This window comes from Lithobates pipiens, unplaced genomic scaffold (assembly GCF_037356315.1).
Source record: "Lithobates pipiens isolate NorthernLeopardFrog02 unplaced genomic scaffold, aLitPip1_a1.2 Scaffold_27, whole genome shotgun sequence".
Taxonomy (NCBI): Eukaryota; Metazoa; Chordata; class Amphibia; order Anura; family Ranidae; genus Lithobates; species Lithobates pipiens.
Window position 1 is genome coordinate 67,022,687 of NW_027507788.1, and position 72,089 is coordinate 67,094,775.

A 72,089-nucleotide genomic window follows, 5' to 3' on the forward strand; every position below is an offset into this window, starting at 1 on the left:
ACCTGCCACAAGCTGTGGATTGTCCACTTGCCACGTCACCAGCCACATCACCTGCCACAAGTAGTGGATTGTCCACTTGCCACGTCACTTGCCACATCACCTGCCACGTCACTTGCCACAAGTTGTGGATTGTCCACTTGCCACATCACTTGCCACCTGCCATGTCACTTGCCACAAGCTGTGGATTGTCCACCTGCCACGTCACCTGCCACATCACTTGCCACGTCACCTGCCACAAGTTTTGGATTGTCCACTTGCCACGTCACTTTCCACGTCAGCTGCCACGTCACTTGCCACAAGATGTGGATTGTCCACTTGTCACATCACCTGCCACATCACTTGCCACATCACCTGCCACGTCACCTGCCACAAGTTGTGGATTGTCCACTTGCCACGTCACTTGCCACATCACCTGCCATGTCACTTGCCACGAGATGTGGATTGTCCACTTTCCACATCATCTGCCATGCCACCTGCCACAAGCTGTGGATTGTCCACTTGCCACGTCACCAGCCACATCACCTGCCACAAGTTGTGGATTGTCCACTTGCCACATCACCTGCCACGTCACTTGCCACATCACCTGCCACAAGTTGTGGATTGTCTACTTGCCACGTCACTTGCCACATCACCTGCCACATCACTTGCCACAAGATGTGGATTGTCCACTTTCCACATCACCTGCCATGCCACCTGCAACAAGTTGTGGATTGTCCACTTGCCACGTCACCAGCCACATCACCTGCCACAAGTTGTGGATTGTCCACTTGCCACGTGACTTGCCACATCACCTGCCACGTCACTTGCCACATCACCTGCCACAAGTTGTGGATTGTCTACTTGCCACGTCACTTGCCACATCACCTGCCACGTCACTTGCCACAAGATGTGGAATGTCCACTTTCCACGTCACCTGCCATGCCACCTGCCACAAGTTGTGGATTGTCCACTTGCCACGTCACCAGCCACATCACCTGCCACAAGTTGTGGATTGTCCACTTGCCACACCACTTTCCACGTCACCTGCCACGTCACCTGCCACAAGATGTGGATTGTCCACTTGCCACGTCACCAGCCACATCACCTGCCACAAGTTGTGGATTGTCCACTTGCCACATCACTTTCCACGTCACCTGCCATGTCACCTGCCACAAGTTGTGGATTTTCCACTTGCCACGTCCCTTGCCATGTCCCCTGCCACGTCACCTGCCACAAGTTGTGGATTGTCCACTTGCCACGTCACCTGACACAAGTTGTGGATTGTCCACTCGCCACGTCACTTGCCACATCCCCTGCCACAAGTGGATTGTCCACTTGCCACGTCCCCTGCCACAAGTGGATTGTCCACTTGCCACGTCACTTGCCACGTCACCTGCCACAAGTTATGGATTGTCCACTTGCCACGTCACATGCCAGTCACCTGCCACAAGTTGTTGATTTTCCACTTGCCACGTCACCTGCCAGGTCACTTGCCGCGTCACCTGCCAGGTCACTTGCCACGTCACCTGCCACAAGTTGTGGATTGTCCACTTTCCACGTCACTTGCCACTTCACCTGCCACGTCACTTGCCACAAGTTGTGGATTGTTCACTTGCCACGTCACTTGCCACCTGCCATGTCACTTGCCACAAGTTGTGGATTGTCCACTTGCAATTGCAATTGTTTAAAATATTTTTCTAATGGTTTTTCATCATTTGCAATCATTTTTGAGATTTTTAATGTAAAAAAAAAGGTCACCTTTAAAAACGCATATAAACGCAAACGCGGCGTTTTGCGTCTGAAACGTGGACATTTTTGCTTCTGAACGCATTTTTTTGCTTCTGGAAAAACGAGATTAAACGCAACTGCATAAAAACAGGAAAAACGAGACTGTGTGCATGGACACATAGGATAACATTGAATGAGTTCAGGGGCAGTTGAAAAAACTGTCCAACTGCATCTGAACGCGCGTTTAACTGCGTCTCGTGTGCATGAGGCCTTAGTGCTCATGCACACGGACGTTTTAAAAAACTGGCTGCAAAGCTAGCTCCGATGCCTGGAAAAATCGTTGTTAAAAACATGATTTTTACCACGTTTTGCATTGGCGTTTTTGCGCGTTTTTTAGCGTTAGTGTTAAGTAGCGTTTTTTAAGAAACACATCTCTTGGCTATAGCACTCAGAAAACAAAGAAAATATGTTGCGCGTTTATGCGCGTTTTTGCGCGTTTTCCCGCGATTCGCGTTTTTACAGCTCTAGCTCCACGCCACGGAACGCACTGGTCCTGGGTTTTTTTTACAACTTAAAAACGCCTATGCCATTTGCAGCTCAAAAACGCCTAGGTGGGCATGAAGCCATAGACTAACATGGACAGCCGTTTTTAAGCTGCAAAAAAAGCTCAAAAAAGTGGCTGTAAAAACGTCCGTGTGCATGAGGCCTTAGAGATAGGGCTCTTTGTTTGTTTTGTATTTCTTTTGGAACACCATGATTTTTGTTTTGCTTGATTTGATTGGTAGTGCCCATGTGGCACTGTATTTCTCTAGCACTCCCAGGCTGTCTTGTAGGCCTTTCTCTGCTGGTGACAGAAGTAGGAGGTCATCCGCATACAGCAGGATCTTCACCTCAGTGTCATGTAGACTCAGTCCTGGTGCTGGGGAGGACTCTAGAGCTGCAGCCAGTTCATTGATGTAGATGTTGAAGAGGGTTGGACTTAGGCTGCAGCCCTGTCTGACTCCTCGGGCTTGCCGGAAATGTTCGGTTCTTTTCCCATTCACCTTTAGGCTGGGTTCACACTGCTGCGGGGGGAGATCCGGATGTGATTCGCACCGCAAATCACATCCGATCTCCGTAGCGATGCGAGTTCAGCCATACATATAGTATGGCTGAATTCGCATCGCTCCCGCAGCAAACTCGCACGGGACCCTTTTTTTGGTCCGCAACAGAATCGGATCGCATGGGGGTTCACACCATGCGATCCGATTCCTGTGCGAGTCAGCAGATCGCACTGCGATATGCGGACGGATCTGGGGGTGTCATTAACATATCATTGACACTCCCAGCCGTCCGCATAGGGCAGTGTGAACTGCCGGCGGGAGTAATGCGATGCGGGAAAACGCCGCAGATTCGCGGCGTTCCCGCATCGCAGCTGTGTGAACCCGGCCTTACGGTGCAGCTGTTCTCAGTGTATGAACTCCTAATAACATCATATGTTTTCCCTCCTATTCTACTCTCCAATAGTTTGAGGAACAGGCCTGGGTGCCACACTGAGTCAAATGCCTTCTTAAAGAGGAGCTGCACCTAAAAAAAAAATATTAAAAGCCAGCAGCTACTAATATTGCAGCTGCTGACTTTTAATAAAATCACACTTACCTGTCCCAGGTTCCAGCGATGTCGGCGGCAGATGACGAGCGAACGCTCGTCTCGCTGCTGCCACCGCCGCCATCCTCTGTCAGGGAATCGGGAAGTGAAGCATGACGGCATCACTGCCCGGTTCCCTACTGCGCATGCGTGAGTCGCGTTGCGCGTCTCTTATGGTCCCCCGCTGTGTCTCTGGGAACTGTGTGTTTCCCAGAACACAACGGGGGGGGGGGGGGGCGGGGCGTCTGCGGGGGTTCTGCGGCAGTCTGGCCGGAAGTGTGTGCAGTTACCTGGATTATCCAGGTAACTGCACCCCCCTCCCCCCTAAAAGGTGCCGATTGTGGCACCGGAGGGGGGGAGGGATCAGAATAGCGGAACTTCCCCTTTAGGGTGAAGAACCGCTTTAAAATCCACAAAGCAGGCAAATATCTTTCCCTGTTTTGTATTGTGGACATGGTTCTTGATGAGGCTGTGCAGGGTGTAGATGTGGACTGTAGTGCGATGGTTTGGCATGAACCCTGCCTGACTTCTTCTGAGGACATTGTGTTGTGTGAGGAAGTTGAGGATCCGTTTGCTGAGGATACTGTTGAATAGTTTTCCTAGTGTGCTGCTGACACATATCCCTCTGTAGTTGGCTGGATCATACTGGTCTCCACTCTTATGGATGGGAGTTATGAGGTCTTGGTTCCACACTTTAGGGTAGTAACCAGCACTCAGGACCAGATTGAACACTTTGCATATTACAGCCTGTACATCTGAGGAGCCGTGTTTAATCATCTCTGGCAGGATTCCATCCATCCCACTGGATTCCATTCTCTCAATGTGTCTCTCTCTGTGTCTCTCTCATATCCCTCCACACCCCTCTCTCATTCCCTTTCACTGTCTCTCATTCTCCCTCACTCTATTTAGTTTAATTTGCTATAATATAAAATTGTTTGCATTTTTATTTTATTTGTATATAAAAAGCCACACCAAAATCATCAGCACCAGGCCCATTGTGTTATTAATCTGACGCTGCTACATGCAAAACTCTAAACTCCTCTAGGAGCAGAATTTTTCTTAGCCAGTGTGCATGGACCCAAATGTTGAATTTATAACTTTTGTTGTGAATTTTAAATATTAAACACTACAAATGCATATAGCCACTGTTTTGCCTCCAGCAGGATAATCATTAAAGCGGGAGTCCACCGGGACTCCGCGTTTTTTTTTTTTTAAAGCCAGCAGCTACAAATACTGCAGCTGCTGACTTTTAAAATAGTGACACTTACCTGTCCAGCGCGCCCGCGATGTCGGCACCCGAAGCCGATCTCTAGGTCGCCTGTCGGGTCCTGCCGCCGCCATCTTGGGTATGGGAATCAGGAAATGGAGCCTTTCGGCTTCATTTCCCAGTTCCCTACTGCGCATGCGCGAATCGCGCTGCGCAATAAGGACGCTCCCCACTGCCTCTGGGATCTGTGTGTTTCCCAGCAGGCAGCGGGGCACTTGCGGGAAGGGGCGGGCCCTTGCGGAAAGGGGCGTAAGTTACGCCCCTTTCCGCAGAGAGCTATCCTGGAAGTGGGTGCAGTTACCTGGATTATCCAGGTAACTGCACCCCCCTCCCCCCTAAAAGGTGCCGATTGTGGCACCGGAGGGGGGGAGGGTTCCGTTGAGCGGAAGGTCCACTTTAGGGTGGACCTCCGCTTTAAGTTGTTTGGATACAGTATCAGATTTGACCACAGGATGGAGCTGAGGGTAAATTTTACTGTTTTTGCAGAAACTAGAAACTATTCATCTCTAACAAAAGTTCCCATCATTCTTAAGTATAAGGAAGAGAAACAGGTGCATATGGGAACTCAGACTCCATTGTAGAGACTGAAAGAAGCAAGCAGCTATCAGAGCACATGTTGGATTAAAACTTGCATCTCCTAAATGCAGCATCACTAGTGAGAATTACTTATGTCTAATGCCTAGCTTATTAATTGTATTTCTGTATATTTCATATATTGATTATATGTATCTGTATTTGTTTTTTTTTCTCAGTAGTTTTACCCACCCTGTTTTTTGTTAATAAAGCTTCAAGATAACAGTTAGTCTGGTTTATTGCAGAATAGGAGGGTTTGGCTGCATTCATTTAGCGCACGCACACACACGCACGCGCACGCACACACACACACAGAAATGGGTAGTGAGGACAGCACAGCTACAGCTCTTTTAAAGTGATTGTAAAGGCATTCTATGCATTAAGATAAAAAGCCTTCTGTGTGCAGCAGCGCCCCTCAGCCACACTAATACTTACCTATGGTCCCTCTACACCTAGCAATGTTTCAGGGTAGTCTCAGCGGTCCAGGACTCCCCTCTTCATTGGCTGAGAGAGCTCGGCACAATTGGCTCCTGCTGCTGTCAATCAAAGTCAGTCAGCCAATGAGGAGAGAAAGGGGGTGGGGCCAGGTCACGGTTCTGTGTCTAAATGAACACAGGGGCTTGTCTTGGGTGCCACCATGGCAGGCTGCTTGCTGTGGGGGCATGCAACAGGAAGGGCCAGGAGGGCCAAAGAGGGACCCAAGAAGAGGAGGATCTGGGCTGCTCTGTGAATAACCACTACACAGAGCAGGTAAGTATAAAATGTTTGTTATTTTTAACAAAAAAAGGACACTTTACAATCACTTTGAAAGGCTTTTTACTGCTTGCATAGTTAGGCACAAGTGCACTTCACTTCAGCCCCGGAAGGATTTGCCCCCTTAATGACCAGGCCATTTTTTGCAGTATGTCACTGCGTTGTTGTTTTTTTTTTTTTTTTTTTAAATCAAAACGTTTTCATTGAATATTTCACAGAACATAAGTGAAAAAACATGTAGAAAAATATTCGCTCAGACATGCATTTCCTCAGTTTATGACAGTCTTGAGGATTATTCCATAATAAAGTCTGTATACATTAGACATGTTAACCAAGATAAAAAGTGTGATATATAATATATAACTTGCTGGATCAAGAGCGAGGAACCCCTGCCCAGGCACCCCAACTGGGAACACACCGCGCTCAGGAGGTAAGCAGCGTCCCCCATCCCTCTTTCAGGCACTGCATCGTTTTAACTGACAATTAGACGGCCATGTGACATTGTATGCAAACAAGATTTACGTCCTTTTTTTTTCCACACAAATAGAGCTTTCTTTTGGTGGTATTTGATCACCTCTGCGGTTATTTTTGCGCTATAAACAAAAAGCTCTCTGTGTGTATTGTGAGTTCACAAGTATAGAGGGGTAAAGTGTATTTGTTGTGCAAATTAAAAACTATTATATTAATTTCACATCAAAATTCAATTATGCCTACTTTTATTATAGTGATTCAAAAGGTTTGTTATTTGTTTATTTTTAAATAATAAACATGTCATACTTAACTGCTCTGTTCAATGGTTTTGCACAGAGCGGCTTTGAACCTTCTCTTTCACGTTACCCTGCTGGTGCTTCTGGATCCTCCTCCCTTCTGAGTGTTCCCATAGCATGCTATGGTGCAGTGGTGGCCCGTCCATAGAGGGCACATGGGCGCCGCCTCCCCCGTCCAAGCGTCTGCCCCCTGATCTACATACCAGTGGTGCCAGACCATGGATTACAATGTAGGGTGGGTGTTTTTATAAAGCACTCGATTAGAGCCAGGGCCAGATTAATAACATCATGGGCCTGGTGCTGATGATTTTGGTGGGGCTTTTTACAATATAAATGTAGCGGCCATAACCCTTGGCAGGGCGGCCTTAACTTTTGGGCTTACCGGTTTTCTCCGCTTGGCTTGTTCTTCCATGTCTAGGGGTTCCCAGAGTTAGTACCCAATACACCAATAATGTCCTTTTCAAAGGTTTTTATTTGCAGGGGTAACATCCAACAAACAGTCTCGTATGGGAACAGAGGACAGGGGTGAAAGAACTCAGGCACCTTGAACTGCAAATATCACAAAGTCTCTAGTACCACCCAGACAGTAGCCACTCGCAGCTGGGCACTTCAAGGCTGAACAAATCTCTAGCCAGAGATTATGGAAATCAGCGTTTTGACTCAGAACTTGGGAAATCTCTGACCTTGAATAAGTTGTAACAGAAAGTGAACAGGAACCTTTTTCCTCAGTACCTGGAACATTCTCTGTCTCCTTGACAGTACTGGAAAAAGCATGAATTCATCAGTGTGCTTCACAACTCAGCAACCAGGAATTTCTCAGGATGCCAGCTTGTTGGCCCTCCTTCGAAGAGTCCTCCCCCGGTCACTTACACGAGCTGCTGTGCCCCTCCAAGCTGAGAGCACACCTGGATGCCTTGAATCCTCCCTCAGTTACTGCGCCTCGGACCGGCCAGTTCCAGAGACTCGGGAACAGACGGATCCCTACCCCAGACCAGTCGGGTCTATTGGGGTTAACCAACTGAAGCATTTTGCGGAGTGACAGACGCTCCCATGACCGGGACTCCTCGTGGGGCTACCCCTGTCCAGAATCAGGAACAGACCGATAGGGCCTCACGAATGAACCCGGAACACGTGACTTCAACATCTTAAGTACCCTTCTCCAGACTCCTCAGCGGGGCCCGGCGCACCCACTGATTGGCTCCGGGGAAGCTGATACCCAAAACGTACAACTAAGCCTGGTTCTGAACCTGTCATGTGCACCTCACTTTACACACGACCAGGCAGAACTCTAACACAGCCCAGCCAAACTGATGTCAAAGTTAAACCTACACAATTAACCCTCATAACCCCTTTACTGTTCTGAGGCAAAAACTAAATTTGTACATTGACACTTTGTCCAAAGTGTCACCGCTACACATCCCCCACAGTTTAGACGATTTCCTCATCATCTAGGCAACAACCAGGGCAAGAATCCTATCCTATTTAAAAAAAAAAAAAACTATACAGTGCCTGAGTTTTTTTTTTCATGGGTGTTGGGGAAGGAAAACATATTCAAACATTAACGTTTTCACAATAACACATTCAATGCTGTACATATACCACCAAGCTAACTGACTAAACCCACCCAATCTCCGATGAGCTTGACAGTTGATCTCGGTGCATCCTGAAAGAGAAACACAATACAAGAGACAACACTGTACACTATACATTTTGTCTACATTTCGAAGAGCGAAATTCCACCGTTAATTCAATGGCACTTCCTTCTTCAAAGACACATGTAATTTCTCTCTAACCTTTTCTAACGGCCGTGAAAAGGAAGTTCTTGCCTATTACTGCTCCCTTTTTTTTTTCTGCCGACTCACACCACCTAGTGATCAGAGCTGCTGTAACTACAAGTCTCTCAATAACCAGAGCGTTGTAGGCTAAGAGCTTGTAAAACTTGACGTGCATCTTCCTGTAGTAACCACCTACCTAACTACCCCAGAGTCCTTGTAACTTGCAGAAAACACTGGAAAAGCTGAAGACACAGAGAAGTTCTTCTTCTCTTATGCAAAATTTTTCAAAGACTTGACTCCAGGAACAGTTCACCAATAAAACCTTCGGATCTGGCAACGCTAGGTCTTTTCCTTGTGCATCAATGGTAGTGATGAGGTATATGGCACTTTCTTTGTCTGGTCTGCATATCACAACCTTGTCACAATAGATAAGCCGACCATAGCTCCAATGCAACAAACAGCCCTGAAATCGGTCATAGAGCTCCGGGGGAAAAGGCCTTTTTTTCCGGAGCTGCTTTGGTACTTTCAGGTAGCTCCAAACATCATCCTCCTACCAGGCCTTGCGATTTTCCTCGATAACAGTCATAATGCTCGGAATTCTCGTCGGAATAAGCTCTGATGGTTTTCCCGATGGAATTCCACACAAGCTGTCTTGCCTACACACGGTCACACCAAATTTCAACCGCCAAGAATGCGGTGATGTCCACCACATACTACGGGACTAGAAAAGGGAAGTTCAGCACCACGTACGGCACCCTTTGGGCTCCTGCTGATCTCGTGTTTATCGCATGTTAGTAGAAGTTTGGTTAGAGACGATTCGCGCTTTTCAGACTTGTGCTTCAGATCTTTCCTGCTCTACAGTTTGTGCTTGTCCGTGCATATCTGCCTATCAGTGCGTGTAGTCATTTTGCATTTGTTTGTCATTGCAGCCTATATCTTGGTATAGTATGCTTTGATTTTCAGTGCTTATTGTCTGCTCGTTGCTGATTTGCATTTCGTTCTTTTAGGCCTCGCTGTTTATTAGTGCTTTCTGTTGTCCGTTCTGACCAGGCGACCGATTTGAAGTCATGTTGCGTGTACATACTCATCGTAGAGTTCGTGCTGTGTGGGGCCTTCGTGTTGGGGTTCTTACTTTGACACAAGCCCGGTCCATGAACAGGGTGGGAAGGAGTTCATGGACCAAGAATTGGTTGCTCCAGCGTGACCAGTTCTCTCACATGCCTTTGCTGCGTGACATCCGTGAGACTAATCCTGATGATTTCAGGAATTATCTCAGGATGACGGACCCCGTTTTTCACTGTCTGCTGGCTTTGCTGCCCCCTTATATCAGTAGGCAGAATACCTGCATGCGGCAAGCCATCTCTCCGGAGCAGAGGCTAGTTGCCACGTTGTGGTACTTGGCGACAGAGAGAAGCCTTCAGGACCTTGAGTTCTCGACAGGCATCTCCCCCCAGGCTCTGGGAATCATTATTCCAGAGACCTGTTCTGCCATCATCCAGGTCCTGCAGAAGGAATATATGAGGGTAAGTTTTCTCCTTTAACATCACATTCTATGTATTTAATGTTTGCTAATATATTGTATTTCTTTCATCATTCTATAATTAACATTATTGTAATAATCTGGAAATTTCCTCTTTGTCCTCATGCATGTTGGATTTTTGTATGCTCCTTTTTTGACCTTCATGCATATTTGCCTTCACTAACCCCCCCCCCCCCCCCAGCATGCTATCCGAGGCCCATACACTCCTAGTCTAATCAATTAACAATTCATTTTGTCAGCTCCATTGTAATGCTTTACCCTAAAGACCCCCTAAAATGTTTACAAATGTTATTGTTGTCCCTAAATTCATGCAGAGTGCCAGAAGTTTTTTGGTGGGCCCAAAATCATTTGGAACCCCCCTCCCCCCAACCGCTAAGTCAGCTGATAGCAATCCTCTATCTGCCGACTTTGCCAAATCAATACACACTATATTTACCTATTTTGTGGTCAGATTTATGGATGAATTTCTCAAAGCATGTAGTGCAAGGGCCTGCCTGAATACTTTCAAATGCTACTGTTTAAAATTTTCTTCTCACATTATTATCTTGATAGGTAATTTCAGAATCTACAAATGTGCTTCCATTTATTAATTTGTTTTGATGCCACTTCTTATTACCTGTCCAGTGGGATGCCAATAGTGTAATTAAGGAGGGGCTGGCCAAAGTAACACACATTACTTTGTTATTACTCCATTACATAGCGGAGAGGGTGGTTACCTGTCCAAAACATACCTCCCCCCCAAAATATTTTCAAGGGACCATCAGAGGTGGTGATGAATCTGATAAGTGGACCTTATATTTTAGCCTTTAAATACTCTTTACAAGAAATGTTATACTGATGTTGGCCAACAATGTTTGTGTATAATCTGCTTGTAATGTTTCTGTGCAAAATTACTAATTCGATTTTTTTGTTTGACTCCACAGTTTCCTTCAACGCCACAGGAATGGCAGACTGTGGCTTCCCAGTTTGCCCAGCGGTGGGATTTTCCTAACTGCGGAGGGGAAATCTTAGGAAGCACGTCCACATTATCCCACCACCCCATTTGGGGGTCATACTATTTTAACTATAAGGGGGTTTCATAGTATTGCGTTGATGGCGGTGGTGTCAGCGACATATGAGTTTCTATATGTGGACGTGGGGAGGAATGGCCAGATGGAGGAGTATTTACCCAGACCGTGTTTTACCGACGTCTCGAGAGTGGTGGCTTGGGATTGCCACCCCCGGAGGAAAATGTCGAAGGACTGCCATTTGTCTTCGTAGCAGATGAGGCTTTCGGTCTGGGAAACCAGAAGAGTTGTTTAGCACGCGTTTGGGATTCTGGCCAGCCGGTTCCGCCTGTTTCAAACTTAATACCACTTATCTTGTTGCATCCTACATAACTTTTTGAAAAGATACAACCCAAATTATGTGGTCACAGTTGGGCCTGACGCTGGACTTCAACAAACAATGACGTCTCTGGAAGCGGCCCACCCTGGCTTTCCCCCCCAAAGCGCCTGTGAAGTACGACAAAATTATGTGCAATATTTTTCGGGGAGGGGGCCATTGCTTTGCTAGCACATGTTGAATACATTTTACATTTAATCTGCAAAAATCTGGATTTTGAATTCCTGCTTGTGTTTTTTTTTTCTGTCTCCTAGTGCACTTGTAGTGCCAAGTGGTTTGTACATTATTATCTAAACCCATTGACACTGTAAACACCAATTTAAACACAAAAAATGGTATTGATCATTGAAAGAAACCGTACACATTCACATGTGCGTTATAAAACATTTTTTTGTAAAAAAGTATAACATTTTGAGTTATCTACATATTTATTTGTTTTAAGGTTACATAAACAGCCATGTTTCAAAACAGAACATACACAACTCTGGAACTTACAAAGTTTAACATTGAAAAACTTAAAAGGCATGATCACACATTATATTGTCCAAAATGTGTGGATCTTGCCTTCAACAGATGGGGTGATGTTACCCCTGTAAAAGTCTAATTTTGAAGATGCACACAAACTGGGGATTTACATTCTGATCCCATGCCTAATGTCAACATGTGCTATCTCCCATCATGGGGGACAAATGGACGTGTTTTGGGGGTGCAACCCCTTCCTCTCACCTACTTGAGTTTTAAGGAATGGGTTGCAGGCACAAAACGCGTACATTGATATCCCCTGACAGCAGATAGCACATGTTGACATACCGTGTGTATCTTCAAAATTAGGCTTTTTTTAAATGTCAACATTTTTGCAAAAAACACAAAATAGTGCCAATTTTTTTGAAAATGTAATTATTTCAAGGACATCAATCATGTTCTTAAGTTTTTACTTTAATATCCATAGTTTTTTGTTTGACAATGTGTAAATCCTGACTATACCACATGATGTCCTGGATTAGCCTTTGGGTACTGTCACTGGTGAAATGATCTGATTGTTCTTCCACAACCTGTACATCACCTAAAAATGAAAAAAAAACACACCATGCAGTAGAAATATGCAAGCATACACCTCTTATTACCTGAAGCTGGGGTGTCAGACACTCACCTGTTGTGGTCTCAATCTCGACCGCCTCTCCTTCCTCTACATCCTCTGGTTGTGACCTCTGTTCCCCTTGTTTAGGAGGTGAGGGGTCCCTGGTGACCTCATATTTCCAGATTCTTTGCTCCCCTATGAGAATAAAACAAAAGGTATACTTAGCACACAGATATTTGAGGCAACAAATATGAATGATAAACATTGCTTGGAAGTGGGGTACAATTGTCTGGGCAGAATTACAAGCTGAAGACATGATTTATGCCCTTACTAAAGCTGGAATACTTACCTTTTTTGGGCCCCCAATTATCCAATGGAGTACCTGTGTTTGACACCCTAAAAAGTTTGTTCTTGTGTCCCACACTAGTGCACCTAGTCCAGATGTGTAAACAGCTGCTAGTTTGTTATTCCTTCTAGGTTCAAACACATCTAAACAATGTCCTAAATCTCTTTTATTAAATTCAAAAATAACATGAACAAATGTATTTAATCAGGTATCTGGGAAAACATTGTATTTATTTATTAAAACGAACGATGTTTACTACGACCGATTACTGTGCGTATGAACATGAAAGTAGCCATTTTAAAATGTAGAACACTATAAAGAAAAACACATGGCGCAGCATGCAATATTAATAATAGGAACACATGACAAATACTTACAGTGGTGTGAAAAAGTGTTTGCCCCCTTCCTCATTTCCTGTTCCTTTGCATGTTTGTCACACTTAAGTGTTTCGGAACATCAAACCAATTTAAACAATAGTCAAGGACAACACAAGTAAACACAAAATGCAATTTGTAAATGAAGGTGTTTATTATTAAAGGTGAAAAAAAATCCAAACCATCATGGCCCTGTGTGAAAAAGTGATTGCCCCCCTTGTTAAAACATACTATAACTGTGGTTGTCCACACCTGAGTTCAATTTCTCTAGCCACACCCAGGCCTGATTATTGCCACACCTGTTCACAATCAAGGCATCACTTAAATAGGAGCTGCTTGACACAGTAAGGTCCACCAGAAGATCCTTAAAAGCTACACATCATGCCGAGACCCAAAGAAATTCAGGAACAATTGAGAAAGAAAGTAATTGAGATCTATCAGTCTGGAAAGGGTTATAAAGCCATTTCCAAAGCTTTGGGAATCCAGCGAACCACAGTGAGAGCCATTATCCACAAATGGCGAAGACATGGAACAGTGGTGAACCTTCCCAGGAGTGGCCGGCCGCCCAAAATTACCCCAAGAGCGCAGCGCCGACTCATCCAAGAGGTCACAAAAGACCCCACAACAACGTCCAAGGAACTGCAGGCCTCACTTGTCTCAGTTAAGGTCAGCGTTCATGCCTCCACCATCAGGAAAAGACTGGGCAAAAATGGCCTGCATGGCAGAGTTCCAAGGAGAAAACCACTGCTGAGCAAAAAGAACATCAAAGCTCGTCTCAATTTCTCCACAACACATCTTGATGATCCCCAAGACTTTTGGGACAGCATTCTGTGGACCGATGAGACAAAAGTGGAACTCGTTGGAAGGTGTGTGTCCAAGTATATCTGGCGTAGAAGGAACACTGCATTTCATAAAAAGAACATTATACCAACAGTAAAATATGGTGGTGGTAGTGTGATGGTCTGGGGCTGTTTTGCTGCTTCAGGACCTGGAAGACTTGCCGTGATAAAAGGAACTATGAATTCTGCTGTCTACCAAGAGATCCTGAAGGAGAATGTCCGACCATCTGTTCGTGTACTCAAGCTGAAACGAACTTGGGTTCTGCAGCAGGACAATGATCCTAAACACACCAGCAAGTCCACCACCGAATGGCTGAAGAAAAACAAAATGAAGACTTTGGAGTGGCCTAGCCAAAGTCCTGACCTGAATCCTATTGAGATGTTGTGGTATGACCTTAAAAAGGCCGTTCATGCTCGAAAACCCTCTAATGTAACTGAATTAGGACAATTCTGCAAAGATGAGTGGGCCAAAATTCCTCCAGGACGCTGTAAAAGCCTCATTGCACATTATCGCAAACGCTTGGTTGCAGTTGTTGCTGCTAAGGGTGGCCCAACCAGTTATTAGGTTTAGGGGGCAATCACTTTTTCACACAGGGCCATGATGGTTTGGATTTTTTTTCACCTTTAATAATAAACACCTTCATTTACAAATTGCATTTTGTGTTTACTTGTGTTGTCCTTGACTATTGTTTAAATTGGTTTGATGTTCCGAAACACTTAAGTGTGACAAACATGCAAAGGAACAGAAAATGAGGAAGGGGGCAAACACTTTTTCACACCACTGTACTTTTTCAAAGAACTTTCTTGATCTTTGTATACTGATCCTGCACCGTTAATTTGAGGTTTGACCAGCGTTTTCCTCAATTGATCCTTGGATCATCGTACCCCAAAATTCCTGTACAGATTCTTCACAACTTTAGTCATGATCTTGGCCTTTCTCAGATTTGGGTTTGGGTATGGACCATAATTCCCTTCATATTCATTCCCCCTCAAGATATCGACCATCTCCAAAATCTCAGCAAAGGACATATTTGTGGCCTTAAATCTCCTCCGGGTTCTGGACGTTCCTGGTTCCGGCCTTTCCTCCTCCTCATTACTGCTATTATTCTGCACCTGGTGTGTCTCCGCCATGTTCCTCTCCCACTGTGATGAAAGGGATGGGGCCGGTGACGTGGGTGGAGTTTCACGCATGCGCAGTGTATATAAAGCTTAAACATGTGTGTCGTAACTACGTTCTGTGTGCAGAGGAAGGAGGAACGGAAGCGACAAATGTTATAATGAAGGTAAGGTTTTAACTTTGGTGACATCAGCGGACTATACTGAATCTAGACTGATGCCTATATTGGCTTTTAAGATTATCCTGAGATGAGTCTTTTGTTTGGTCTTTTTGTTTGGTCTTGCAGAGAAATGTATCCATTTAAAGACCAAGAATTCCTGGGCGAATTCCTGGATAAATACCATGATATGTGCAATTTATGGGAGGTGAAAAACCCGTTATATCACAAGGATCGCTAGGAAGGCAATACTGGGGAAGCTGCTTGAATTTGTAAAGACCCGGACCCCCAATGCAGACATAAGGTCTCTGGAAACGAAAATTGGTAGCTTGAGAAGCACCTATAGGAAGGAGTATCAGAAGGTCCAGCAATCCCTGAGGTCAGGAGCAGCAGCAGATCATGTGTATGTACCCAGTCTGTGGTACTATAACAGTATGCATTTTCTTGATGACCAGATTGAGGGCAGGGAATCGCTTTCAACTCTTCCGGCACCCCTTCCATCCAGTCTTCCCTCAACCCCAGCTGAGGCTTCCGTGGACCAACCTGGGCCTTCCATCCAGGAGGAGATTGAGGAGCCCAGTTGGAGTCAGGTTTAGGATTTTTATACATATTTTTTATGTGAAAATGATGGTTGTTAACTAGATGTTATTATTGATAAGAAATGAATGATTTAACAAAAAGTGTTTCACATATCAATAGACAAAAATGATTGGGACAAGAATGAAAAATGCTGGGCTCAGAATGATAGTGCTTTCTATTTAGTAACATTAAATTCACAACAGTCATGAGCTGAAAATTGTGTGTAAAATTGTGTGTGTTTGATGAACAAAAAACTAAAACTATGTCCCTTTTTCATACACAGGAAGACCTCAGCCAGGACGAGGCTCTGGCAAGTGGCACACAGGAGGAGGCGGGGGAAGGTGTCAGCCAGGAGGTGGCAGGGCCCAGTAACACCTAGTCTCAGGTGCCCCCCCTCTGCCTTCCATACAAAAGGCCCAGGAAGGGGACTAAACCAGAAGAAGCAGCACTTGCCCTAATCAAGGAGGCTAATGATGCCGTAAATCCCCCCTCAATGCCGTAGAGGCCTCTGGCTCTACATAGCCTCCAATTTACAGCAAATGGAGGAGGGCCAACGGCGCAATGTGAAAAAAATCATTTTTACAACCATCCACAAGGGGTTGAGTGGTGAACTAAAGCCTCATACACACTCTCAGTTTTTCTGCTGAGTTTTTCCTTCAGATTTACCAAAACCATGTAGTAGAAGGGCCTGCCTGATTGCATACACATTGGAACTCCTAAGGTTTGACCTCATATTATATGGTTTTGGTAAATCTGAGGGAAAAACTCAGCAGAAAAACTGATAGTGTGTATGGGGCTTAACTGACGACGACCACCTGTGTGCGCTCCCCCATCTTCCTCCTCCTCCTGCCACAAGTCTACCTCCAGGGAAGGCTGTACGGAAGACAAGAAAGTGATTGCCTGCCTTCAGTCTGATCTGACAGAACACACAGCCTGTTGTAGTACCACAGTCTGGGTACATATGTCATCTGCTGCTGTTCCTGTTCTCTGGGATTCCTGGACCAGATTGACCTCCTTTCTATATATATTTTTTGAGCCACAAAGTTCATGTGTGCCTTGGGGGCCAAAGGCTTTGCAAATTTAAGCACTTTCTCCAGCGCTGCCTTCATCTTTATTTTGTTTTTATGATGTTAAATAAATTGTGATTCAAATAGCAAATATAAAATTTTTTGGGTAAGGCTCGGTTCACACAGGGGCGACACGACTTCAGGACGACTTTGTGAGGCAACTTGGAGACGACTTGAACACGACTTTTAGACACAACCTGGGGCGACTTACAAGTCGCCCCAGGCCAGGCGACTTTTGCCGTGGCCAATCAGAGAATGAGCTCTGAAGGGGGAACTCCACGCCAAATTTCTGAAAAAAAAATTTGGCATGGGTTCCCCCTCCGAGAGCATACCAGGCCCTTAGGTCTGGTATGGATTCCAAGGGGAACCCCCTACGCCGAAAAAACGGCGTGGGGGTCCCCCCAGATCCACACCAGACCCTTATCCGAGCACGCTACCCGGCCGGCCAGGAAAGGGGGTGGGGACAAGCAGGCGCCCCCCCTCCTGAGCCGTACCAGGCCGCGTGCCCTCAACATGGGGGGTGCCTTGGGGGAGGGGGGGCGTGCGACCCCCCACCCCAAAGCACCTTGTCCCCATGTTGATGAGGACAAGGGCCTCTTCCCGACAACCCTGGCCGTTGGTTGTCGGGGTCTGCGGGCGGGGGGCTTATCGGAATCCGGGAGCCCCCTTTAATAAGGGGGCCCCCGGATACCGGCCCCCCACCCTATGTGAATGAGTATGGGGTACAATGTACCCCTACCCATTCACCTGTAAAATAAAGTACAAAAAAAAACACAACACACAAGATAAAAAATAGTTTATTGCACAGCTCCGGGGGTTTTCCGTCTTCGGGGGTCTTCTCGCCGGACTCCTCCGCTATCTTCTTATAGCTCTTTTGCTAGCGGAGGAGCCCGGCATTCTTCTTTGTCGCCGCAGCCTCTTCTTCCGACTTCGGGGGTCTTGTCCCCCTCTTCGGTTCTTCTGCCGGGCCACCGCGCCTTCTTATAGCTCTTTTACAGGCGGTGGCCCAGTCTTCTGTCGCCGTCGCCGCCGCCTTCCGTTCTTCTTCTTCTTCTTCTCCTGGAGATGTTGACTCGACGCTCTCTCCGGCCGCAATGCCAGGGATGCGCTGCGCGGCGACTTATATAGGGACAAGGGGCGGGGTCATCGGTTGATGTCACATGGGTGGATGTCACATGGGTTGATGTCACATGGCGACAGTCCCAGCATCCTCCGGGACTGTGACATCGTAAGGGGCGGGGTCACCATGTGACATCAACCCATGTGACATCCACCGATGACCCCGCCCCTTGTCCCTATATAAGTCGCCGCGCAGCGAATCCTGGAAGGCGAATCCTGTCCAGTTTACTTTTAAGAACTACATGATACAATTCCCCCCTATGTTATTGAGAGTAGCGGTGTTCTGTAGTCCTAACACGCTTTTTGCCCTAACATGACAATGCTCTGCCACCATACACTGAGTACAGTGAGTCACCTGCGACAAGTAGTATGCTAAATGCTACAAATTAAAGGGAACAAAGCCTGAAAAAAACTTCTTCCAAGACCTTTCTTTACTTGACATATTACACTTGCATGCATTTTGTATTCTCACTGTCACCAGTTTCTTATTTTATCTCCAGTTTACTCCTCCTCCTGATGGGTTTTACTTCCTCTTTGTTTCCCTGCAAAGGTGCTATGCATCTCATAGTAACCCATTATGTGTCACTTACCTGAAACCGAAGCCTGCAATGTCCCCAATTTCCTCGCCTCCACGAAGTGTCCATCTTTCATCCACTTCCTTCGGGGTATCGCGGCTCCGGTGCTGTGATTGGCCGGAGCAACAATGACATTACTCCCGCTAATGTGCACGGGAGCCGGCAGTCACTGCACGATTTCCTTTAGAAACGGCATGATCGCCATTTCTAAAGGTTTCTACAGTGCGCCTGTGCCGTTGTCTATGGCACAGGCGCTGTAGACATCGGTGCCCTTCTCTTTTGCAAATATCTCCTAAACCGTGGAGGTTTAGGAGATATTTCGAGCACCTACAGGTAAGCTTTAATCTAGGCTTACCTGTAGGTATAAGTGGTTCAGCTGGATCAGATGGCCAGATTCCACTTCAGGGAAAGCGTCCATGAAACTTTTATACAATGCCTGCTATTCTCCTTTTACATGTGAGTGCACATTTTGTTGCTTAATAAATTTTGGTATTTTAACTACTGCACCCAGAGGCGCCTCTCTACTTGTTTATTTTTGCAGTTTCTTTGAATGGTTTCATTCCTAAATTGACGGCTGCCCTGTCTGCATTTTTCTGGATTTTAGTTCCGATTGGACTAAATCATTTACTATCAGAGACTACCAGAGACTTTTTATTTTTTTTAATTTTTTTTATTTATACTCTATATTGTATAGGTTATATATTGGAAGATTCTGTTTACAGTGTCATATCAGAATTGTGCGCCTATACTTGCCATGTTGCCAACATTGTAAGAACAATGAAGCCGCGTACACACGGGTGGACTGTCTGGCCAACTAAGTCCGTCAGACAATCCGACAGACAGTCCGTCCTACTTTTGAATGAACGGACTTGACCACACACGATGAACAGACAGTCCGCTGAAAGCTTGCGCGATGACATGTACAGCACGTACAACGGGACTAGAAATACGACGTCCAATACACTGCAATGCAACCTTCGGCCGTGTAAATCCTTTCTGAGCATGCGCCATACTTAGTCCGTCCAACTAGCCTACTCACGAGTGGACTGTCCGCTGAAACCAAAGTTGGACGGACTGTATTACGGAAATTCCGAAAGACTTAGTCCGCCAGACTGTCCGCTGAAAAAGTCAGCTGAAGCCCACACACGAGCGGACTGTCCGCTGAAATGTGTTTCAGCGGACTAAGTTGGACGGACAATCCTCTCGTGTGTACGCGGCCTTAGAGTGTCAGAGTGTAACTGTTCTTACAAGGTTGGGCTAACATTGAAACACATGTAAAAAACAAGGCAAGCGATGACAAATGGTGACAACGCCCCCTTGTGATGTCAGGGACCGGTGCATGTTGAGGGGTGTCCCTGAATGGCAGTTTGGAAATGTGGTCAACCTAATACAAAATGGAGGAGACCCTTACACAGACAAATGACAGGGTGGATAGATTCCACAAAACGTGGCAACCTTGGGTGGTATACAGGTGTTCAGCTGATTTTGGAGGGGAGGCTCCCTGAACTACCTTTCAGATTCTGGGAAACTGAAGGCTAGAGATTTCTCTTCATCTTATTACTGCTACGGAGGTCAGACCTTCTACAGTCTCAAATGAACGACTATGCTGCTCTACACTTTCTTTTTTCTTTCTTTCTATTTTTCCTACTCTTTTGTCTATCTGTTATTTTTACCCTGTTTTATCTCTTATATAATTCTATACTTACCAAAGGACGATACAGCAGATTGTATGAACAATAACTAAGATATCACATTACCTGATATTTCGTGTGAAGACTAAATGCCGACATAGTACTATTACTCTCACCTTTTGTGGGGAGGAGGGTGCTGCTTTTGAGCAGGATATTTTTTCCTTTTACATATAACAGAACAAAGTTGGGCTCTAGATTTGCTCTATATATGTAATAAAAGCAATGTGATGTATAAGCTTGTACCTATTCTTGCATTACGAGCAAGTGGCATCTGCCATCGTCATATTTCTGTTAACTACTACATACTTACTTTAATAAACTCAGAATGTTAAAAAAAAAAAAAAAAAAAAAATGAATCAGTCTTGGATCACCAGTTACCAAGCACCTGATGCTGATGTAATAGATACATTTTTCAATGAATGTGAGATCCCTTAAAGACTGCCTATGCTGAGTGACTATCCTATTCCTCCTCAATGTTCATTTTGATAGCTTTTAAGAACATTTTTGTTTCATATAATTATAATTTTTTCTGTAATATTTTGCAGCAGGGCTCATTCTTGCGCTCAACTAGAGTATCTGTGAGGGGTTGCAGTGTTGTAGCACCACCACCAGTGCCGAAGGCACAAGTTTTCTGCCACTGTTTAACGGGCGTGCAATATTCCACTTTTTGCCTGTCATATTTCTAAGCAGGGATCGTTGTTGCACTCAACTAGAGTATCTTTGAGGGGCTGCAGTGTTGTGGCACCACTACCAGTGCCGAAGGCACAATTTTTCTGCCCTTGTTTAACAGGAGCGTGTAATTCCAATTTTTGCTGTAATATTTAGCAGCAGGGCTCGTTCTTGCGCTCAACTAGAGTATCTTTGAGGGGTTGCAGTGTTGTGGCACCACCACCAGTGCCTAAAGCCCACTTTTTCTGCCCCTGTTTAACAGGGGCATGCAATTACAATATTTGCTCTAATATTTCACAGCACGGCCCGTTCCTGTGCACAACAAGAGTATCTGTGAGGCTTTACAGTGTTGTGCCACCACCACCGCCTAAGGCCCAATTTTTCTGCCCATGTTTAACAGGGGCATGTATTTACAATATTTGCTTAAATATTTCATAGCAGGGCTCTTTCTTGCACTCAACAGAATCTGTGAGGGGTTACAGTGTTGTGGCACCACCACCACTGCCTAATTTTTGATCTAATATTTCACAGCAGGGCCCATTCCTGCACCCAATAAGAGTATCTGTGAGGGGTTACATTGTTGAAATTCTCTCTTGTTATGCCCCATACACACGAGCAACTTTTCTATCGGATTTTCTGACAGAATTCCGCTCAAGCTTGGCTTGCATATACACGGTCACACAAAAGTTCTCTGAACTTTCGACCGTCAAGAACGTGAAGACGTACAACACTACAACGAGCCCAGAAAATTAAGTTCAATGCTTCAGAGCATGCGTCAAATGGTTTCCGACCATGCATAGGAATTTTACGCGTCGGAATTGGTACAGACGATCGGAATTTCCAATAGGAACTTTTTACGACCGAAAAATTGAGAACCTGCTCTCGAACTTTTGCTGGCTGGAAGTCCGATGTAGCATACACACGGTCTGAATTTCTGACCAAAAGCTAACATGGGACTTTTGCTGGGGGAATTTACGATCGTGTGTACGGAGCATAAGAGTTAATATGGGAAAAAGGTGTCTCCACTGATGCTTTATCACCAATCCTTATTTCTACAACAACCCAACATTTTCAAAATCCAATTGGGACAGAAAAGTGAGGTGAAATCTTCTGAACAGGGGCACAGATAGCAAAACAAATGGTACAGAGGTGATGATAACCCTTCCCTATGTTATCCAAAAAGCTTTTAAATAGATTTTTTGTCTGGAGCTACACTTAGAAAATGTACCTGTTCCAAAGTTTGTAACACGGGGACCACCTGTATACTGCTGCTGTTCAGAGTATATAGGGCCTGGGGGCCCCACACTTTTTTTTTTAATTTGGGTGCAGGGTTCACCTTAATATCCATACCAGACCAATTAAAGGGCTGGGGGGGGCAACATTACATTATAGCCACAAGCAGTTTTAAATTACCTTTTTTCCTTTAGAAATGTCATTTTGTGCAGGGACTGTTATAAACACAGGCAACATGCACCACTTTACAGGCATACTATAGACACCCCCAGGTACGATATTTAACCACTTAAGCCCCAGACCAATTGTCAGCCTAAGGACCAGAGGTCTTTTACAATTTCGCACTGCACTGTTTTAACTGGTAATTGCGCGGTCATGCAATGTTGTACCCAAACAAAATTTGCATCCTTTTCTTCCCACAAATAGAGCTTTCTTTTGATGGTATTTGAGTGCCTCTGCGATTTTTATTTTTTACGATATAAAAAAAAAGATATTTTCTACTTTTTGTTATAAGAAAAATTGAATAAACTAAATATTATTCATACATTTAGGCCAAAATGTATTCAGCCACATGTCTTTAGTAAAAAAAAATGTCAATAAGCATATATTTATTGGTTTGCGCAAAAGTTATACCGTCTACAAACTAGAGTACATTTTCTGGAATTTACAGAGATTTTAATTTATGACTGCCTATCTCATTTCTTGAGGTGCTAAAATGGCAGGGCAGTACAAACCCCCCAAATTACCCCATTTTGGAAAGTAGACACCCCAAGGAAATTGCTGAGGGGCATGTTGAGCCCATTGAATATTTTTTTTTGTCCCAAGTGATTGTATAATGACACAAAAAAAAAAAAGTTTACAAAAAGTTGTCACTAAATGATATATTGCTCACACATGCCATAGTTATATGTGGAATTGCACCCCAAAATATATTCTGCTGCTTCTTCTGAGTACGGGGATACCACATTTGTGGGACTTTTTGGGAGCCTAGCCGCATACGGCACCCAGAAAACCAATCACTGCCTTCAGGATTTCTAAGGGTGCAAATTTTTGATTTCACTCCTCACTATCTATCACAGTTTCGAAGGCCATAAAATGCCAAAATAGCACAAAACCCCCCAAATGACCCCATTTTGGAAAGTAGATACCCCAAGGAAATTTCTGAGGGGCATGTTTAGCTCATTGAAGATTTTTATTTTTTTGTCCCAAGTGATTGAATAATGACACAAAAAAAAAAATTTACAAAAAGTTGTCACTAAATGATATATTGCTCACACATGCCATAGTTATATGTGGAATTGCACCCCAAAATATATTCTGCTGCTTCTCCTGAGTACAGGGATACCACATATGTGGGACTTTTTGGGAGCCTAGCCATGTACGGCACCCCGAAAACCAATCACTCCCTTCAGGATTTCTAAGGGTGCAAATTTTTGATTTCACTCCTCAGTACCTATCACAGTTTCAAAGACAATAAAATGCCAAAATAGCACAACCCCCCCCCCCCCCCAAATGACCCAATTTTGGAAAGTAGACACCCCAAGCTATTTACTGAGAGGCATGTTGAGTCCATGAAATATTTTACATTTTGCCACAAGTTGCGGGAATATTACAAACTTTTTTTTTTTTTGCACAAAGTTGTCACTAAATTATATATTGCTCATACATGCTATGGGCATAAGTGAAATTACACCCCAAAATTAATTCTACTGCTTCTCCTGAGTATGGGGATACCACATGTGGGGGACTTTTTGGGAGCCTAGCCGCGCACGGGACCCCAAAACCAAGCACCGCCTTCAGGATTTAAATATAAAACGCTACCAAAAAAAACTGTTATGGCGCGTACACACGGTCGGAGAATCCGTTGGAATGCGTCTTATCGGACCGTGTCATCAGATAATCCGGCTGTGTGTGGTATGCATCGGACTGATTCCGTCCGAATCTCCGTCTGACCCAATTTTCCAACACGTTGGAAATATTTCCCGACCAACTGGGCCGGTCGGACGTAATCCGATCATGTGTAGAGAATTTTGATCGGACCAAGTGTCACGCATGCTCAGATCAAATTCCTACATCAAAGCTATTGGCTACTAGCCTGAATGTAGTCCCATCGTAACAAAATTACGTCATCATGTTCTGAAAGATCGGATTTTTCTACAACTTAGTCCGACCGTGTGTATGCAACAGTTTCGGACACAATCCGTCAGACTAAATCTGATGGACAAAATCCGACGGATTTGGTTGGCAGAATCTCCGACCGTGTGTACAGGGGCTAAGCGATCGCAGGGATCAGGCCTGACTCTGCGAACACTGCAGTTATGCGTTTTGTAAGTGACAGTGATCGATCGATACTGCACTTGGGTGGGCTGGGCGGAGGAGCAAAACGCAGGTGCTAGCAGGTATCTGGGCTGATCCCGCTAACAATGCATTTTTTTGGAACCCTAAACTGCTGGGGACGCTAGTATAGATCTGATCAGATCAGATATTGATCTGTTCAGATACTATACCACTACGGGAGGTGTATGCTTTGCGCGTGGGTGTTAGCGGTACTGGCACTAACCTAGCACTGCCTGGGGCGATGCAGACCCTGACCTTAAAACCTAATCGATATCACCCGCCGGGTGATCAGGGGGTTAAACTTTTATTGGGTAATAAATGGTGGGTGCCCTGATGCTATAAAAAGCAAACTAACTAACCAGAGTCACCCCTAACACTTATACGGTGATCACTGGTGAAAGGGTTAACTAGGGGCAATCAGGGAGTTAAAATCTTATTAGGTAGTATATGGGGGTCCCTGACGCTATATAAAAACCTGACGGGGAACCTAAATAACTAACTGGCTAACCAGCATCACCAGTGAAACTTATACGGTGATCGCTGGTGAAAGGGTTAACTCTAGGGGCAATAATAAATGGTGGGTGCCCTGATGCTATAAAAAGCAAACGAACTAACCAGAGTCACCCGTAACACTTATACGGTGATCACTGGTGAAAGGGTTAACTAGGGGCAATCAGGGGGTTAAAATCTTTATTAGGTAGTATATTGGGGTGATTATAAAGATAAAACCGCGCTTGTCAACACTGGGTACTGGACAGACAAAAAAAACAACAAATCCAGGATGGGTACTCTATGTGTAAATAATTATAGGTTGCTGCCCCCCACAAAAAGAAAATCCCCACTAGGGGTTCTTCTACCAGTAAAAAGAATCTAATAACCGGGGTAACTGGCGCTACCTATTTAACATAAACAAATATTGACTCTTATTGATGAGGCAAATGAAAAAGAGAAAATGAGAAATGCCAAGAAAAAATAGAAGTAATCTATCTCACCAGTGATAGTATTCATATGTGTAATCGTACCTAAAAATGAAGCCTCCCTAAGGAAAGTCCACTTATTTCAATCCAAGCCCAAAAAAAGACACATACAAGAGGCTACTTCCAGAGGTGACATACAATCGCACAGATTCCCTACTGCGACTCCAATGTGACAATAAGCAGTGTAATAATTTAGGACTATATCCTGAGAACTTAGTATAATCTTAAACAAATCATATATAAATTCTGTGAAAAAACACCAGATTAATATAGAAAAACTTATACTGAGTGCGACTTTTCCTTAAAATCGCATTAGTGCCACATTATGATAAACCCACCGATCTGTCGGCTGGGAAGAGAAAAATATAATATAAAAATCTACTCCAATTACTACATGTGAAAAAAATATATATGAATCTAAAAAAAATATATGAATATATAAAACAAACTCTAATAATTATGTGTAAGTGAGACGTGCAATTGAAAATACCGAATTAGGTGACACAATTCAAATTCAAAAACAAAAAGTTCCAAACATATGTACTAGCAAAGCATCTATGAAAAAAATGATACAAATAAAAAATGTGTTATAGTGACCCTTAGAAAAAATGATAAAAATAAAAATACAAAAATAGAATAAAAATAAAAAATAAAAATAAAAATAAAAGTCCAACTCTCCAAAAAGTCTTCAATACGAACGATTATAAATAAAGAGGTCAGAAGGTCAAAGAGCTGGATATCGGCAGATTGGATTTAAAGGCAAACTACCCCTGTAGGGGTGAATTTTTTTGGTGAGTGGGGTACCTTGCGGGGGAGCACGGAAGTCACTTTGAAGATCACACAAGAAGCACAAAAGTCACTTTATGAACATTTAATGTTGAATTTGCACTATTGAAGACTTTTTGGAGAGTTGGACTTTTATTTTTATTTTTTATTTTTATTCTATTTTTGTATTTTTATTTTTATCATTTTTTCTAAGGGTCACTATAACACATTTTTTATTTGTATCATTTTTTTCATAGATGCTTTGCTAGTACATATGTTTGGAACTTTTTGTTTTTGAATTTGAATTGTGTCACCTAATTCGGTATTTTCAATTGCACGTCTCACTTACACATAATTATTAGAGTTTGTTTTATATATTCATATATTTTTTTAGATTCATATATATTTTTTTCACATGTAGTAATTGGAGTAGATTTTTATATTATATTTTTCTCTTCCCAGCCGACAGATCGGTGGGTTTATCATAATGTGGCACTAATGCGATTTTAAGGAAAAGTCGCACTCAGTATAAGTTTTTCTATATTAATCTGGTGTTTTTTCACAGAATTTATATATGATTTGTTTAAGATTATACTAAGTTCTCAGGATATAGTCCTAAATTATTACACTGCTTATCGTCACATTGGAGTCGCAGTAGGGAATCTGTGCGATTGTATGTCACCTCTGGAAGTAGCCTCTTGTATGTGTCTTTTTTTGGGCTTGGATTGAAATAAGTGGACTTTCCTTAGGGAGGCTTCATTTTTATTTAGTATATTGGGGTACCTAACGCTATAAAAACCTGGCGGTGAACCTAAAAAATAACTAGCTACCTAGCTGCACCAGTGACACTAATGCAGCCATCAGAAAAATGATTGCTTAGTGACACTGGCAAAAGGGGGTTAAAGGGTTACCTGGGGACAATCAGGGGGTTAAACCTTTATTGAGGGGGTAGGGGGCTACCCTGGACCTAACACTAACTGCCCTGACACTTTTTACTGTCACAACTGACACTAAATGCAGTGATCAGTAAATAAATGATCACTGCAATCAGTGACACTGTGACTGGGGGGGGAGGCTGGGGAATCGGGGGGTGATCGGGGGTGATTTGTGTGCCTATGTGTACCTACGTTTCAGTGTAGTGATTGGTGCACTTACTATGTCCTTTCCTTGCAGTCCGGTCAAAAAGACCACCCCCGAGGAGAGTGACATCACTTCCTCCCTGCCTGTGTTAGGGGAAGCTTCTCATTCGCCAGGAGTGATCGAGAGGGGATGGCCAGAAACCAACGTCCATCCCCTCATCCCGGATTGCTCCGATCGGACCCCCCACCCGCTGGAAGGCGAGCACGTACGGGTACGTTCTTGTCCCCATACATGCCATTCTGCCAATGTATATCTCCATGCGGCAGTCCTTAAGTGGTTAAAGGAATATTTAACTTTTATTTTTTCATGTTAAGCATTATTAAAATCACTGCTCCTGAAAAAATTGCAATTTTTAAAACTTTTTTTTGCATTGATACATGTCCCCTGGCGCAGGACCCAGGTCCCCACACCCTTTTTAGGACAATAACTTGCATATTAGCCTTTAATATTTGCTTTTTTGATTTTTCACGTCCGAGTCCCATAGATTTTAACGGGGTTTGCGTGTTCGCACAAATTTTTGGTCCGTTCAAATGTTCTGGCGCGAACCGAACCGGGGGGGTGTTCGGCTCATCCCTAGTAGGGATATCCCCTCTCCCTTATTGATATGAGAGACCATGAACCCATCGGCCCTTCTACCGAAGGTCTCTTCACGACCTGTTCATCTATTATGGCATACATCCTAATAGCTTCCTCAGGTTGACTCTTTGGGTATATCTTGACTAGGCGTATCTTAGCACAACATTTGTGATCTAGGGCCGCGTACACACGGGCGGACTGTTCGCCCAACTTTGTCCGCTGAACAGTGTTTCAGTCCGCTCGTGTGTGGGCGTTCAGCGGACAGTTTCAGCGGACAGTTGGACGAACAAGGTCTTACGGAAATTCCGAAAAACTGTCCGCTGAAACAAGGTTTCAGCGGACTGTTCGCTCGTGTGTAGGCTTGTTCGGCCAACTAAGTCTCGCGCATGCTCAGAAAGGATTTCCACGTCGGAAGGTTGCATTGCAGTGTATTGGACGTCGAAATTTTCGATCCGTCGTACGTGTCGAAACGTCATCGCGCACGGTTTCAGCAAACTGTTCGTTCGTCGTGTGTGGGCATGTCCGTCCATGCTAAGTTTGAGCGGACTGTCCGCCGAAACTGTTGGACGGACAAAGTTGGGCGAGCAGTCCGCGCGTGTGTACGCGGCCTAAGCCTTCGCCACAGATTTCTGTGCATGAAGAAGAAACGTTAGCTGTGGCTGGAGCATGACCTTGTTGCTCCCCTCCATGACTTGAGATAGGGCTGGTGGTAGGAGGCTGCTGTGAATTTTCTGAGGTTGGGCCCAGATGCATAGCTGTAACATGTCTGTCGCTACTGTATTCTGTGCACTTGATGACAACTTTACAGTCTTTAGCAAAATGTCCATAACAATCACAGCACCTGTAGCATAGTCCAAGTTTCTGAAAAATCTCCCTGCACTCTTGTAACGCCTTTGCCCTAAGCCCACAACATTTCTTTAGGGGGTGAGGCTTCTTGTGAATAGGGCACTGACGATTAGGATCTTTATCTCTGTCACCGAATCACTCTGCTGAGCAGGAGGGGATACGGGTGGTGAGATATCTGTCTTTTTAACAGATATTGCTCTATTAGCCCTTGTACACAGGGTCGGACATTCTGACGTTAAATAATAACGTCATCACGTTCTGAACGATCAGATTTTCCGATAACTTTGTCCGACCATGTGTATGCAACACAAGTTTCAGACAAAATCCGATGGATTTTGTTGTCGGAATGTCCGACCGTTGTGTACAAGGGCTTAAAGTCTCTACGTTTAGCTACTATGTTATCATACCTTGATGAAGATGATGATGATGAAGCAGGCAAGTTGGGTTCACTGAAGCTGAAGCTGGGATCATTCCTCATCCAGACTTGATCACTGATGAACCTGCAAAAATATGCGAATGAAGGAAAAGATACATTATAGTCTCTTTTGTACCTTGAGCCTTGTTGTGCCCATTTCTCTTGCAGGCCATATGGCAGTTTAGACACCACTGGATTGACACCATGAGCGGTGTCCGGGAAGCTTAGTCCAGGTAGACGTGGGTCTGTCTTTGCTAACTCCAGCTCCATGAGAAGATCACTCAGATCTTGGAGCTTACGATAGTCTTTGTTACCTATTTTTGGGAAGTTTTGTAGTCTCTTGAATAGAGCGCTTTCTATTGCTTTAGAGCTTCTCAAGTCTTGCCCATGCAGAAACAAGACCTGCATCTGGGTGGTCAACATGCACTGTTCTCAGTCTTTTAACACGATCTGCAGATTCTGGCCCCAGCCACTTTATGAGCAAATCAAGTTCCTCCTTGTAGTAAGGTTGAGATCGGCAATGGCAGCTTTGACGGTTGATCTCCAGGCCTTGTAGCTCGCCGGACAGTCATCAAACTTTGAGAGGGTATTGTTGGTGAGCTCACGGCGTACCATATATCTGGCGAAGTCATTGAAGTCTGATCTCTCACTCTTCGGTGCCAAAGTAACTTGTGGAACCCCTCTGGTGTGAAAGTTCTCTGGTGAAGTAGGGTGAGGTTTACCAGGATGAAATTATGTTGCAGGGGCGTTTAACTGTGGTGTAGTCGCTAAGGCTTGTGCTGGCTGTGGCTTCAGCTGCAGCTTGTCACTGGAAGTCACCTTGTTGTCAGCAAGAGGTGATGCGATTTGCTGCATAGAAGCACTTGTGTTGTAGACTTGAAGAGGCTCAGGCATTTGGAGCTGAGAGGTCTCTGTGTTGAGAGTCAGAACAGTGTTGTTAGTAAGACGTACAGGAGATAATCATCATTGCATCATTGCAAACATTATGCTTTAGTACATATTCACTGGTGCGTTCAACTGGGTCTTGCAATTCCACTGGGATGGACCAGTCTGAATTAGCACTTTCTCCCATCGCTTGTTCAAGGACTCTCAGCTAGTGATGGACGAACTTCCGACGGGACGTTTCGCGAACGCGAAACGCGAACGGACACAAACGTTCGCGAAAACGACCGTTCGCCGCGGGCTCCATTGACTTCAATGGGAGGCGAATTTCGCAAACCTTTAGGTCGAATTTGCGGCCACGGGGTAATTATTAGGGGGTAGCACGTAGTCCCACCACCTGGACAATAGCATAATACATGTATGAGGTGAATTTGGGATCGATAACTACAAGCATTTTTTTTTTATTTGGGAAATTGTTCTGACAATTCAGGACTATGGAGCTAATGAAGGCAATGGAGGAGAGGGAAGGTCAGGGACCAGGGTAGGCAAACAAGAGGGTGCAGGAGATACAGAGCACTGACAGCAGCACCGTAATACAGAGCACTGACATCAGCACCGTGACATACAGCGCTGACAGCAGCTCCGTGACATACAGCGCTGACAGCAGCTCCGTGACATACAGCGCTGACAGCAGCTCCGTGACATACAGCGCTGACAGCAGCTCCGTGACATACAGCGCTGACAGCAGCTCCGTGACATACAGCGCTGACAGCAGCACCGTGACATACAGCGCTGACAGCAGCTCCGTGACATACAGCGCTGACAGCAGCTCCGTGACATACAGCGCTGACAGCAGCTCCGTGACATACAGCACTGACAGCAGCTCCGTGACATACAGCGCTGACAGCAGCTCCGTGACATACAGCGCTGACAGCAGCACCGTGACATACAGCGCTGACAGCAGCTCCGTGACATACAGCGCTGACAGCAGCTCCGTGACATACAGCGCTGACAGCAGCTCCGTGACATACAGCGCTGACAGCAGCACCGTAAGCAGCCCCAGGAGGAAGTCAGCACAGCACAGGGATGGTGTGATCCCCTCATAATAAGAACCCCCAGGAGGAAGTCAGCACAGCACAGGGATGGTGGGAGCCCCTCATAATAAGAACCCCCAGGAGGAAGTCAGCACAGCACAGGGATGGTGGGAGCCCCTCATAATAAGAACACCCAGGAGGAAGTCAGCACAGCACAGGGATGGTGGGAACCCCTCATAATAAGCAGCCCCAGTAGAAATATGACACCGCTCAATCTCTTCAAAGAGGAGGGTAGGGGCATATAGTACGGTGTGCTTTTTTGGGTCAGGGAAGTGAGCCAAATGAATTAAGAAGGTCTGTGTGCTTGATTCCAAAAATTGTTTATAGACATATACATGGTCTACTGATCACATGTGTTGAATTCCTCCGAGATCCATGCCTCATTCATTTTTAGAAATGTGAGGTAGTTAACACTGTCGTGAGCTAGGCGAGTACGCTTATCGGTCACAATCCCCCCTGCTGCGCTGAACGTCCTTTCGGACAGGACACTGGATGAGGGGCAAGCCAACAGTTCGATTGCAAATTGGGCAAGCTCTGGCCAGAGGTCAAGCCTGCCCACCCAGTAGTCTAGGGGTTCATCACTCCTCAGAGCGTCCACATCGGCCGTTAACCCAATGTAGTCGGACACCTGACGGTCTAGGCGTTCCCTGATGCTGGATCCGGATGACACCTGTCGATGGGTCGGCTGAAAGAATGACCTCATATCCGAAGTCACCAACACATCTTCAAACCGGCCTCTTCTTGCAGGCGCTGTTGGATTGGTACCCGCAAATCCTTCTCTGGGAGTGGGAATTGCTCCTCTGCCAGCGCACGCAAAAGCAGAATGCAGCATTTCTCGAAGCAAGGCCTGGAAGTGCTGCATTCTGACAGCCCTCTGCGACGGCGGTAACATTTCCGCCATTTTGTGTTTGTACCGGGGATCTAAGTACGTTGCCACCCAGTACTGGTCCTTGACCCTCATGCTTTTTATACGGGGGTCCCTATTAAAACACTGGAGCATGAAGGCCCCCATTTGCACTCAAGCGGAAGGTATGTGGTGGTGGTGGTGTTGTTGGTGGTAGTGTCTTTGGGGGTGCACATAGCAGAGAGTGAAGAAGAGGGTGCAGATCGAGAGGATGAGGAGGGTGCAGAAGAATAAGGCTGAGTGAGCCACTCAACCAAGTCTGGTGCGTCCTTTAAAGTAATTGAACGCACCTTCTGCAACTTCCCACTTTGGCTCAAGGCTGTTGCTCCTGCCCTACCCCTACCACCCCTGCGGAAGGGCCTGCCTCTTCCTCTGCCTGTCATTTTTTAAATCACCCTGTGACAAAACTCTTAGTCCCTATACCGCTGAAGGACTGCTGCAGTATAGGGCAGCGGTCAGCAGTAGTGCACGTCAACCCTATGTATTGTGGACCGATAGCGGTCCTTACAGAACAGCAGACTGTACTGCACTCAGGCCTATGTACCGTAGCACCCTATACCAAGTTACCAGTCCTTATAAAAACTTTTGTGGACCAAGCAGGTTGTGTGTTAGTGATTAGCAGACTGTACGTCAGTCCCTATACCAATGAAGGACTGCTGCAGTATAGGGCAGCGGTCAGCAGTAGTGCACGGCAACCCTATGTATTGTGGACCGATAGCGGTCCTTACAGAACAGCAGACTGTACTGCACTCAGGCCTATGTACCGTAGCACCCTATACCAAGTTACCAGTCCTTATAAAAACTTTTGTGGACCAAGCAGGTTGTGTGTTAGTGATTAGCAGACTGTACGTCAGTCCCTATACCAATGAAGGACTGCTGCAGTATAGGGCAGCGGTCAGCAGTAGTGCACGGCAACCCTATGTATTGTGGACCGATAGCGGTCCTTACAGAACAGCAGACTGTACTGCACTCAGGCCTATGTACCGTAGCACCCTATACCAAGTTACCAGTCCTTATAAGAACTTTTGTGGACCAAGCAGGTTGTGTGTTAGTGATTAGCAGACTGTGCGTCAGTCCCTATACCGCTGAAGGACTGCTGCAGTATAGGGCAGCGGTCAGCAGTAGTGCACGGCAACCCTATGTATTGTGGACCGATAGCGGTCCTTACAGAACAGCAGACTGTAACGCACTCAGGCCTATGTACCGTAGCACCCTATACCAAGTTACCAGTCCTTATAAGAACTTTTGTGGACCAAGCAGGTTGTGTGTTAGTGATTAGCAGACTGTACGTCAGTCCCTATACCAATGAAGGACTGCTGCAGTATAGGGCAGCGGTCAGCAGTAGTGCACGGCAACCCTATGTATTGTGGACCGATAGCGGTCCTTACAGAACAGCAGACTGTACTGCACTCAGGCCTATGTACCGTAGCACCCTATACCAAGTTACCAGTCCTTATAAGAACTTTTGTGGACCAAGCAGGTTGTGTATTAGTGTTTAGCAGACTGTGCGTCAGTCCCTATACCGCTGAAGGACTGCTGCAGTATAGGGCAGCGGTCAGCAGTAGTGCACGGCAACCCTATGTATTGTGGACCGATAGCAGTCCTTACAGAACAGCAGACTGTACTGCACTCAGGCCTATGTACCGTAGCACCCTATACCAAGTTACCAGTCCTTATAAGAACTTTTGTGGACCAAGCAGGTTGTGTGTTAGTGTTTAGCAGACTGTACGTCAGTCCCTATACCGCTGAAGGACTGCTGCAGTATAGGGCAGCGGTCAGCAGTAGTGCACGTCAACCCTATGTATTGTGGACCGATAGCGGTCCTTACAGAACAGCAGACTGTAACGCACTCAGGCCTATGTACCGTAGCACCCTATACCAAGTTACCAGTCCTTATAAGAACTTTTGTGGACCAAGCAGGTTGTGTATTAGTGTTTAGCAGACTGTGCGTCAGTCCCTATACCGCTGAAGGACTGCTGCAGTATAGGGCAGCGGTCAGCAGTAGTGCACGTCAACCCTATGTATTGTGGACCGATAGCGGTCCTTACAGAACAGCAGACTGTAACGCACTCAGGCCTATGTACCGTAGCACCCTATACCAAGTTACCAGTCCTTATAAGAACTTTTGTGGACCAAGCAGGTTGTGTATTAGTGTTTAGCAGACTGTGCGTCAGTCCCTATACCGCTGAAGGACTGCTGCAGTATAGGGCAGCGGTCAGCAGTAGTGCACGGCAACCCTATGTATTGTGGACCGATAGCGGTCCTTACAGAACAGCAGACTGTACCGCACCCAAGCCTATGTACCGTAGCACCCTAGACAGACCAAGTTACCAGTCCTGATAAAGAGCTTTGTGGAACAAGTGAGTTGTGAATGATTAGCAGACTGCAGCAGAAGGGCAGCAGTCAAGTATAATATTCTTTCTATATTTGGAAGAAAGAATATTATACGTGTACAAGCCTATTACCGTACCACTGATACCAGTCCTGAAAAGAACCTTTGTGGAACTAATAGTAACAGCAAGTCTTTAAAATTATCCTCACTGCCTGACACACTGCTTCCTGCCTGTCCCTATACAAATTGGCAAAAAAGAGTAGGCTGGAACGATTAGCTGGAACAGCTCTTTTGTGGACCTGATAGTAACAGCTAATGATGATGATGATGATGATGATGAAGAAAGACTAATCTGGCTGAGCTGTCCCTAAAATAGCAGCATACAGCGCTCTGTCCCTTTATCTAAACTGACAAAAGAAACTCAGGCTGCTGACCTAACACCTATACCAGTCCTGAAAAGAACTTTTGTGTACCAAATAGCTAGCGTTTTCTCTGTCCCTACTCCACACAGGATCCTTTCCCTACAGTGACAGAAGAAAGAATGTAAAATGGCCACCGGATCGGGTGTATTTATAGGTTAGGGGGAATGTCCAAGTGTCCATGAGCTGTCATGTCTCAATTGGTTGTCCTGTAACACATGATAAACGTGTCACGAAAGGTTAAAGTTCTTGTATACATTAAACACGTAAGTCCGCCGGGGCGAACGACGGAAAAAGGCGTTCGAACCCGCGGACGGCGAAAGTCGGAAATTCGCCGCGAAACGACCGCCGGGCGAACCGTTCGGCCATCACTACTCTCAGCCTTGCTAAGCGCTCTTTCAATTTGCAGAATCTTTAATTGGGAATCTAATTGGGAATCTGCCTCTGCTTGTTGAGCTTTCATCTTTGCCTTTTGTGTCTTTAACCACTTGCCGACCGCCGCACGACGATATACGTCGACAGAATGGCACGGGCAGGCATATGGGCGTATATATACGTCCCTGCCTTCCCGCGGGTGGGGGGCCCGATTGGGCCCCCCCCCCCGGTGCCTGCGGTGGTCGGTATTCGTTCGGGAGCGATCCGGGATGAGGGGGCGGCCATTCATTCATGGCCACCCCCTCGCGATCGCTCCCGACGAATAGAAATGCTCCGTGACATCACTTCCTCTCCTGTAATGTAAACACAGGAGAGGAAGTGATGTAATCTCTCCTCCGTGTCGGTATTTTTCGTTCCGGCACCGAGGAGAGAGGATCGGTGAGTTGCACCAACATGACACTACACAGTAGAACATGCCAGGCACACTCACACCCCCCCTTCACCCCCCGATCACCCCCCCAATTACCCTTGCCCCCCCCAGTCACAGTGACACCAATTGCATTTTTTTTTTTTTGCATTGGTGTCATTTGTGACTGTAATAACTGTTAGGGCAGTTAGGGTTAGTCCCCATTAGTTCTAATGTACCCCCCTAACCCCCCCAATAAAGGTTTAACCCCGTGATCACCCCCCGTCGCCAGTGTCACTAAGGCTGGGTTCACATTGCAGCGGTTTATGAGAACGAATGTGATTCACACCGCACTGCAGTGCAAATCACATCCGATCTCTGTGCGATTCGAGTTCAGCCATACAGATAGTATGGCTGAATTCACGCCGCACCCACCGCACCCGCCGCAAATTCGCACGGGACCCTTTTTTTGGTCCGCAGCAGAATCGGATCGCATGGGTGTTCACACCATGCGATCCGAGTTTGCAGATCGCACTGCGATATGCGAACTGATATGGGGGTGTCATTAACATTTCACTGACACTCCCAGCAGTTCGCATAGGGCAGTGTGAACTGCCGCCGGGAGGCATGCGATGCGGGAACCCGCCGCGGATTCGTAGCGTTCCCGCATCGCTCCAGTGTGAACCCAGCCTAATAAGTGATCATTTTTCTGATCGCTGTATTAGTGTTACAGGTGACGCTAGTTAGGCAGGTAGGTATTTAGGTTCGCCGCAACTTTTTATAGCGCCAGGGACCCCCATATACTACCGCATAAAGCCCCGATTGCCCCCTAGTTAACCCTTTCACCAGTGATCACCATATAACTGTTACAGGTGACGCTGGTTGGTTCGTTATTTTTTTATAGTTTCAGGGCACCCGCCATTTATTACCTAATAAAGGTTTAACCCCCTGATCACCCGGCGGGTGTCATTTGTGACTGTAATAACTGTTAGGGCAGTTAGGGTTAGCCCCCTTTAGTTCTAAGGTACCCCCCTAACCCCCCCAATAAAGGTTTAACCCCGTGATCACCCCCCGTCGCCAGTGTCACTAAGGCTGGGTTCACATTGCAGCGGTTTATGAGAACGGATGTGATTCGCACCGCACTGCAGTGCAAATCACATCCGATCTCTGTGCGATTCGAGTTCAGCCATACAGATAGTATGGCTAAATTCGTGTCGCACCCGCCGCAAACTCGCACGGGACCCTTTTTTTGGTCCGCAGCAGAATCGGATCGCATGGGTGTTCACACCATGCGATCCGAGTTTGCAGATCACACTGCGATATGCGAACTGATATGGGGGTGTCATTAACATTTCACTGACACTCCCAGCAGTTCGCATAGGGCAGTGTGAACTGCCGCCGGGAGGCATGCGATGCGGGAACCCACCGCGGATTCGTGGCGTTCCTGCATCGCTCCAGTGTGAACCCAGCCTAATAAGCGATCGTTTTTCTGATCGCTGTATTAGTGTCACAGGTGACGCTAGTTAGGCAGGTAGGTATTTAGGTTCGCCGCAGTTTTTTATAGCGCCAGGGACCCCCATATACTACCGCATAAAGCCCCCTGATTGCCCCCTAGTTAACCCTTTCACCAGTGATCACCATATAACTGTTACAGGTGACGCTGGTTGGTTAGTTATTTTTTTATAGTTTCAGGGCACCCGCCATTTATTACCTAGTCTCACTAGTGTACCCCTAAATTTAGGGGTGTCTACTTTCCAAAATGGGGTCATTTGGGGGGGGGTTTGTGCCATCTTGGCATTTTATGGCCTTCAAAACTGTAACGCCCTTAGAAAGCCTGAAGGCGGTGCTTGGTTTTCGGGGCCCCGTACGCGGCTAGGCTCCCAAAAAGTCCCATATATGTGGTATCCCCGTACTCAGGAGAAGCAGCAGAATTTATTTTGGGGTGTCATTTCACATATGCCCATGGCATGCGTGAGCAATATATCATTTAGTGACAACTTTGTGAAAAAAATAAATAAAAAAAAAAAGTTTGTAATTTTCCCGCAACTTGTGGCAAAATATAAAATATTCCATGGACTCAACATGCCTCTCAGCAAATAGCTTGGGGTGTCTACTTTCTAAAATGGGGTAATTTGTGGGGGTTTTGTGCCATCTTGGCATTTTATGGCCTTCAAAACTGTAATAGGTAGTGAGGAGTGAAGTCAAATATTTACGCCCTTAGAAAACCTGAAGGCGGTTCTTGGCTTTCGGGGCCCCGTACGCGGCTAGGCTCCCAAAAAATCCCACACATGTGGTATCCCCGTACTCAGGAGAAGCAGCAGAATTTATTTTGGGGTGTCATTTCACATATGCCCATGGCATGTGTGAGCAATATATCATTTAGTGACAACTTTGTGAAAAAAAAAAAAAAAAAAATTAAAGTTTGTAATTTTCCCGCAACTTGTGGCAAAATATAAAATATTCCATGGACTCAACATGCCTCTCAGCAAATAGCTTGGGGTGTCTACTTTCTAAAATGGGGTCATTTGTGGGGGTTTTGTGCTATCTTGGCATTTTATGGCCTTCAAAACTGTAATAGGTAGTGAGAAGTGAAATCAAAAATTTACGCCCTTAGAAAGCCTGAAGGCGGTGCTTGGTTTTCGGGGCCCCGTACGTGGCTAGGCTCCCAAAAAGTCCCACATATGTGGTATCTCCGTACTCAGGAGAAGCAGCAGAATTTATTTTGGGGTGTCATTTCACATATGCCCATAGCATGTGTGAGCAATATATCATTTAGTGACAACTTTGTGTAAAAAAAAAAAAAAAAATTTTTTTTTTGTCATTATTCAATCGCTTGAGGCAAAAAAATAAAATATTCAATGGGCTCAACATGCCACTTATCAATTTCCTTAGGGGGTCTACTTTCCAAAATGGGGTCATTTGGGGGGGTTTTGTACTGCCCTGCCATTTTAGCACCTCAAGAAATGAGATAGGCAGTCGTAAACTAAAAGCTGCGTAAATTCCAGAAAACTTACCTTAGTTTGTAGATGTGACAACTTTTGCGCAAACCAATAAATATACAGTTATTGACTTTTTTTTTACCAAAGACATGTGGCTGAATACATTTTGGCCTAAATGTATGACTAAAATTGAGTTTATTGGATTTTTCTAATAACAAAAAGTAGAAAATATCATTTTTTTTCAAAATTTGCGGTCTTTTTACGTTTATATCGCAAAAAATAAAAATCGCAGAGGCAATCAAATACCATCAAAAGAAAGCTCTATTTGTGGGAAGAAAAGGACGCAAATTTTGTTTGGGTACAATATTGCATGACCGCGCAATTACCAGTTAAAGCAGCGCAGTGCCAAATTGTAAAAAGACCTCTGGTCATTGACCAGCAAAATGGTCCGGTCTGAAAGTGGTTAATTGGGAATCTGCCTCTGCTTGATGAAGCTTTCATCTTTGTCTTTTGTGTCTTTAATTGGGAATCTTCCTCTGCTTGTTGAGCTTTCATCTTTGCCTTTTGTGTTGTCTTTTGTGTTTCTAGTTCTGTTTCCCTTCTGGTAAAGGAACTTTGCACTTTTTTGATTCCGCATCAGCCCGGGCCTCTATTATCTTATCCCTTAATGTTGAACTTCTGGAGCGAGAGGATCTAGAGGAACATGTAGTGTGCTTGGTTGATGTGGACCTGTGAGATCTGGTCTCCTGCAGTTGGGCAATGCATAGTTTTGCCTTACACTGGGCATTTTGCACTAAGAGATCCCTTTGTTGGTTTAGTGCATCAGCCCTGGTCAGTCCTGCTGAAAAGTCCTCTATATTACAGTCCTGCAAGAAAGCTGTGTATTTTGCAAACAGCCACTGGTAGCGTTCATATGCGGTAGATAAGTGATCTATAGTCTAGAGTCTCTTAGTTCAGCTGGTTGATCATTAAAGTGTGACAAAATTGACATGCAGTTTGAAGTTCTGTCCCATATGTCTGACTGCTGGAGAATTCATCTCTAGTGGTTTCATAGTTTTCTCTGAGTTTCTGTGTAGGTTTTATTGTACGTTTGGGTCTTACACTCTGTTTGGCAATATCTGAAGAATCTGCTCCCTGTATATCTGTGGGTTCAGAGGCATGGTGAATCTGCGTTGGTTCAGCCACAAAAGGGTGCTCAGAGCCTTGTCTACACATTTTTCAAATTTTTGCAATAAATGGTACTGTCTCTTTAAGAATACGAACAGCAGCTTAGACAGGAGGGGTAATGCAGTTCAATGTAGAGAAACAGTTTTGTACATTCACATGACGTGCAGTAAACTCGTGCGACCATGTGCTTCACAAGATGGCTGATGGCACTGAGCTTGATTGCAGATCAGGCGCACACATATACACAGCAGCCTATAATCACTGTTGACAAGCCTCATCAGATAGCTTGAACGCACCAAATACAGATTCCATCCACAAAGGTGCTTTTATTCTGAACATCAGGTTACAGCAGATGACAGGATACAACAGATGAATAGGTTGTGGTATTTATGCGGTCAAAAGATGATATTGTCTGTAGCTTACTATGCAGAATACATGTGCCCTGCTACATGTGGTCTGTTAGCTGCATCCAAGACATAGGAAGTACAATCTCAGGAACAAGGGTGGAGCATTACATACAAACGGAAGTGTGTCATAACATAAGGGAAAAACAACATGAGAAAACAAGCACATTACCACAAAAGGTTACTAGATGGCAGCATGTGAACTAAATATAAAACGTCCATAGAAAATAGTTAGGAAAACAATCTATATAAATTCTATGTCCCGTTGGGGCGGCACACCCCTAGACTGGTTAAACGTGTAACGTGTACAGTATGTACACTTGGCTGTGGGAATTACTTGTGTCTGGCTGTGGACCAAAAAGCGGGGAAGACCCGGGGAAAATGCTAGCGGCTCCTGCAGGGGTAGCACTACAGTCTTTAAAGCTGAAGTTTACCTCACAAGCAATGCCGGTCAAAAATGCTATTTAATTCATTTTTAATATTCAAAGCAAACTTACCCATCAATCCATGTTTCCATGCTTATTTTTGCTAAGAAATTACTCTGATAAATACCCCCTAGTATTTCTGGCCCTGACCATCTTGAATAAGTGCAGATGGTTAATGTATCATTTACTTCCTGGAATCCATATGCCCTAGCTTAGACATGCAGGCAGGAAAGTGTACTTAACTGAGAAAACCCCTCCTCCCCTCCTGATGACTCATTGAATGGATGACAAAATTTACCTAGGCCTGGAAACCAGGAAGTAACTGAAGAAATGTAAAAAAAAAAAAAAAGTTCCCTATCTATTTACTAATGCTAACAGCATAAGGATTAAAACCAGTCACGCTGATTGAGAGAGTGAAGTGAAGTTTCACTTTAATACAGTCTGCTTATCTGTCTCTACTGTGGGTCTCAGAATGTGCTGCCACCTGGTGACCTTTTATGGTACTGCTCACAGGCAGCCCTGGTATTGCAATCGCTTCATACTCTGTTGAGTATTGTAATATCTTATTTGCATATCTCTTTGCCACTAAGACACTGTAAGGCCGCGTACACACGGGCGGATTGTCTGCCCAACTAAGTTCGTCAGACAATCCGACAGACAGTCCGTCCAACTTTTGAATGAACGGACTTGACCACACACGATGAACAGACAGTCCGCTGAAAGCTTGCGCAATGACGTGTACGGCACGTACGACGGGACTAGAAATTTGACGTCCAATACACTGCAATGCAACCTTCGGCCGTGTAAATCCTTTCTGAGCATGCGCCATACTTAGTCCGTCCAACTTGCCTACTCACGAGCGGACTGTCCGCTGAAACCAAGTTTGGACGGACTGTATTACGGAAATTCCGAAAGACTTAGTCCGCCAGACTGTCCGCTGAAAAAGTCCGCTGAAGCCCACACACGAGCGGATTGTCCGCTGAAACACGTTTCAGCGGACTAAGTTGGCCAGACAATCCGCCCATGTGTACGCGGCCTTAGTTTCTACTTTTCATCCTTAATCTCTTCCCACCAGCCGGCCGTCAAATGACCGCTGGGCGGCGCGGCTCTCGTTCTGGGTGGACGTCATATGATGGCCTCCCAGAACAACAGCGCTCCCCGTGTTGCTAGGATCCCAGATCTGTGTAAAGAGCTGCAGCCACGACTCTGGATCACTCACCAGATGGAAAGTCTTGTGACGCAACAGATCTACCTTCTCCAAGTTGTTTAACGCTTCCTGCTACTTGATAAGTTCTTGTTCTGCCTCCTCTTTCTTTTCTACCTGATCAGTTCCTTCTCTGACTAATCTCCATCACCCAATGTTTAGTGGTTGGCTGTTGCCCCTCTCTGTCCTCCAATCCTGCCAAGTTTAGATTCTATTCTACCTCCTCTATGCCTCTCTTGCCCAGTGTCATTCTGCTCTTTTACTAGCTTCCAAGTCCATGTTTGGACATCATCTTGTCTCCTTCTTATTTGTTCATGGTCTATGATGAGCTCCCACAGTCCTCCTTTTCCCAGTGGTCTATAAGTTCCTTCACTGTCTCCTATACCCCCAACTCTAAAATTAGCTTACACCCCATTTATCTCCATGATCAGTTATAATTAGATGACACACTTGACCAGGTAGCTGTTCAATTAAAATGTTATCTGGTTGTGCAATAATGAATACCAGTGAGTTATGAAACACCCAGAACCCAAAAATCATTCTACAAAATCAAGAATAGACACACAGTCTCAATAAAGCAATTTAGGAAATGTATAGAAAACTGTGATAAAAGTGGACTTTATCATTAATATACTGTACTTGCCATATGTTATGTTAATTTTACATGCTTATATTTAATTTTCCTGAATGTTCGCCTTATTGATTTTTGTTTTGACTTGTAGTGACAAATGTGAAAACAATGTAAATCCATGTGTGTTCTGGCACCATAGCTGACAACATCTCTCCCTAGATGTCATTGTTCTTGTATTGTGCAAGAACAATGTGAGCAACACACCTGTTCTGTACGGAATGGCTCAATGCGTGTGACTGTGGCTGACCTTACAGATAAGACTGTACTTATTATAGATATACTCCCATTCAGAGCAGATTAACAAGTCAGTTAACGCCTAAAAAGCCTGTTAATCAAGCTGGAGGTTGTTCTGAAATGAAAACAAATTAAATTATTTTCTGATTTGAACCACTTGCCTACTGGTCGCTTTCACCCCCTTCTTACCCTGGCCAATTTTCAGCTTTCAGCGCTTTCGCACTTTTGAATGACAATTGCGCGGTCATGCAACACTGTACTCATATGAAATGTCATTTTTTTTTCACACAAATAGAGTATTCTTTTGGTGGTATTAATCACCACTGGCTTTTTATTTTTTGCTAAACAAATTAAAAAAAGACAGATTTTTTTTTTAGTTTTTCTTTCTGTTATAAAATGTTGCCAAATAAGTAGTTTTTCTCCTTCACTGATGTGCGCTGATGAGGCTGCATTGATGGGCACTGATAGGCTGTACTGATGGACACTAATGAGGCTGCACTGATAGGCAGCACTGATAGGCACTGATAGGTGGCACTGTTGAGGAGGCACTCGTAGGTGGCACTGATGGGCAGTGATAGGCAACACTGATAGGCAGCACTGATGGGCACTGTTGGGGCTGCACTGATCATTTGGACACTGATTATCAGTTAATTATTATTATTAGTGTAAATGTCTCCTGTCACATTTGTTGGTTATTGGCTCTCCTCTCCTCACGCTATGACAGCATGTGAGGAAAAAAATGCAGATAAACACCAAGCTTGTTTACATGTGATCAGCTGTGATTGGACATAGCTGATCACATGGTAACTGGCCGCTGCGATTGGCCCATTACCCCGATCTGTGATCAGCTGTGTCCAAAGGACACAGCGATCACAGAGTGCGCTGATGCATTTCCCCCCTAATAGGCGCCACCTGGGAAAGGAGCTAGTTGATGCCTATTACAGGGAACACGCATTGGGTGGAGCCACATCTGTGACGTCTTCACGTTCAAGCTAGCTGGGATATCCACAGCCGCGTTTGTTTGCTTTGTATTTTGTTTTAAGAGGGGGAGAGGGAAACGTTTTGGGACTTTAAATGAAATTACGGCCTGGTAAGGTCGTGTATTTCCATCCCTGTCAATATGACTATATATTTTTCAGCACGCGGGCAAATTGCCAGCGATTTGAAGGAAAGGAAGTTGGGACTTTAAATGAAGCACATGGTTTGCAAGACAACACAAAATGGTGGATAAATAGACGATTTAATAGTTCATATACAAAACAATGGTATAAAACAATATCCTATTAATATTTGACAAGATATCTAGAATGGGTAGTGACACTGATAGCCAGTGAAAACATACAGACCATGATATCAATTGGCAAGATAGGTAGAACAAGTAATAACAATGGTAAAAATGTCTTTGCTTGGTACAATCAAGGGACCACCAGTGTTGAATCAGGTAAACAATTATTGCTCGATCATGCCTGCCCGATCTCAGACCTCAAGAATCCTGTTAAAGGTAATTCGTATGTTGTCCAATAAAATTGGCAAATAAAAGATGGCCGGTAGCTCGACGCGTTTCGTGGTTCAAGACCACTCATCAGGAGCGGACACGTCATGTTTCTAAGGTTAGAATGATATAATAAATCACCATGGTTAAAGGGTACATCAGGGGCAGATACATCTCCTGAAGGGCTAAAATACTCACTGAAGTAAGTTTGTTGGTGGTGGAAGGGCAGGAATGGTAAGTCATCCAAGAAAACTGCAACCAGGAGTTGGGGCGGATGCCCCCCGCCGCGGCGAGAAGACAGAGGCACCCATCAAGGAAACACAGGACCACGGGGCACCCTAGGGGGAGGATGGCAAATGAGAATGTGAAGTGTGTAAGTATGTGAAACAGAGTGTGTGTTGGGAGAATAATGATGAGGGTTGTAATCTAAGGTGTAAGAACCAAGAATGGGGGAAAAAAAGCAACACAAAACAAAAACAAAAAACAAAAAACAGAAAAAACAGAAAAAAACCCACAAACGGGGGAAATTGTAAACTATATATTGATAGTGAATTGATAATTGTCAAGAGACAGAGAAGGGGGGACCAAATTAGTTGTGGAGAGGTGCAGAAAGTGAGACTATTTACCTAATATGGCTTAAGAAGAGCATGGTGTGGTGAAGGGTAAAAGCCACCCCAATAGTGCGTCTCGGGTGCCGCGTCTCCTCATAACATGATGGGCGTCCATATATAGACGCCGCCGCAGGATAGCCCGCCCACGTCGCGCGCGCTGAGTAAAACAAGTGGGAGGAGTCCCGGCAAGAAGGCCGACGATCGTCGGCGGTGAACCGGGCGCTCCCAACAAAGCCCGCGAGTGTGGTAACAGCAGCGCAGCGGGCGTAGGCGCGCCTAATGGCACGTCGCAAGCCCGCTGCGGGTGGCGCAACGTCGATGCGCAGTGTCGGCAAGCCCCGCCCCCCACCCCCACCACTACAAGCGGGAGAAAATAGAGGGGGGGAGGGGGCCGACAGTGCACAACGCAACTCCCGGATATTGCAGAGTCCGGGCGACCCCACACATGGACCAACCACACACCACCAAAAAGGGAGCATTAAACTTACATTTAAAAAAAACCGAATATGTATGAGTCAAATGGGTCAGAAACATGACGGGTCATAATAATATTGATAAAAGTGATTGAAACAGGTGAGATTATCAGAGAAGCAATTGGGGCAGAATAATTATTAATATCAAGGTAACAGACATAGAGCAAACCATGTGTTTCCATCCCTATGCAATATGCGTTTTAAGAGGGGGAGAGGGAAACGTTTTGGGACTTTAAATGAAATTACGGCCTGGTAAGGTCGTGTATTTCCATCCCTGTCAATATGACTATATATTTTTCAGCACGCGGGCAAATTGCTAGCGATTTGAAGGAAAGGAAGTTGGGACTTTAAATGAAGCACATGGTTTGCAAGACAACACAAAATGGTGGATAAATAGACGATTTAATAGTTCATATACAAAACAATGGTATAAAACAATATCCTATTAATATTTGACAAGATATCTAGAATGGGTAGTGACACTGATAGCCAGTGAAAACATACAGACCATGATATCAATTGGCAAGATAGGTAGAACAAGTAATAACAATGGTAAAAATGTCTTTGCTTGGTACAATCAAGGGACCACCAGTGTTGAATCAGGTAAACAATTATTGCTCGATCATGCCTGCCCGATCTCAGACCTCAAGAATCCTGTTAAAGGTAATTCGTATGTTGTCCAATAAAATTGGCAAATAAAAGATGGCCGGTAGCTCGACGCGTTTCGTGGTTCAAGACCACTCATCAGGAGCGGACACGTCATGTTTCTAAGGTTAGAATGATATAATAAATCACCATGGTTAAAGGGTACATCAGGGGCAGATACATCTCCTGAAGGGCTAAAATACTCACTGAAGTAAGTTTGTTGGTGGTGGAAGGGCAGGAATGGTAAGTCATCCAAGAAAACTGCAACCAGGAGTTGGGGCGGATGCCCCCCGCCGCGGCGAGAAGACAGAGGCACCCATCAAGGAAACACAGGACCACGGGGCACCCTAGGGGGAGGATGGCAAATGAGAATGTGAAGTGTGTAAGTATGTGAAACAGAGTGTGTGTTGGGAGAATAATGATGAGGGTTGTAATCTAAGGTGTAAGAACCAAGAATGGGGGAAAAAAGCAACACAAAACAAAAACAAAAAACAAAAAACAGAAAAAACAGAAAAAAAACCACAAACGGGGGAAATTGTAAACTATATATTGATAGTGAATTGATAATTGTCAAGAGACAGAGAAGGGGGGACCAAATTAGTTGTGGAGAGGTGCAGAAAGTGAGACTATTTACCTAATATGGCTTAAGAAGAGCATGGTGTGGTGAAGGGTAAAAGCCACCCCAATAGTGCGTCTCGGGTGCCGCGTCTCCTCATAACATGATGGGCGTCCATATATAGACGCCGCCGCAGGATAGCCCGCCCACGTCGCGCGCGCTGAGTAAAACAAGTGGGAGGAGTCCCGGCAAGAAGGCCGACGATCGTCGGCGGTGAACCGGGCGCTCCCAACAAAGCCCGCGAGTGTGGTAACAGCAGCGCAGCGGGCGTAGGCGCGCCTAATGGCACGTCGCAAGCCCGCTGCGGGTGGCGCAACGTCGATGCGCAGTGTCGGCAAGCCCCGCCCCCCACCCCCACCACTACAAGCGGGAGAAAATAGAGGGGGGGAGGGGGCCGACAGTGCACAACGCAACTCCCGGATATTGCAGAGTCCGGGCGACCCCACACATGGACCAACCACACACCACCAAAAAGGGAGCATTAAACTTACATTTAAAAAAAAACCGAATATGTATGAGTCAAATGGGTCAGAAACATGACGGGTCATAATAATATTGATAAAAGTGATTGAAACAGGTGAGATTATCAGAGAAGCAATTGGGGCAGAATAATTATTAATATCAAGGTAACAGACATAGAGCAAACCATGTGTTTCCATCCCTATGCAATATGCGTTTTAAGAGGGGGAGAGGGAAACGTTTTGGGACTTTAAATGAAATTACGGCCTGGTAAGGTCGTGTATTTCCATCCCTGTCAATATGACTATATATTTTTCAGCACGCGGGCAAATTGCTAGCGATTTGAAGGAAAGGAAGTTGGGACTTTAAATGAAGCACATGGTTTGCAAGACAACACAAAATGGTGGATAAATAGACGATTTAATAGTTCATATACAAAACAATGGTATAAAACAATATCCTATTAATATTTGACAAGATATCTAGAATGGGTAGTGACACTGATAGCCAGTGAAAACATACAGACCATGATATCAATTGGCAAGATAGGTAGAACAAGTAATAACAATGGTAAAAATGTCTTTGCTTGGTACAATCAAGGGACCACCAGTGTTGAATCAGGTAAACAATTATTGCTCGATCATGCCTGCCCGATCTCAGACCTCAAGAATCCTGTTAAAGGTAATTCGTATGTTGTCCAATAAAATTGGCAAATAAAAGATGGCCGGTAGCTCGACACGTTTCGTGGTTCAAGACCACTCATCAGGAGCGGACACGTCATGTTTCTAAGGTTAGAATGATATAATAAATCACCATGGTTAAAGGGTACATCAGGGGCAGATACATCTCCTGAAGGGCTAAAATACTCACTGAAGTAAGTTTGTTGGTGGTGGAAGGGCAGGAATGGTAAGTCATCCAAGAAAACTGCAACCAGGAGTTGGGGCGGATGCCCCCCGCCGCGGCGAGAAGACAGAGGCACCCATCAAGGAAACACAGGACCACGGGGCACCCTAGGGGGAGGATGGCAAATGAGAATGTGAAGTGTGTAAGTATGTGAAACAGAGTGTGTGTTGGGAGAATAATGATGAGGGTTGTAATCTAAGGTGTAAGAACCATTCTTGGTTCTTACACCTTAGATTACAACCCTCATCATTATTCTCCCAACACACACTCTGTTTCACATACTTACACACTTCACATTCTCATTTGCCATCCTCCCCCTAGGGTGCCCCGTGGTCCTGTGTTTCCTTGATGGGTGCCTCTGTCTTCTCGCCGCGGCGGGGGGCATCCGCCCCAACTCCTGGTTGCAGTTTTCTTGGATGACTTACCATTCCTGCCCTTCCACCACCAACAAACTTACTTCAGTGAGTATTTTAGCCCTTCAGGAGATGTATCTGCCCCTGATGTACCCTTTAACCATGGTGATTTATTATATCATTCTAACCTTAGAAACATGACGTGTCCGCTCCTGATGAGTGGTCTTGAACCACGAAACGCGTCGAGCTACCGGCCATCTTTTATTTGCCAATTTTATTGGACAACATACGAATTACCTTTAACAGGATTCTTGAGGTCTGAGATCGGGCAGGCATGATCGAGCAATAATTGTTTACCTGATTCAACACTGGTGGTCCCTTGATTGTACCAAGCAAAGACATTTTTACCATTGTTATTACTTGTTCTACCTATCTTGCCAATTGATATCATGGTCTGTATGTTTTCACTGGCTATCAGTGTCACTACCCATTCTAGATATCTTGTCAAATATTAATAGGATATTGTTTTATACCATTGTTTTGTATATGAACTATTAAATCGTCTATTTATCCACCATTTTGTGTTGTCTTGCAAACCATGTGCTTCATTTAAAGTCCCAACTTCCTTTCCTTCAAATCGCTAGCAATTTGCCCGCGTGCTGAAAAATATATAGTCAAGTTGCTTTGTATTTTGATGTTTTTGATCACCTTAACCGTAAGTGCATTATATACTTTTAATACAATAGGATTGTTTTAAATACAAGCTCTTCTCACTTAACAACCAAGTTCTGTTCCAACGATCCAAGACATGCCGCTCGGGCACTGAATGTGCCCGAGAAACTGGAAGCAGGTGGCAGCTGACATCTGTGGTTGCCTTTGGTAACAGCAAAGCCTCTAGCACATGTCGCACTGTAGCAAGAACAGGACAATGGCAAACTCTCCCCTGCAGGCACCCACTGGTGTACCCCGACCACCATGGGTAATAGCAGATGTTTGCAAGTATCAGTGTACCTGCAAACTTCAGTACAGAGAGAAAAGGGTTTCAGCAGAGTGCACAGGAAAAAGCCTGCTTATCAGCATCACAGGTGCCAGCCAGTCCGAAAGCTTTAGGGTGGAGCCACACCCAGGAGCAGACCCAGCGTTCCCTGCTAGAAGCCAGAGAGAGGAGCAAGATGGCAGAGTGTGAGTACAGGTACCCGGCCTTAACCTTGTTGCCTGACCTGCAGGAGCAGACATGATTAAAGGTACCGAGTGACTGTGTCTGCTGTGTCCTGCATGCAGAGTACTAATTGCGGTGATCCGTGGCTGGATCCGGTGCGGGCAATGCGACGAGCCGCTCACTCGGCTGACATTCAGAGAGCAGGAGCCACAGTACTACCATGTGGTCCTGCAATCAGGGCTGTGCACCTTACAGTTGCGGAAGTCCTGGAAGGCTGGTATGGGCCTGAAATCATGGCTGGGCAGAGTTTGAGCCTGGTGACTCCCCTGTGAAAAAACAGCGACATTGGGGCGGAAGGATGGAGATCTACCATGGCCTGCAGCCCGATCAAGGACCTAGTAACTGTAAGTACTGCCCAGCAGGAACCAAACACTGTCCCTGAAATGCTGGCTGTGCCTATATGCTCTGCTGACCCCACCTGGAAAGAGCCATTGCAGGAGGGAGGTGCCCTCAGGTGAGCCAGTGGGGGAAGGCAGTGACAGGGCTGTGGTCTGGGGTCACCCAGACTGAAGGGCAGAATTCTGGTCATTGGATTATGAGTTAGCGGATTGGTCTTCACATAGTAGCTCGGAGGAGGAATAGGGGTGGAGATACTCTCAGGAAAAGGAAGAATTCCTCTCGTAGGTGTTGATAGTGCCAGATCCAGCTGAAGAGACCGGAGAAGCCACAAAGACCCCACTCAGCGTCAGACACACTTTCTTTGGCAGACCTTCTACCACCTAGACCAGAGCAGCTGAATTCAAGTAGTGGGTCAAAAGTTTCTCTAATGCTTCAAAGAGAATAGAGCTGGTATGAGATGGGTGAAGGGCATACTCAGTCCCCAATAGTATGCACACAACAAAAAACAAAATTGTCCATGGGACTTTTAAAGAGAACACCTCAGGTAAAATGTATACAGGATTTATTTAACACACATTTAAAAACAAAATGTAGTACAGAAAAAAGAAAACATATTAACCACTTAAGCCCCGGACCAATTTTCAGCCAAAGGACCAAGCCCCTTTTTGCGATTCGGCACTGCGTCGCTTTAACTGACAATTGCGCGGTCGTGCGACGTGGCTCCCAAACAAAATTCTTTTTTTGTCCTTTTTTCCCACAAATAGCGCTTTCTTTTGGTGGTATTTGATCACCTCTGCGGTTTTTATTTTTTGTGCTATAAACAAAAATAGAGCGACAATTTTGAAAAAAATGCAATATTTTTTACTTGTTGCTATAATAAATATCCCCAAAAAATATAAAAAAAAAAATTTTTTCCTCAGTTTAGGCCGATACATATTCTTCTACATATTTTTGGTAAAAAAAAAATCGCAATTAGAGATTATTGATTGGTTTGCGCAAAAGTTATAGTGTTTACAAAATAGGGGATAATTTTATAGCATTTTTATTAATATATATTTTTTTTACTAGTAATGGCAGCAATCATGATTCTTATTGTCACTGCGACATTATGGCGGACACATTGGACATTTTTGACACATTTTTGGGACCATTGTCATTTATACAGCAATCAGTGCTATTTAAATGCACTGATTTCTGTGTAAATGACACTGACAGTGAAGGAGTTAACCACTAGGGGGCAGTGTAGGTGTTATGTATGACGTCATATGTTTTTTTTATTGTAGGGGGGTGTGGTCTGGCATGTGACATCACTGATCCTCTTTCCCCATAAAAGGGAACAGGCGATCGGTGACAGCCACACTAGGAAGCACGGGGAGAGGTTTGTTTACACAGACCTCTCCTCGTTCTTCAGCTCTGTGACCCGATCGCAGGACACTAGCGGCAATCGGGTCCGCTGGTCCCTCAGTCACGGAGCTCAGGTACGTGCTCATGCCCAGCCGTGCCATTCTGCTGACGTACATCGGCGTCCTTAAGTGGTTAAATATCAACATATTGGTAAATTTTACATTCATATAATAGACCTTTCCATGACACCTGGCTATGTCACAAAAATTACTGTCAGTAGTCTGGGATAGCTGTGCTAGGGCTAGACGCTTTTTGCAAGAGGAGTCTTGCTTCTCCGGGAGAAGCACAAATAGATGCGATTAATGAAGGACTCCTGGCCTACTAGCATGTTATAGATGATTCTTTGTGAAGTAGTCAAAAGATAAGTATATATAGGTGGGTGTACTAACCTTAATTTATAAAAGAAACTTAAAAATAGAACGTCCATAAAAGTAGATGGATAAATGCATAAAATGTCAACCATGCCACCAAGCTTCCCCCCGGGAGCTGTGTGAAGGCAGGGAGATGGAAACTAGTGGGAAGCCGCAAGAAACCGGAGCGAAGGATGTAAATCCCACACCGAAAGTACCCACACCCTTAGCCCTTGTACACACTGTCGGACATTCTAACAACCAAATCCGCTGGATTTTGTCCGACGGATTTTGTCCGACGGATTGTGTCTGAAACTGTTGCATACAAAATCCGATCTTTCAGAACGTGATAACGTAATTTCGTTACGATGGGACTACGTTCAGGCTAGTAGCCAATAGCTTTGATGTAGGAATTTGATCTGAGCATCCGTGGCACTTTGTCCGATCGGAATTCTCTACACATGATCGGAGTATGTCCGATAGGAGCAGTTTGTCTGAAAATATTTCCAGCAAGTTGGAAAATTTGGTCCAACACATATTCCGACGGAAACAGTCCGATGCATACCACACACAGTCGGATTATCCGACAAAACGGTCCGATAGGACACATTCCGACGGATTCTCCGACCGTGTGTACAAGGGCTAGGAATGAAACAAACTTGGTTATTGGTGGCCGATAAATTTGACAGGCTAATGCTTGTGTCCTTCCAGGAAAAGGGAAGCCAAAATAACTGCCCAGGTTTTCCAGGTTCCAGAGGGAAGTTCAGTGCAAGTTAAGCTCTGGAGCGGGGTCTGGACTACCTTTATGTCCCTCCTGACATCATTGAGTTCTCCCAGGGTGAAGGGGAAGATGACCTGGTGTGGGAGTATATGCATATACCTCATGCCCCGTACACATGAGCAGAATTTCCGACAGAAAAAGTCAGACGGGAGCTTTTCATCGTATATTCTGACCATGTGTATGCCCCATTGGACTTTAAAAAAAAAAAAAAAAAATTATTTAAGATGAAGCTCCTACCTACCTTTCTCAGACATGCCCCTGTCTGGATCCCCAAAAAAGTATTTTGCCTGATTAACTCTATTTTATTATCTTTCCTCTGGGGAACCGGTCAGCCGAGGTTCAGACTGACGGTGCTGCAGAGACCTTGGGGGGAGGGAGGCCTGGCTTGTCCCGATCTCCACTCCTATTTTTTGGCAGCTCTGTTATCCCACGCCCACAACTGGCTGGTCTCTGATGAGTCCAATGCAGCGGTGGCTCTGGAAGCAGCACATCTGGGATCATATGAGGCGCTAAGGAATCTACTTTACCGGGGTACCAGGGCTCCTCTCCCTCTTACAACGTCAATGAGAGCGGTCATACGGGCGTGGTTGGTGGCAAAATCAATGCGACCCATGCCCGCTGGACATATATCGCCACACAGCCCTCTCTGGTTTAACCCACAATTGCCGGAATTTGGGTCCATTCCTGACCCTAGTGTTTGGGCATGCAAGGGCATTAAATATATAAATCAACTCTGTTTGGAAGGCCGACTGCTGTCATTTGACCGGTTGAAACAACAATATGATTTACCCAACTCACACTTCTTTAGATTCCTGCAGCTTAGGCACGCATTTAACACCCAGTTTGATAATGCTCAGGTTGCTTTTTATACATCAACCCTGGAGACTCTACTCAGGGACGAAGCTCTACCAAAGCCCTTATCCACCATATATAAAGCGATACTTCCTAACATACACACGGGACTAGAAAACCTCCAGGCAAAGTGGGTGGTCGACTTCCCCTCACTAGACGCTGAGGATTGGGAGGAAATCTGGGAATGTCCTTTTTCACAGCTAGTATCAGCTAGAGATAAATTAGTGCAATTTAAAATAGTACATAGGGTTTATTACACGCCCGCGCGTCTGCACAAAATTTATCCATCTATTTCCGCCTCCTGCTGGAGATGCAACTCGTCCCCAGCAGATTTTATTCACATATTTTGGAGCTGTCCTCAGATCGCAATTTTTTGGTCTGCGGTGACCAACTCTATTACGACCATCACCACGGTACCAGTACCGCTGTCTGTAGAGGTATGCCTGCTGGGACTTGTGGAACCATTGGCCCCAGGCCGGGCAATCAGAACCCTGCTAGGATTATTACTTTACTATGCCCGCAAGTCGATAGTACTCAGATGGAAGGCATCATCTGCGCCCTCCTTAAATTTTTGGAAGAGGTTAGTGAATGCGGCTCTACCACTATACAAGGCTACCTACCTGTCCCGCGGTTGTGCCAAAAAATTCTACAAAGTATGGGATATCTGGATGGACTCACTGTCCACTAATGCTGACTCGATGGACGATTAGTATCGTTCCACTAAGTACCCCAATTGTCCAAGTGGCATCTATGGCCTCATAAACCCTCTGGGTTGCTCAACCAATAGTTGGGGGGGGGGGGGGGGGAGCGTGCATGCAACGATGTAATTATAATGTACACTTTATCTCCTAAGTATTTCGAGTAAGCCTTGTAGGGGATATGTAGAATCGGCAGGTTGATATGAATATTCTACACAGGTGGTTGAGCGTACAGTGGTTTGGGTAGGTATGCATGTTTTTATGTAATACCTTACCCTTTTGTTTGGTTTTGGTTTTTTGTTGTTTTTTGTTTTTGTTTTTGTTTCTCTCTTAGTTGGTAAGTTGTAGTGATCGAGCCTGGGTATGCCCAATAGGCTCTGTAGTGTTTTGTTCACATCTTGAAATGTCAATAAAGATAACTTAAAAAAAAAAAAAAAAAATTCAGACGGACATAGAAAGAGAACATGTTCTATATTTTTCAGACGGAACCAATTCCTATTGGGAAAACCGCTCATCTGTATGCTGTTCTGACGTGCCAAAAACAACACATGCTCTGAAGCAAGTACGAGGCGGGAAGTGCTTGGTGTGGTAAACCTTAGGCTTGTGCAATTTGTTTCGTAACGAATCAAAATTCGGCCGAATTTTGCATCTTTCGGACATTCGGATGCATCCGAATGTCCGAATAAAAAAATAACGAATACGAAAGAAATATAACAAATGAATTCAACATGATTCGGTAATTCTTTAAAGATCTAATGAAACAAAAGGTCAACTCAAAGTCAATCTTATAGTCCAATCAGCTAATTAATTTTGTGCCGGAGGATGGATTACTGGCAAAGTACATTCCTGAGAACTGAGTTAGCCCTTGTACACACGGTCGGAGAATCTGTCGGAATGAGTCTTATCGGACCGCGTCGTCAGATAATCCGACTGTGTGTGGTATGCATCGGACTGATTCCGTCCGAATCTCCGTCCGACCCAATTTTCCAACCAGTTGGAAATATTTCCCGACCAACTGGGCCGGACGGACCTAATCCGATCATGTGTAGAGCATTTTCATCGGACCAAGTGCCACGCATGCTCAGATCAAATTCCTACATCAAAGCTATTGGCTACTAGCCTGAATGTAGTCCCATTGTAACGAAATTACGTCATCACGTTCTGAAAGATCGGATTTTTCGCCAACTTGGCCCGACCGTGTGTATGCAACAGTTTCGGACACAATCCGTCGGACTAAATCCAACGGGCAAAATCCGACGGATTTGGTTGGCAAAATCTCCGACCGTGTGTACGTGGGCTTAGAAGGGTGTTGTATTGTATTTGAGCCGAGGAGAAGAGACGTTGTCATTGTGTGTGTTAAAAGTTTCAATAAACAAACACGACTTTCCAAACTACGAATCATTATCACGAATGTCTATACATACATAAATAGCGAATTTCAACGAATACGAACGAATGAATACGACACTCTACGAATAATAACGAATTATCCAAACAACGTAATATAACGAATATAACAGAACGAAATGATGTATTTTACGAATGACAACAAACCAAAACTAAACTCAATTTTCCGTTGTGCACAAGTCTAGTAAACCTAACGTTCGTAATGGAGATAGCACATTCCTCACGCTGCAAATTCTGTGATCTTTTAAAGCAGCGCATTCTTTTGTTTTTTATAATGCTAGAATAATGAAGTTGTTTTGCTGCTGATATTCACACAGAGTTCTCACAAACGTATTTTTTTATTATTTCTCGTGATCTCATGAATAATCTTTTATTTTTTAAAAGCCAGATCTCCATAATAATGTTTAGAATTATTTTTTATAGTCATTTTTTATTTTTTCATTTCATCAAGATATCCTTTTTTTTAGATTATTGAAAAATTATTTTCTAGTGATCTCTATATCATTTTTTTTGTGTGTGTGTCAAGTTACCACAAAATAACATTATTATCTTGTATTTTTTAACCTCAAGAAGGTTGGTGTCCTTTGTTAATTTGACATTGTCTTTTTGAAATGTACCTGCCTACTCACAAACAAACTGTGCTTTTTGTAATAAAACACATAGGCAAGTATTTTCAGAGAAAAAAAAAAAAACATTTATTCTGGGTAACAAAATAAGAGGAAGGCAACGCTGGAGAAACTTTTGGAATTTGCAAAGCCTTTTGGCCCCCAGGGCACACATCAAGTTTGTGGAAAATCAAATTGTTTACTTGAGGACTCCATATAATTTGGAACCCAACTTGGTCCAGGACTCCAAGAGATGGTACTACAACAGCCTGCATCTTCTGTCAGACTAGACTGAATCCAGGTCATCACTTTCTTCTCTTCACTGCAGCCTTCCCTCCATGCTTCCCTTCACCCTTCCTTGGAGGCTGCGGCTCTAGAGGTGGATTTGTGGCAGGAGCAGGAGGAGGATAGGCGAGCTCACACACATGGCTGTTCTCAGTCAGCTGGCCCCTCAACCCCTTCTGAAGGGCCTGAGCAAAAATACCCTCACAGAGGAAGTGTTTGCCCTCCTCCAATTTTAGCAATCTAGTAGCTAGATAGCAGCCATAGGCCTCTTCATCGTCGGCTTCTGAAGACATCTCTTGCTTCCCTAATGAGGCACAGTGCTGCCTCCTCTGTCATCGCCCCCTTCCTGGACCTTTTTTGTTTAAGGCAGAGGGGAGGCACCTGTGATTGGTTGAGGCCACTGGGCCTGCCCACCTCCTGGCTAACACTGGGCATGGCCACCTCCTGGCTGCCATTTTCCAGACCCTTCTCCTTCTCCTGGCTGAGCTCATCCTGTGTATAAAAAAGGGACATAGTTTTAGTTTTTGGTTCATCAATCACACACAATTTTCAGCTCATGACTTGCAAATCGAATGTTAATAGTAAAGACTATCATTCTGACCCCAGCATTTTTCATTCTTGTCCCAAACATTTTTGGCCACTACTGTCTATTGATATGTATACATCACTTTTTTTAAATCATTAATTTGTTATCAATTATAACGTCTAGTTAACATCATTAATATTAGGACAATAAATCTGTCTAAAAATAATATACCTGACTCCAGCTGGGCGCATCCACTTCTTCCAGGATGGAAGGCCCAGGTTGTTCCTCATCAGCCTCTGCTGGGGTTGAGGGAAGGGTGGAGGGAAGGCTGCAGGGAAGGGTAGAAAGTGATTCCCTGTCTTCAGTCTGGTCATCCAGAAACCGCTGTTTGTTGAAGTACCACAGCCTGGGTACATGCACATCCTCAGCTGATGCTCCTGATCTGAGTGAGTTCTGGATCTTATTATGCTCCTTCTTATAAATGTTCCTCAAGATCCCAATTTTCTTTTCCAAGAACACGATGGTTGCATCGGGGACCCGAGTCTTCACAAATTCCAGTAGTTTCTCCAGCGTTGACCTCTTAGCTTGTTTATTATAATATTAGCTGTGTTTCACCTCCCACAAATTCCTCATCTTCCTATACTTGTCTATGAAACTGGCCATGAATTCTGGGTCCTTAAAGTGATTCATATTTGCTGTAAGACAATACACAAGACAAAAACACTAATGTCAGCCTAAATTCTCATAATCTTATCCCAATATAGGCCTCAATCTTGAAGCGGTATAGGCCACTGATGTAACCTTCTTTAGAACATTTGTCCTCCTTCCTCAGCACACTTTATATACACTGCGCATGCGTGAAACTCTGCCCACGTCACCCACCCCTGACATTCTTTCTAGTCTATTCCCCGCCCCTTCTCTTTTGCATGCAGTAGGAGCGCCATGGCGGAGACACAGCAGGTGTGTGTTAATAATTCCAGTAACAAGGAGCAAAGCCCAGAGGCAGAAACATCGTGATACCGGAGGTGAAGATTTAAGGCCTCAAATATGTCCTTTGGTGAGATGGTGGAGATGGTGGACATCTTGAGGGCGACCGACTATGATGGGAAGCATGTACCGTACCTAAACCCTAATGTGAGAAAGACCAAAATCATGACTAAAGTTGTGAAGAGTCTGCACAGAAATTTGGGGTACGACGATTCAAGGAGCAATTGAGGAATCACTGGTCAGACCTGAAACTGAGGGAGCTGGATCAGTACAGAAGGATCAAGATAGTGCTTATAGTAATTATTTCTCCTGTGTTCTTCTTCTTATTATTATTACTTGCATGCTGCTCCATGTGCTTTTATTTACTGTAGGACATTTTAAAATGGCACGTTTCAGGTTAGTGGGCACAGTAATCGGTCATAGTAAAGTTTTAGGGTGTCCCACACAGGTGCTCCAGTGGATACTTTTGGTGTGTCTCCATGTGTGAACATTGTCACAAAAAGGTAAGTATTCCAGCTTTGGTAAGGTAAAAAAACATGTCTCCAGCTTGGAACTCTGCCAGAACAGACAATTGCACCCCACTTCCAAGCAATGTTTCATATTCCTATTTCTGGACTCAAATATCTGTGTGCTAAGTATACCTTTTGTTTAATTCTCATAGGGAACCAAAGACTCGGAGGACACCACTCAGAGGACACCAGGAACCCCCCACCTCAAAAAGAAGGGGAACTCAGCACAACACCACACCCCGAGGATCTGGAGGAAGGAGAGGTGGAGGCAGTGGGTGAACTTGTCATCACAACATGTGAGTGTCTGACATCCCAGCTTCAGGTAATATATGTATGCCTGCATATTTATAATACATGTTTTTAGTATAATTTGTAGGTGATTTGCTGGTTGTGGAAGAGCAAGCTCAACATTTCACAAGTGCACAACTCCTAATCCAGGACATCATGACCTAGAATCGTGAAATAGGAATCGTAAGGAATAAACTCAATGTTCTTGAACAACAAATGAAGAACATGATTGATGTGTCAGGGAGAATATAAAGATCTTCAAAATGCAACCATTTTAACATTTTGTTGTTAGAAAACTATTTTTTTTTCTAATTTTTAAAAGCCAAATTTTGAAGATGCACACAGTGTGTCAACATGTGCTATTTGCCATCACGGGAGATCAATGTACGTGTTTTGTGGGTGCAACCCCTTCCTCCCCACTGCAGTAGGTGAGAGGAAGGGGTTGCACCTCCAAAAAACGTCCATTGATCCTCCATGATGGGAGATAGCACATTTTGACATTAGGCATGGGATCAGGAGGAAAATTCCCATTTTGACTCCTAAATTGTGTGCATCTTCAAAATTTGGCTTTTACAGGGGTGACATCAGCCCATCTGGCAATATCAAGACATTTTGGACATACTATAATGTCTGATATTGCCTTCAGTTTTTCTACGTTGAACTTTGTAAAGCGGAGGTCCACCCTAAAATGGACCTCCGCTCATCGGAATCCCCCCCCCCTCCGGCGCCACCATCGGCACCTTTCAGGGGGGAGGGGGGTGCAGTTACCTGGATAATCCAGGTAACTGCACCCACTTCCGGGCTAGCTCTCTGCGGAACGGGCGTACGTTACGCCCCCGTTCCGCAAGCGCCCGCCCCCTTCAGCAAGTGCCCCGCTGCCTGCTGGGAAACACACAGCTCCCAGAGGCAGCGGGGACCGTCCGGATTGCGCCGCGCGGCTCGCGCATGCGCAGTAGGGAACCGGGAAATGAAGCCGAAAGGCTCCATTTCCTGATTCCCATACCCAAGATGGCGGCGGGACCCGGCAGCCGAGCGAGCGATCGGCTTCGGGTGCCGACATCGCGGGCGCGCTGGACAGGTAAGTGTCACTATTTAAAAGTCAGCAGCTGCAGTATTTGTAGCTGCTGGCTTTTAAAAAAAAAAAAAAAAAAAACGCGGAGTCCCGGTGGACTCCCGCTTAAGTTCCAGAGTTTGTATGCTATGTTTTTAAACAGGCCTGTTTATAACAAAAAAATAAAATAAAAACAAATTGACAAAAAAAATAAAGATTTATTTTACCCCAAAATTTTAGAACGCACATGTGAATGGGCACACAGTAAAAAGTTTGCTAATCAACAATGTGTTGCTTCTTCTTTCAATGCTCAATACCAGTTTTTGAAGTAATTTTGTGTTTATGGGGCTTATTTACTTAAGGAAAATCCACTTGGAACTACAAGTGCAGTAGGAGAACCTAGGAGATTGCCAAAAAGAAACACAAGCAATAAAGAAAATCCAAGATTTTATCAAATAATTTATTTTTTTATTAAAATGTTTTTTATACATTGTCTGGCATAGCAATGGCCCCCTACCCATAAAATAATTGATGTATTTCTGGCGAACTTCACAGGCACTTTGGGGGGCCAAGCCAGTATGGCCAGTATCCAGGATCATCAGGGGATTAGCAGTAATAAGTCTGGCCTCAGGCCCAACTGAAGCAAGATAATTTTGGGCATTTGTCTGTAAAAAATTGTGCAATATGCAGCAGAATAAGATGATGTGGTTGATTTTGTAGTCTGCCATATGGATTGCTGTCAGAAACAGGCGGAACTGGCTGGCCATTATCCCAAAGGTATTCACAACGACTCTTCTCGCTCTGGCCAGCCGGTAGTTAAAAACCCTCCTCTACGGGGTGAGGGTCCTCTGGGGGAATGGCCTCATCAGGAATGCTTCATCAGCAAGAAAGACAAACAGGAGTCCTTCCATGTTGTCCGCATCAGGTGGCAATGCCAGGCCACCAGTCTAGAGATGTTGGTAAAACTCCACCTGGGTAAAGACTCCTCCATCCGACATCCGTCCATTCTTTCCCACATCCACATAGAGGAACTCATATTGTGCCGACACCACCGTCATTAACACTGTACTATTAAACCCTTTATAGTTATAATAGTAAGACCCTGAATCGGGTGGTGGCATGATGTGGATGTGCTTACCATCTATAGCCCCTCCATTGCCCAACATTGGTATAACATTTATTTTAAGGATTATTTAAAGACAAAAATCTAAGGTCCACTTATCAGATTCCGCACCCTCTCTGATGGCCCATTGTAAAAATTTTAGGGGGGAGGGTTTGAGCTGAGTTTGGGATCCAAAAAAAAGCCTCTAGCACGCTACCTGAATTTCAGCACACTCATAACATTTGTACACATTTTAGGGGATGTTTAGGGTAAAGCACTACAATGGAGCTGACAAAATGCATTGTTAGGTGATTATGCTAGGTGTATATGGGCCCAGGATAGCATGCTGGGGAGGTTGGTGAAGGCAAATATGCATGTAGGCCAAAAAAGGAGCATTAAAAGCTTGCAGCATGCATGAGGATAAAGGAGACATTCACAGCATATTACAATCATGGTAATTAGGGAATTATTAAAGAAATACAATACATTAGCAAACATTAAATACATAGAATGTGATGTTAAAGGAGAAAACTTACCTTAATATAGTCTTTCTGCAGGACTTGAATGATGGCAGAACAGGTCTCTGGAATAATGATCCCCAGAGCCTGGGGGGAGATGCCTGTCGAGAACTTGAGGTCCTGCAGACTTCTCCCAGTCGCCAAGTACCGCAATGTGGCGACTAGCCTCTGCTCCGGAGTGATGGCTTTACGCATGCAGGTGTCCTGCCTGCTAATATAAGGAGTGAGCAAAGCCAACAGATGGTGAAAAAGGGGTCCGTCATCCTAAAAAAAGTTCCTGAAATAATCAGGATTATTCTCCTGTATCTCGTGCAGCAAAGGCATATGAGAGAATTGGTTATGATGGAGCAACCAATTCTTGGTACATGAACTCCTCCTTGCCCTGTTCATGGACTGGGCTTGGGTCAAAGCTAGAACCCCAACACCAAGCCCCCACACAGCACGAAGTCTACGATGAGTACGTACCCGCAACATGACTTTGAAACGGTCGGCTGGTCAGAACGAACTAACAGAATGCACTGAAGGACAGCAAGGCCTGTGTAGAGCAATCTGAAAATCAGCAACGAGCAGACAAGATCGCACTGAAAAACAGATATGAGCTGACTGCATACACTCAAGAACAGATACAAACCCACAAGCACAAACTGAACAGTAGTGACTTTGCTCTTCATAGTTTCATAGTTGGGTTGAATAAAGACACCAGTCCATCCAGTTAAACCTGAGTGAGTGTCTACAATTGTCGCTATCCCTGTACATTGCACACTCACGGTCCCACAATCCAAGGTCCCCATTCATATACTAGGGCCAATTTTGGACAGAGTTCAATTAACCTACCTGCATGTCTTTGGATTGTGGGAGGAAACCGGAGTACCCGGAGGAAACCCACGCAGGCACAGGTAGAACATGCAAGCTCCAGGCAAGTAATGTCATGGTTGGGACTCGAACCAGCGACCCTTCTTACTGGTAGGTGAGAGTGCTAACCACTACACTACTGTGCTGCCCTGCTCTGATATATTTTTTTTTTTGCCAGAAAGATCATAACTCCCTGCTGAGAATAAAGTCGGGTGAGTGACCCAGGGAGTGCTGGATGACTCACAGGCAGCATCTATGAGACCCCCTCCCCCTACTTCTAGAAACTTGTAGAAGATTCTAGAAGAGTGGGAGTGGAGGTGAGCAGGAGCTGCCTGGAGTATTTATGAGGGCCCTGACCAATCCCCAACAGATGGGTTGGCAGGGGACAGGCCACCTTTTAAATACTAATGCACATGTTTGGACATTCCGACAACAAAATCCATGGGATTTTTTCCGACGGATGTTGGCTCAAACTTGTCTTGCATACACACGGTCACACAATGTTCCATTAGAAACAATTCAGTCATGGTTAATCAAGGCAGAAGGCAAATGATCTGCACAGGTATTTGAAATGGGGAAATGGCAGGCTGTTAAAAATAAGGGGAACTAATATCTTAGGGATGTGTGATAATGTCTGAATCATTCTCTAATGCATAGGCCTGGTTGGGAGGTCTCTCCCTCTATGCTGCATACATAAAAAAAAAAGGTTGGCATCTTCTTCCTGATTTGCTGGGTGGGATGTTTTCTAGAAAATGTTGCTCATGAAGTTGACTCACACAATCAGAGCGAATGCTTCCTGGGGGATCCTTGCTGGTAGATCAGGGCAGTGTCAATTTCTTCAATAAATTTGTGGAAGGTGCTGGGTCTTTCTGTTGACTTTTGATAGATGATGTACACATTATACAAAGCCAAATGGAAAAGATAAAATGCAAATTTGTTATATCAGTATAGGGACTTTCTAATTGATAAATAGGGCTGTAGCATCTGGTCACTTAAATCCACCCCCCATGAACTGATTATAATCATGGATGCATTCAGATTTTACAATGGGACTGCATCGTCCATAAATCTCCAGTAGGGATGAGCCGATCCCCCCCCCCCCCTGGTTTGGTTCACACCAGAACTTTTGAATGGACCGCAACTCGAACATTCAAAATAAAAAGTGCTAATTTTAAGTGCTAATATGCAAGATATTGTCGTAAAAAGGGTTTGGGGACCCGGCTCCTGCCCCAGGGGACATGGGTCAATGCCAATTTTTTTGAAAAAAACTGACGTTTCTTCGGGAGCATTGATTTTAATGACAATTAAAGTGAAAAAAAGTGAAATATTCCTTTAAATATCGTGCCAGGGGGGTGTCTATAGTATGCCTGTAAAGTGGCACGTGTTTCCCGTGTTTAGAACAGTCCCTGCACAAAATGACATTTAACAGAAAAAAAAAGTCATTTAAAACTGCTTGCGGTTTTAATGTAATATTGGTTCTGGCAATACGGATGAAAATCATTGAGAAAAATGGCATGGGTAGCCCCCCCCCCCCCCGCCCATTACCAGCCCCTTTGGGTCTTGTACGGATATTAAGGGGAACCCCATACCCAAATAAAAAAAAGGAAAGGCGTGGGGCCCCCAGGCCCTATATACTCAGAACAGCAGTATACAGGCAGTGCAAACAAGGCAGGGACTGTGTAGGTTTGTTGTGTTAAGTAGAATCTGTTTGTAATTTTGAACTGGTACATTTTTAAAGTGTAGCTCCAGTCAAAAAATCTATTTTTAAGCTTTTTGGAAAACATAGGGAAGGGTTATCAACCCTGTATAATTTTTTTGGCTGTCCGCCTTTTTTCATCTCACTTCCTGTTGTCTCCTTCCGTTTGCAAGTAGGGGACGTTTGTAAGTTGGATGTTTGAAAGTAGGGGCCTTCCCTATATGCTCTGCAGAAATGGGGGCCTAAGGTGTTGGTGTTGCCACAACACTGTAAGCCCTCAAAGTGACTCTTGGTGGGCGCTGGAGCGCCCTGCTGTGAACGATTATATCAAGAATTGTAATTACATGCCATTGTTGAACAGTGGTAGAAAAATTGGGCCTTTGGTGGTTGTGGTGCTGGTGCCACAATACTATAAGTCCTCAGAGTTACTCTCGGTGGGCGCAGGAACGGACGCTGCTGTGAAATATTATATCAAGAATTGTAATTACATGCCCCTGTTAAACAGGGGCTGGAAAATTGGGCCTTAGGTACTGCTTGCTGGTGCCACTGCACTGCAACCTCTCCCAGATACTCTAGTTGGAGTGCAGGAATGAGCCCTGCTGCAAAGCATTGCATCAAAAATTGCAATTACATGCCCCTGTTAAACAGGGCTAAAAAATTGGGCCTTAGGCACTGGTGCTGGTGCCCCGACACTGCAACCTCTCCCATATACTCTAGTTGGAGTGCAGGAATGAGCCCTACTGCAAAGCATTGCATCAAAAATTGTAATTACATGCCCTTGTTAAACAGGGGCTGAAAAATTGGGCTGGTGGCGTCACCCAGAACCAAAAATGTTCATCCAAGCTATCAGCAGGATCATTGAGGAGGAAGAGGATAGTCAGTCAACATAACTGGACAGTCACCCAGCATCAGCATAGGCAGTCTTGAAGGGATGTGACATTTCAAAAATTATTCGGTTACATCAGCTTCAGGTGCTTGGCAGCTGGTGGTGATCCAAGACTGATTCATCTTTATGAAGGTCAGTCGATCAACCGAGTCGGTGGACAGGCGCACCCTGTGATCGGTTACAAAGCCTCCAGCAGCACTGAAGGTGCGTTCCGAAAGAACGCTGGATGCAGGACAGGCCAGTAGCTCAATTGCATACTGTGCAAGCTCTGGCCAGTGATCCATCCTCAAGACCCAGTAACCCAGAGGATTTTCTGTGGGAAAGTAGTCCAAGTCTGACCTTGCCCCTAGGTATTCCTGCACCATGTAAATCAGACGCTGCCGATGGTTGCTGGAACCGATCATACCTTGGGACTGCGGACTAAAAAATTGTCTGAACGCATCGGTCAGACGGCCACCTTCTCCACTGCTCCTTCTGTGACTGACCAAAGCCTCATCAACACGTTGTCCAGGACCATGAGTTTGTAACCTCCCAGTCTCTGGGAACGCACAGACCTTTCTTCAAGGCCACTCAGAGATGTCTCATCCTCTGCGATGGCAAGATAAGGTCCGCAACCTTACCCTTGTACCGGGGATCAAGGAGAGTGGCCAGCCAGTATTGGTCCTTCTCCTTCATTCGAAGAATACGAGGATCCTTACGCAGGCTTTGCAGGATCAGGGAGACCATGCAGCGTAGGTTAGCTGAGTCATTCGGTCCAGAGTCCTCTGGGTCACTAAGAACAACATGATCCGAAGCCACCTCCTCCCAGCCACGTACATGTCCACGGGTTTCTTGGGATCATCCCTAAAAGACTGCTGATGCTGAGTGCCAGGCTCCACCTCCATGCGGACACAATCCTCCTCCTCCTCCTCCTCTTCCTGTGTGATGGGTGGGACAGCAGGAACACTGTCTGGATAAAGGGGGCCTTGAGAGGCAAGGAAGTCTTCCTCTTCCTGCCTCTGTTCTGCCTCAAGTGCCCTGTCCATTATTCCACTCAGCGTATGCTCCAACAGGTGGACAAGAGGTACAGTGTCACTGATGCATGCACTGTCACTGCTCACCATCCTCGTGGCCTCCTCAAATGGTGACAGGACAGTGCCTGCATCCCTGATCATGCCCCACTGGCGTGGTGAAAAAAACGAGCTCCCCTGACCCTGTCCTGGTGCCGTAGTCACACGGGTACTCATTGATGGCCCTCTGCTTCGTGTGCAGCCACTGCAGCATGGCCAACATTGAGTTCCACTTGGTGGGCATGTCACATATAAGGCGGTTCTTGGGCAGGTTCAGCTGCTTTTGGAGCTCAGGCAGTCGAGCACTGGCATTAAATGATCAGCGGAAATGCACACAGACTTTCCTGGCCTGCCTCAGGACATCCTGTAAGCCCTGGTACCTGCCCAAGAACTGCTGCACCACCAAGTTAAGGACGTGAGCCACACAGGGCACATGGGTCAGTTGTCCCTGTCAGAGGGTGCAGAGGAGGTTGGTGCCATTGTTGCAAACCACCATTCCTGGCTTAAGCTGGCATGGCATCAACCACCTCCCGGCTTGCCCCTGCAGAGCTGACAAAATATCTGCCCCAGTGTGGCTCCTGTCCCCCAAACAAACAAGACAAAGCATGGCATGGCATCTTTTTGCCTGCATACTTACATGGCCCCTTGAGTGCCTACAGAGCACTGCTGGTTCAGAGGACAAAGCTCTGGAAGAGGCCATGGAGGAAGAAGAAGAGGGGGTGGAGGAGAGAGGTGTGTCACAACCAGTAGTAGCATTTTGGAGGCGTGGTGGCGGAACAACCTCCAACACTACTGCACCTTGTCCTGCATCCTTCCCAGCTGCCAGAAGAGTGACCCAATGGGCCATGAAAGATAGGTAGTGTCCCTGTCCATGCCTGCTGGACCATGAAACAGCGGTAATATGCACCTTACTGCTGACCACCCTGTCCACCGAGGCATGGACATGCCGGTAGAGAGCCGGAATCACCTTCTGTGAGAAAAAGTGGCATTTGGGGACCTGCCATTGAGGAACCGCACATTGCACAAACTCACGGAAGGAGGCCAAAGTCTACCAACTGAAAAAGCAGCAGTTGAAGTGCTAGCAATTTAGCCAAGCTAGCATTCAACCGCTGGCCATGTGTCAGGGCTGGCTTAGCCCTTCCTCCTCTGGGCTGGCCGCTCAGCTGTCGGCTAATTGCCAGCTCTCTTTTCTGTCCACAGTTACCAGCTGTTCCCGAAGATGCTCGTCTGACCTGCCTATTTAAAGCCTTCCAGCTCACTTTCTCCTTTGCCTTTGCGTTGGTCACATCACAAGGAACCATCTCCTGCTGTTTGTTTCAAGACTGGCTTGCTGACATCCCTCCTGGCTTCTTTTCCTGCTTGCAGTTGCTCTCCTTGGAGCCCTGACTTCTGGTCTGGCTGATTACCCGATCTGGTTAATGAACTTTGGACTGGCTGACTATCCGATCTGGCTACTGGACTCTGGCTATGCTTGACTACGCTTTTTCTATTTACCTTTTTATTTTTATTAATAAAAAAGTGTGATTTGATTGTACTTCTGTCTCAGTCTGTTTCATGGTTCCTGTCACCATGTGAATGGCTGGGAATGAACTTCTTTCGACGGTCCAGCAGCTGGGACAGGGAAATTTGCCTGCTACAATCGGACGTCGGTGTACTGGTAGCAGAGTTTCCGCAAGTACTTGGCTGTGACACACCTAATTCTACACCTTCATTCCTCTCAGTGCAGATTTCAGAGAGGACTGAAGGTCTAGTGGGGTTGGAGATGCCAGCTGATGAGGAGCAAGGAGAGTTCCGCTTTGTTCTTTGGTGTGGGTCTTTGAGGTACGCTTGCCAACGAGCTGCATGGCAGGTCAACATATGTCTGGTCAAGCATGTGGTGCCCAAGCGGCTGATGTTTTGGCCACGCGAGATACGCTTGAGACATATGTTGCAAATAGCAGCGGTGCGATCTGATGCACTCGTCTCAAAAAAGGCCCACACCAATGAACTTTTGGGATAATGCGCAGAGGCAGCACCCTGCACAGGCGGAGCTCTGTGGTGTGATTCAGTCACTGTGTTGCCCCTAAGCTGGCCCCCGGAGAGCATCCTGCCTCATTGGAGATGTGCCTCCTCCTCCTCCTCTCTCCTATCAGGCACCCACGTGGAGTCAGTGACTTCATCATCCCCTCCCTCTTCATCACTGGAGCAAACCTGGCAGTATGCTGCAGCTGGTGGAACATGACTGCCAGATTGCTGTCCTTCTTGAGCATCCCCTCTCTCTGCGCTCACGCTACTGCCTTCCTCTAGCTGGGTATCATCGTCAGAGCCTTCAAAACACTGGGCATCCTCCTGGAGCATGCACCTAACACTGTGTTCAAACAGTTCGGGGGACTCCTCAGGAGGACATGGTGGGTCTAGGGAAGGAGTGACTGATGACATTGAAATGAGGGAAGAGGATGCGTTGGCAGCTGCTTTGCTAGTACCCTGAGCCTGGGTGAGAGACGATGAGGAGGATGAGGAAGGCTTGGTCATCCACTCTACCAAGTCTTCAGCATGATGCGGCTCAACACGTCCAGCTGCCAAAAATAAGCACAAGTGTGTCCCATGGCCATGTGCTGATGACGATGCACCACATCCACGACCAGCACTGTTGTCTCTAGACACAGAGCCTGCTTCCCCTCTTTTATTGGCTCGCGACTGTCTGCCTCCCCTTGTTGGCCTTCCAGACATAGTAATGGCCTGCAGGGAGATGGGAAAACCAGCAATTGGGTAGCACTTTTTTTTTTTTCAAATCCATTCTTTATTATTTTTATAATAAACATTAACCAAACATATCCATTTACAACAACAACATACAACATTATTCCCAAAACACAAGACACTTTTCATCATTTATCACAAAAAACAACAAAAAACAAGAAAACAATGTTCCTCCCTTTCTCCTTCCTATCCCCCCTCCTCTTCCTCCTTCCCTTTTTCTTTTAATTATAAATATTCTACCATTCCTTTTGAGGACCGAAATTCTTCCCATTTCTTCCACACTATTGGTATCTGGTTTTTTACATAGCCTTCTTCTCTTGTTTGTTTTTCCATAAAACATATCTCGTTCATTTCGCATATCCATTCTGATATTGTTGGACTAGTTGTTTCTTTCCATTTACGTGCTATTATTGTTCTGGCTGCTGTTGTCATATGTTGAATTAATCCATTTTTCATACTATCCAGTGTATCTATCGTGAGAGAAAACAATGCTACCTTTACGTCTGGGATTAATTCTTTTCCCGTCACTTTTTGGTATATCTCAAAAATTTTTAACCAAAAATTTCTCACTTTCTTACATCTATACCAGATGTGTTCCAGTGTTCCTTTTTCTATCCCACACCTCCAGCACTTATCTGTATTTCCTTTATTTACTATTTTTAGTGCAACTGGGCTCCAATACCATCTCAATGCCACTTTATAATTTCTTTCTTGATGTTTTAATGCCGTTGAGGTTTTATGTATTATCCCTAAAAAATGTTTCCATTCTTTTTCTGTAATTGTCTCTCCCAATTCTTCCTCCCATTTTCTAATTTCTATTAGGTCTTTAATGTCCCCCATGGGTAGCAATAGTTCATATATTTTAGATAGTTTGTTCTTATGGTTTTGGACCTTTAATATTATTTGTTCAAATTTAGTTAATGGTCTAATTATTAAATTTTTATTTAGCTCCATAAATTTTTCTAATTGATAATGTTGCAACCAATCATTTTTAATTTCCAATCCGAGATCAATTAAACTTGGCATTTTTCCATCCACCAGAATCTGTACTAGTCTTACATTCTCCATCTTATTCCAAATTAAATATCTTGCCCCTTCCAAAGCTGGCTTAAATTCTGGGTTGGACATCAATGGAGTCAATGGTCCAGTTCTGGAGGATAGCTTTCCCTTCTTTAGCATTGCGTCCCAAATTTTTAGAGTAGCTCTCACGAAAATTGGCATTTCCTTTTTGTTTGTTCTTAATTCAGGTTTTATCCAAGGTAAAAATCTAAGTTGTATTCCCGTAATTGTCTCTTCCAACGTTACCCATTGTTTTTTTTCTTTGTCATGTTGCCAATTTATAATTCTAACCAATGATGCAGCTTGCATATATTTTACAAAATCGGGTAGTGCGAGCCCTCCGTTTTCTTTTGTTCTGGTTAGTGTTTCTCTTTTTATTCGGCAGTTTTTTTTTGCCCATACAAAGCTACTTATAGCTTTCCTTAAATCTATCATGATTTTCCTAGCTGGAACAATAGGTAATGTTTGGAATATGTATAATATCTTTGGCAGTATCTCCATTTTTACTATATTTATTCTACCCAACCATGAATATGTTATTTTTTCGTATTTTTGCATTTGTTTTATTATTTTACGTATAATCATATTATGATTTAATTCTTGTATTTGTTTCAAATCCTTCGGAATCATAACTCCCAAATACTTGATTGCCTCTTTTTGCCATCTAAACGGAAAATCCTCCTGCAAGAGTATCTGTAATTCTTCATTTATTGTGATATTCATCATTTCTGATTTCTCATAATTTACCTTAAAATTGCTTAGTTCCCCAAATCGATCTAATTCTTTTATTATATTAGGAATTGTTATGATTGGATTTGTTATATATAATAACAAATCGTCCGCATATACGGCCAATTTATAATCTTTATCCTTAATTTTAATCCCTTGTATATCTTTGTTTTTCCGAATTGCATTGATTAGATGTTCCATCACTATTATATATAATAAAGGGGATAAGGGGCAACCTTGGCGGGTACCATTCGATATCTTTATGTAATCTGATAGTATTCCGTTTATTCTTACCTTGGCTCTTGAATTGGCATATAATGCCATAATCCAGCCTAACATTTTTGGGCCTAGTCCTAACTGTATTAGTGCCTCCTCTAAGAACCGCCATCCCACCCTATCGAAAGCTTTCTCAGCGTCTATGGTTAATAAGCAGGCCGGGATGGCGGCTCTCTGGCCATATTCCAACAGAGTACAGGTCTTCATTATATTATCCCTAGTTTCCCGCCCCTTTGTAAAACCCGTTTGGTCCAGCTTTATATATTCTGGCAAAATAGGGGTTAATCTATTAGAAATAATTTTTGAGTATAATCTAATATCTATGTTTGTTAATGAAATAGGGCGGTAATTTTTACTTAATGCATGATCTTTTTCTGGTTTGGGGATTAATACAATGTGAGCTTCTGTACTCTGTGGTACAAAGGTCTGTATTTTCGTTATAGAGTTATATGTTTTTTTAAGTATGGGTATAATTAGTTCTTGAAACCGTTTATAGAACCTTGTTGTATAACCGTCTGGTCCTGGGCTCTTTCCCAGGGCCAGTTCGGCAATTGCCTGTTGGATCTCTTCTGTTGTAATTTCTTCTTCCATTTTCTCAGTTATTTCTTTAGGAAATCTTGGTAACGCTGTTTCGTTAATATATTTTCTAATTTTTTCTGCCCTTTCCTCTTTTTTATTTTCCTGTTGTATTTCTATATTATATAGTTTATCATAGTATTCTTGAAATGTTTTTACAATTTCAGTTGGGTCATATGTTATTTCCCCGTTTATCTTTAGGATTTTTACTATAGATGTCGTGGATTGTTGTCCTCTTAATGTTCTTGCAAGTAGTTTTCCCGTTTTATTACCATAATAGTACCATTGTGTTCTATTCTTATCTCTTGAACGAAGGGACTCCTCATCAAGCACGGCCTGTAGTTCAATTCTTTTGTCTTTTAAAAGTATGTTATCTTCTGGTTTTAAACTCTGTTTATGTTTTCCTTCCAATATCCTAATTTCCACCAATAGTTGGTCTTTTTTTTGTTCTTTTTCCCTTTTTATCCTACATCCGTGTTTGATGAACAGTCCCCTCAGTACACATTTTAAAGTTTCCCATTGTATAGGAATTGAGGTGTTATCTCTATCATGGATTAACTGGAATTCCTTTATCGCTCGCTGTATGTCGTCTTCACATTTTCTATCTTTAAGTAAATTATCGTTAAGGCACCATCTCCCCCTTGTTTTTTTATTTTCCATTATTTTTAATTCCATATATATTGGTGCATGATCTGACCATAAAAATCCTCCTATTTCTGTTGTTGGGGACATCAATAATCCAGATTGGCTCAGGAAAAAATAATCTATTCTATGATAGGAATCATGAATATTAGAATGATACGTGAAGTTCTTTTCTTTTAGGTGTTGTACTCTCCATATATCAATCAATTGATATTCATCTAATAATTCTTTAAATTCTTTTAGATGTTTATTTCTCCTCTGGGGATGAGTATTAGTAGTATCTATTTTCATATCCATTATAAAATTTAAGTCTCCGCCAATTATTGTTATTCCTTCTACACTATCCATTACATTTCTTAAGATTCTTATCCCTGACTCAATTTGTTCATAATTTGGTAAATAGAG